General features: G+C 41.0%; 1 protein-coding gene across 1 annotated transcript; it reads right to left on the bottom strand.

The window, feature by feature from the left end:
- Nucleotides 1-17302: 17302 nt before the first annotated feature.
- On the bottom strand, nucleotides 17303-65250 carry DNAJC5B (DnaJ heat shock protein family (Hsp40) member C5 beta; the record flags this gene model as incomplete). The annotated part of the gene is made up of 4 exons (XM_080929198.1): nucleotides 17303-17397; nucleotides 34059-34230; nucleotides 37575-37788; nucleotides 65132-65250. The coding sequence occupies 4 exons, from the start codon at nucleotides 65248-65250 to the stop codon at nucleotides 17303-17305; spliced, it is 600 nt and encodes a 199-aa protein (XP_080785324.1).
- Nucleotides 65251-72089: the final 6839 nt, after the last annotated feature.

Here is a 72089-nt window from a genome sequence, read left to right as displayed (position 1 = left end):
GCTGCCTCAAAGTTCTTCCTCGGGGATGAACTGTGCCACGTAATTCAAACAAACCCTCCTCGAAGTTGCCCTTTGTCATTGTATTTTACTACAAGAGAAATAAAACTGTAGCACCCCACAAATACAAACATTGCTCTGTCATTTGCTATAATGACTATGGCCAGAGACCTTATGTTGTATAGGACTATCTTTCAAGCCAAACATCTCCTTCAGAAGTCCAGCTGAGCTTGCTTCACTAAAGATCACAAAAACTGAGGTTCCTTCTCAGAAGGATGGGTGGGTGAGGAAAGTCATGCTGTAAGGGTTTGAAAATCACTGAAAGAAGACCCCAGACTAAGATAATATGCAAAGAGAAAGAGCATTTAGTCTGCAGAAATAACCGATATGTGCAGGTCAACCATTCTTCAAAATCATGACCTGAGACAAAGGCACTCATGCCTTTTTATAGGGAATTGGAGGAATTCTCTAGAAGGAACAGTAATCTAAAGTTTCATTGGTGGGTGCTAGGGAGTCACAGGGGGTCAGTGATCTACATTCCTATATCATGAATGTTTAAACTGTAAGATGAGATAGGGCTGTCTAGAACTGATGGTCATTCTGAAAGACGATCTTTCCCCCATTTTTGTGGTTATCCCCAGGATGCTCTTTGAGAGGGGGGTTTTATGATCCTGTTTCTGGATTTTATGGTCTGTTCCTGGAGCTGGTGCTTTATGACTTTCTTTTCTAAATCAGGTCTGGTCCTTAATTAAATGGAGACAAATAGGGATCATGCCATCCTTTCAATGGAACACTCACCCCTCCAATCAGTTGTATATAATTTTGCTTTAATTACACATGACCTTGGAGTCTCTGGGAAGGTCTAGATAATATGAATATAAGGATGAGGTGTTGGGGCTCCATCTATGGATCTATAGGGAGTCTGTGACAGCTGCAGGGAAAGGCTTTCCATGAGTGGTCTTTTGGGAAAGAAGAACCCACACTCTTGTAATGCTCCACCTATGCTCTGTAAGGGAACCCAATAAATGAATTGTTTTCTCTATAGTAAACTTGACAGAATCGCACCCCCATTTGTTGCTAAAATCATGGGAGAATGGGTAGCCTTTGGTTATGTCTTCCCAGGGAAGAAATTTTAGCTATTGGGGTTCTCAACCATGGAAACTGTGAGCCAAATCAAGGTTTTTATAAAGTTATCTTGCCTCAGGAATTTTGTTACAGCAGCAAAATTCTAGCTAACATATGTGCTTCAAGCAGGATACAGTATAATCAGGATGAACATCAGGAGCTCTAGGAAGATTTGTCTTCTATGAAGAAAGCAGATACTTTTACAATAGTCATGTGACTAAAGATCTAAAAACATGATTGCATGTGTTACTTTTCTTTAAAAAGTAAAACAACAGATAGTTAAGAATTTCTAAAAGATTAAAAAGGCTTTGTAAAACAAACAAAAAAAAATGCCCCAAATATAAAATAAACTGAAATGTGGCACAGTTTTGACACATCAATGTGTTATGACCTGAATCCTTACCTTCCCACAAGTTCCTCTATTGAAGACTTGATTTTCAGTACCTCATAATATGACATTTGGGGACAGGCCTTTAAAGAGGTATTTTAGTTAAAATATAGGCTTTAATTTGAGTGGTAGCCTTATTGAACATTAGAAGATACACACACACACACACACAGAGGAGAGAGAGAGAGAACAGAGGCATCCATAAGATAAGGAAAAAGAATGCAAACTTACTACACTTTATTCTATGACTCTGAGCCTCCACAACAATAATTTTTAAAAAAATGTCTTTTAAGCTACCTACTCAGATATTTTAGTGACAGTCCTCGGAAATTACCACACAGGTAGAGAGGTGAAATTGGAGAAATTTGCTTTGTATTCATTTTTGCTTTGATAGATGCAGATCTTTTCATGACATATACTGAGTAGAAACGTCCATTATCTTCACCCCTTAGAGAAAATGAAGCATAACGCGCAAAGACGGGACCTGCCATGGTGCTGTCTAAGAGGATGAAGTTAAGAAGTCGCAAACAGGGTCTCAGGTCTCCACAGTCACTGCCGAAATTCCTTTTCTGGTAGTTCTGTTTAGTAGTTCCACTTGGACACCTGGGTGTAGATTGTCCTGAAGCTGTTTGTATTTTAGTGTTAATTCCACTTCCCCAAGAAGGGCTGCCTAGTCCCATGACTCCAACTGAACCTTCCGATTTTAATTAGTAAAATAAAAGAAAGCCAGTGACTGGGCAGGGAGGAGGAGGTGGAAAGAGGATGGGTCTCAGAGGTCAGAGGACAGAGGGAGAAGGTCATGGCAATATGGAGCTTCCCAAGGACCAGCTAGATCCAGGTGGGATTGATTGGTGTTAAAAAGCTATGAACATTAAAGATTTTACAGGTCTAATATCTTATATAGAAGGGCAGTTTGTATCTTTGTCTATTTGATGCAATCTTGTTGTGAAGAGAGTTTGTGGATTGAGAATTGAACATATAAACCTGTATGAAAAGCTATCATGCTGTAGAGTTGTATTTATGTGGGATTTTGGGGTACAAAAACACCCCGGGACAGAGGCAGAGAGCAGGTGGTAGTAATCTGCCAGAGAAGGGAGTTTTGCTGACAAGTTGGGTCATGGTGGTGGCTCAGACCAGGTGCCAGAGGTGCACACCAATCCAAACTAAAATCGGGCCAGAGGAGTGAGATCTCAGAGCAGGTAAAGAGATAAACCGATTATTATTGTTTAATAATTATTGCAACACCTGGGTTAGGGAAACTATGGACTGTCACCCCAGAAATCAGGATATTGACAGGCAGATTCTGCTGCTAACTCTGAAGATGGCCAAGGCCATTTGTTAATGGAATTATCATCACCTTTAAAAACCAAGTGAAAAATTCCCCAAATTTGTTAACAATGGTTGTCTAAGGAAATATGTCAAGACTTCATAACCCCTCCAAAAATAGTGTTCAGTTTGAAAAGGTAAATTTCACGTGTGTGTGCATTCAAGAGGTCGTTGGTTCTGTTGGTTGAGGAAGCAACACTACATACAGATCACGACTTTGTTCCCAGAAAGGCTGGATAATTCTTTCAGGATGTTTATCCAAACATTTGTGAGTTTTTTGTACTTGAACTATCTCCAGGCTAGACACTAATGAGGAACCATAAAGATCATGTCTCTAAGACCAGAAAGGAAAGTCTGGTGAAGTACTCCAGCAACTGCCAGCCATGTCTCATTCTTGGGCTCTATGAAGTCACTGCAAAAGGTGACTTGCTGAAAGCAGAACCCTTGTTTTCCAGGGCAAATACAGGGATTAAACACCCACAAGTTTAATTGTGGTTTAACATTGGAACCATGGCCTGAAGATTGTTATCTGATATATGTGTTTCCTTTCTAAGGCCTCTTGTATGAAAGCCTCTTACGCTGTGGGCATTAGTCAGTACCTCCGGCAGAACATTTAAATGGCAAACAAACAAACAGAACAGACTGCAAAGTCCACAGCGCTCAGTGGAGTGTAAAGGATGGCTACTTACAGTTTGAAAGCTACAGGAAAAAGACAGCGTTGCCTTTGTTCAACAACACTGGAAACATGCGCACTGCATGCTGTATAGTTCATTGTGCCGAGAACCTGCTAATGGTGTGGATAGTGCTGTTCTGGGCTCAGGTTTACAAATGATCTTGAATAAGGAGGTGAAGGAGTTCAGAAGATGCTAACCCCAAATCTGCTTCTTTGCACTGAGAATAAAGAACCTGAGAAGGCAGGACCTAAAAGCAAGCATGAAGTCTCACTGTGCCAGGGAAAGAACATTATTAACACCTGAGACTTGGAGTTGGCATCAGAATAAACCTACAAAAGTAACTCTTGCTTTTCATTAGTTTCCCATCCCCAGATATTTTCTGGCCACTGTCACACAATTCACCACTGGCCCTAGGACAAGCCTCCTTAATATGTCACACGTCCACCATTTACCAGTTTTCTTTAAAGAAGAGCAGATGATTTTGGACCTAATGGCTTTTTCAGGACTTTATTTTTCTTATGAAGACACGCACACTCCATAATATACTGGATAAAACTTCATTTCTCCTGCTACTGCTCTGTACTAACTCCAAGGTCTAGCAATGGAACCTAAGCAGATCAAAGAGTTCCCTTTGACATAATCAACATAGTAGGAAGTTTGTTGTCTCCACAAATGTGGAATCTGCGAATAATGAGGGTTAGCTGTATTATTATAACAAACTAATCTGAATTCTACGTAAAATCATGACATCCAAAGACCCCAATGACAACTCCCTGCTCTTACACTGTTCAAGAAGGTTAACAGGAGTTCTTTGTGCAGGTGGCTAGACCGACTGACTCTGTCCAGTTCCCTGGCACCACAGAGCCCCATGTGCTCACTTGCAATCTTCATTCATAAGAGTGAGACTCTTGCCTTTGTTTCCTTCCCTCTGTGTCTTCCTCAGTCTGACTAGGGGTGAAGAGGTGACTATTGCAGGAATCATTTCTTCAGGGACACTTTCTCCACATACTTATTGACAGCTGTTGGGATATTCCAGAATAAGGAAAAGGAAGACGCAAATGCCTAACTTGATGGAGCGCTCCATTCTGGAGAGGCAGATAAATAACATATATAGCACACTCAACAGAGCTGGGTGCCAAGGAGAGAAATGGAACCCAGAGACCTGGAGTGTGGAGAGGAATGTGCTTATTATATTGGTGTGTGTCTTAGTTAGGGTTCTAATGCTGTAAACAGATACCATGACCAAGGCAACTCTTATAAAGACATTTAATTGGGGCTGGTTTACAGGTTCAGTCCATTATCAAGGTAGGAGCATGGCAGCATCCAGGCAGGCATGGTACAGGCAGAGCTGAGGGTTCTATATCTTCCTCTGAAGGCTGTTAGTGGAAGACTGACTTCCAGGCAGCTATGATGAGCCCGTACCGCAGTGACACACTTTCTAATAGTGCCACTCCCTGGGCTGAGCATATACAAACCATCAGTGTGTAAACACAGATGAGCAGAGGCAAAGGCAGTTGCTGTGAGACGCATGCACACTTATGCACACAGAGACTCAAACAAATTCCTTCTTTAAAGTGTGGTAAGAATAATGTTAATTAAAAGCAAAAGTTTGCTAAGCTCCATCCCCTTTGTACTATGAAAAACTAATAGAAGATTAGTAATTTGGAAGTTTGACATGAGGATGATATATTTTTACTAATGGAAATTTCACAGTTTGTGCCTTATTTCATACAATGGAGAAATTGGGTATAATTTCAGTTTTAGTATGAATAGGTAACATTTAAAGTCATAAAAGATTTTTGCATCTCTTTTTTATTAGTAGCATTGAAATGTCTTACTTTTTGATACCTTAGCAATGTTCTCATCTCAATTTTATGGACTTGGAATAATAAAACAGAATACATTAAGTTAGATTTATAGACCTAGTGTAATCACTTCAAGTTGGAGAGGGATAAATCAGGATGTATTATTGAATGTAAGTACCACTTTTACATTAAGAAGTCATGGCTGACTTGTAAATTAACAGATAAACCTTAAAGCCCAATTACCTTTGTCCAAATCCTGTTTTTCATGTTGTTAGGATTCATGGCTCTCTGGTCCCCATTTTTTTTTTCATCTGTGCTATGGTAGATAATTACAGTATTGAACTCAAAGAGTTATCATAAGGATTGCATGAGTCAGCTTACATCCTTAATGACTGACAAGTGTGTGCTTGCAGCCTGAAAATGCTCAGAGGGTTTCTGAGCGCCCTCCAAACTTTCTTGGGAATAATGGAGGGAACCTACATACAAGAATTTTTAAGGTTGCTTATTTTTTGGTGCTGGGAGTGGGATGGTCAGGGTATTGTGTAAAACAGGCATGCACTGAACCATAGTGCCAGCATCATATTGGTATATAAGCAATCACTCCAAAATCTTCTATTTTGAGACAGAGTCTCACTATGTAGTCTTGGCAACCTTGAGCTGTGTAGACCAGGCTGGCTTCAAACTCATAGATATCTATCTGGCTTACTAAAGGCACACACCACATGGCAGGCCCCCAAATTGCTTTTGAAACAAAACAAAACATTTCATCCATAAATTGTTACAGCTATTGATCGGAGAATTTGAAAAAAAGACCTAGGTATAAGGAGTCACAAAGACTTCCCAAGAAGGCGGTACTGCAAGGAGTGAGAGAAAGGGGTTGGGGGATCCTCACAGTGCCAACTGAAGAAGACACAGAAAATTAAATATGAAGATCCCAAACAGTTGTCTCCCTGAGCTGCAGAGGGCAGTTGAAGAGGTCAATGTTGGAGAGAGTGAAAGGAAACTAGGGGTACCCTGAGGAGTAGTGGCCATAAGCCCATGAGCGTGGGGCGAGTTCTCAAGGAGGGCCAATATAGCTGCAGATAGGAGCAGGCTGGAGAAAGGATTTAACATAGCGGGTGATGCCGCAGCCAGGTCAGCCGGCTGGCTTCAACCCATACTAGCTTGAAGGGGCCAAGTTTCCTGAGCTTTCTATGCTTACTGTGAAGAAACAAAACTGATAATGGTGCTAGTACCTTGTCTCATAGTATCTTGGGAGTATTCCGTTAAATCTGTTCAAAGTGTCAGATAGCAAGCACTATATCTATTAGCTATCATGCTGAAGATATATTTTGATAATATGAATTAATTACATTGTGATGACTATTCTTGTCAAGCTGGCTACATCCAGAATTAACTTCTCAAGTAGTTGGGCACATCTGTCGTGGATTTATCTTGATTAGGGAAGATCCACCCTAAGTGAGGGTCTCTCCTCACGGCAGCCTAGATAAAGAAGTGGCTCTTGCTTTCTGTCTGCTTCCTCTCATTCTCAGTGGCCAGCTCATATTCCTTCTACTGAGCCTCCCTCAGGGCAGTACAGCCATTTCCTCAGGATCTGACATAGACTGAAGACTAGCTGAGACATCCAGTCTCGTGGACAGAACAAGTACTGGACTTTTTCTCCAAAGACAGCAATATATATATATATACATATATATGTGTGTGTGTGTGTGTGTGTGTGTGTGTGTGTGTGTATGTGTGTATGTGTATGTGTATGTGTATATGTAATGTATATGTAATGTACATGTAATGTATATATATGTAATGTATATGTATATGATGTATATGTATATGTATATGATGTATATGTATATATATGTATCTGTGTATGTATATGATGTATATGTATATATATGTATCTGTGTATGTATATGTATATGTATATGTATATGTATATGTATATGTAATGTATATGTATATGTATATATGTGTATATATCTTTCTCCAAAGACAAACTGTATATTCATTCCATTGGTTCTTTTCCTTTAGAGAACCTGAATACATACTCATCATTTTTTTAAATATAAAATAAATACACCTATAATGCCAATGCTTTCAAATCCCATTTAAATTTTTCATTATATTCTGTTTGTTGTATGGAGGAGGAGACAAAGGGAGAGGAGGGGAGAGAGGAAAGGGGAGGAGAGGGGAGAAAAGAGGAGGGAAAGGAGGATAGAGGAAGTGAGGGAGAGGAGGCAGGGAGGAGAGAGAGAGAGAGGAGGAGGAAGCATGTGTGTACCATGGCTCATGTGTAAGGGTCAGAGGTCATGCAGGAGCTGGTTCTCACAACCACATAGGTCGGGGGATCAAACTCAGGTTGTAAGACCTGCATCTTTTACCAAAGAGTCGTCTTGTCCCCTAGAATCCTCAGCTTTTTGATGTGAAGTTATGCTAATAAATTAATCAGCGTATAGACAATATGTTTTTCACTGTCTAGTATCTTTTTGTGTACTGCTTATAAACTTAGGTTAGCATCAAGGGCTTGCTTCTAAAATAATATTCCCCATTAGTGAATGCATACCCATGCAGATCACTTTTTAATCTAAGAAACCGTTACAATTTCAACCCTGGAGTAAAAATATGCATCAGGAAAAACCAATAATTACTCTTCACCAAGCCCAAAATGTGCTGATTAAATAAACACGGAGAAAATGAAACTCAGCATCCAGACACATCAGGAGTGAGGATGCAGTATCCTAGCAGACTTCACAGCATCCAGACAACAGGAGTGAGGATGTGGTATCCAAGCAGACAGTGCAACAGAAGATGAGCCTCTGCCGGGTGGGTTTTCGGCCCTGGAGCAGCTCATGCCCAGACTTTTGTCTATGCTACTTGGAAGCTCTGCTGGCAGAGAGTGATGATCAGAAAGTGCTGACGGCTGCAGTATCACTGCTGGTTTCATTCTCAGAACGTAATTTAGCTTCTTGAGTACAGCCCTGGACCAGCATGACAATTCCAGAAGCTCGTAGCATGCTTCTCCTTCCACTCGACACCATCCTAGTTACGCTCCATTTTAGAGAAAGGCTTTTCTCACAAATGGCGTATGCTGAAAGAAATAGCCAACAGGCTGGTGTGTATTAGTTTCCCACTTGGTTGTTAGCACTGTGGAAAATGCAGATACAAAATCTGATTTAAGATACAGTACTAGAAGTCACAGGTACTTTGAGTCAAGTGCGACTTGACAATGATTGGGCTGAGCAGGTTTAGCTGAGCCTGGTTATTCAGGACTGGGTCATAATTCTTGCAAGTATAAGTGAAAACCTCCCGGGAAGGGAAAGGTGGTTCTGTTTTGTGGCTCATATTTTTATACAGCCTGGAAAGGGTGGTATTGGACCAGATGATCTGGTTTTCTTAATAGTTTTTCTCTGCTTAGAGAAGAATGCTGTTCTTGAAATGGACATGACTCTTAGTGAAAAGGAAAAGTAAGGGAAAACATGCTGTTCAAGCATTTGGGAAACATAACTCTATAAACCAGGTGATGAGGAGTCAAGGGACAGTGGACATGTCCATCCTGTTTCATTTCAGAAACCTATCTATCACAAAACATCAATATTGCAAGGATAGCACGCAAGCTTCCTCAAGAACAAAGGCTGCAGCAGCCTTTTCATTTGCCATACATAGATAATTTCCATTTGCAATGCAACCTCAATCATCATTTCACAAATATTTCCTGAATGGCTCCTATGTGTCAGGCATAAAAACCAATACACTGCCTTATCTTCCAATTATCGAGATCATACATTAGTGGAAGATACGAAGGAGAAACAGGGGGAAGCCCCCATAATGATCTCTGAGGATGGCTCACAGAAAAGACATTTGAGAAAAGGTACTTAGAACAGTGGTTCTCAACCTGTGGGTCATGACCTTTACCCTCTCATAGGGGGTCTTCTAAGACACTCAAAATCTGGAGATATTTACATATTTCATTACAGTAGCAAATTTAGTTATGAAGTAGCAACAAAGATAACTTTATGGCCAGGAGTCATCACAACATTCAGTGGTAGGAAGATTGAGAACCAGTGCTCTAACAAACAGGTTCATCTTCATCTTCTAAATTGAGCAATGAAATGGTCTGAATCTAATTCCAGCTCACAGCTCTTAGAGTAGCAGGGCCTTTCACCAATTGAAGCTCCAAGTTCTTCCTGCTAGGGTGTGTGCAAGATCTGTACCTGCTAGAGTGTATGGTCAGTTTGCATCTTCGTCCTTTGGTGACTTTACAGTTTTACCTTAGCTTGATTACAGCTGATGACCCAGTATCTAAACCTGTGCGCTTCTGTTGAGGGTCTTTTGCCAAGACTATGAGGCTGTGACTTAAAATCTTGTCAGTCAGGCATCCCAGTGCCACCTGAGCACTGAACCTGTTACCTGTAGGCTAACAAGTCTGGACTTGTCCTGGAATCTTCCTCCAAATACCTCAAATCCACACAGATTTTAGGACCATCATGACCCAGTCTCTTCTCAAACTTCAGCAGCTACTTTCTAACAGCTCAGATTTCCCAGCAGCCCGGGTGATACTGGCTTCATATTAGGGAAGTAAGGAGACACAGGTCTGATAGCACAAGACAGCTGGGGTTGGGTTGGTAGAATGCTTGACAAGTACACATGACAGCCTGATTTTAACAGTCGCTAGCACCATGGTGTGCACGAATACCTGTAATTCAAGCACCTGGGGCCTGGAGCAGGAGAATGACAAGGTCAAATGAAGGAGTTCAGGTTATTCTTGGCAGAGTATTCCACTGTGGATAGGGTCGATCCACAACAGTTTGGGGTGTCAGGGTAACTAGAAAGTGTGTAGGTCCAGATAGACAATGAGGGTCAGAGATGGGAAGGAAGGAAGAACATGCAAGGGAGGAGAACAGGCCGAAAGCTGAAATGAGAACGGGAAAGGGACAAAGAAGATGGAGTTGGATACCAGGGATTAAAGCAGGAGGGAAAAGTAGAAAGACAATGAAGGAACAAACACACTGCTGTTGCCATGTTAACGTTAGACTCTGTTCAGGACAGCAGGAGTGTAACCCAGGCCAAGTGGGTCTCCAAATGTTCTTTCAGGCATTCTAGCCAGGACTTCTTGGTTCTTGGTTCAGATGTAAAGAACTGCCAGGTGTCCTGCTGCCTCCGTGAGAGCGTCGAGGTCTCAGATAGGCCAGGGAAAAGGAGTCCAGCTTCCGACTGCATCTGCTCAGCTCAGCCAGATGAAACTCTAATTATAATCCTATCCCTATGTCTGGAGCCCCAGATAGCCCTCAGTGTGGGCCATATATCATCACCTTATCCCTTTAGAAGTCTGTACGTGCAGGAGTTAGCCTTTGTCCCATGGGCTGCTTGCTGAGTTCTTCACCTCAGAACCCTTCCTGCTGCAGCCCTTCATTAAAAGACCCTTTGCTGCAACCTGTCTGGCCTACGAAGCCCCCAGAATCTCCAGCTTTTATCCAACAGCGTTTCTCTCTGGGATCTTTAAGGGAAACTCTGTTTCTCTTGAGCTTTGCTAATTCTGGACTGTGTTCCTTGATCATGGCTTCTTGCTTCCTCCTTCAAAGCTCGCCTTTGGTCACTCACTGAGGCCCACTGCATCTCTTGGAGAATTCTTCTACAGTTTAAGAATTTCTGTGATTATGCTGATCTGTCCAGAAAATGCATGACAATCTTATCTCAATGTTTATACAATCACATCTGCCTGGACCTTTTGTTATAAAATTCTCACGTTCACAAATGCCAGAAACCAGAACTTGCAGAAGCATAGGGTAGCTTATACATGTCACAGATACCGTACATCCTTAACTGGGACCCTCTATTTAAGTCAGGGACCCCAAAAGAACCCTTTTATGTATGTAGATTCTCAAGCTAGTCATCCCAAATGGGTTTTAGCCTACATGCTGTTTGTAATGTAGAAAGAGCACATCGATTAAACAATGATAAAGATTTTTGTAAACAAGAATATACATATCCATCTTTCTAGCTCTGGGTTACTTACCTCTGGATGATTGTTTCTAAGTTTTATGATTCTTAGCTGAATAATATTTCACAGTGTAAATGCACCACATTTTCAGTATCTATTCACCAGTTAATGAACATATATGCTAGTTTCTGCTTATTATGAAAAGTGTAGCAGGGAACATGAATGAGCTACTATGAGGCTCCATGTTCGGGAGTAGTTGGCCAACACAAATCAGACCCCAATATTTGGCTGTGATTTTTTTTGTCTTATTTTCTTTTAAAAGAAAGAAAGAATGTAAAGTCAGATGAGAAAGGATAGCAGAGGCTCATGAGAAGCTGGAGGAAAAACAATACGGTCAAAATATGTTATATAAATTTCTCAAACAACGAATATTTTAAAGGACTATATTCTAATATAGGATGGAAAGGGAATAAGTATGAATGACTTTAAAATCTCCCACTCTGGTAGTATGACTCTGAATGACCATTGCCAAGAGCTGATGGATAGCAACTCGCTTTCCTTGGACAGTCTGTCTCGGGTGAAGAGCCATCCTTATGTCTCTGCTGCTGAGGCACATTTTTGGGAACTCACTCCATCACTCAGAGGCATTTGCCTCATATCACTCTACGCAGAAACAAGCTGGCTTGAAAATATTGGCCAGAAGCCCTCTGAGAATTTGATTCTGCCCTTTGACTTTGATTCCAAATGCCTGTCTCTTACTTTTAGCACTTGTGGACCAAATGCCTGAGCAAGCTGGAAACAAGTTAAAAATTCCATATGAGAAGGAAAAAGTGTGACTGACAGAGAAAGGGAAGATGAGCTTTATGATCATAACTTGCCATCCAGAATAAGCCTGGCCTTCCAGTAGCCAGAACACAGGAAGGAAGTGTCCAGCTCAAATTACCCACAGATTGAGCTATTTAGGCTTTTGTTTCCTCCAGATACAAAGTACTATTTATTTGTTGGCAACAGTGTTCCAAGCACTTGCTGGTTGTTGAGGCTATTAATACCGGGTGTCTTTATGGGTCTTGTTGGGTAAGAGAGTTTATATGCATAAGAAGTCACACTGCATTCGTCTGCTTTGGCACAATATAGTTTGTATAAAACCAACTCAATTTGATAAATGATTAATGTTTCAGAAGCTGCTCCATGTCAGGGACTTCATCTGGTCCCCAGCAACTTAGAGGTGTGAGGAGACATGAAGTCAGAGAGAAGGGGTGGAGGGGGAGAGAGAGAGAGAGACAGACAGACAGACAGACAGAGACAGAGAGACAGAGAGATATGTCATTGTATTGTCATGCCTCTTGGTCCCAGGTGAAGTATAATGAAAGGACAGGGAATTGTGGTCTCATGGGAAGAAAAGACTGGAAAAGGGAGGAGGCTCTGGTCCTGAGACTCCATCTATTTTTTTCTGCTCAAGAAGGCAGGAAATTTCATACTCCAGAGGCCACTGATAGGGTGTCAAGTGGTCCCATGAAGACCTTTTTGCTCTTGAAAAGGCAAATTATAACAACAGCAATAACTAAAGTGCTCAGTTAAAGTCAGGTGATATGTTCCCAAAGGCTTCTCAACCTTGAGGACAGTAATTAGGTTATGCTCCATAGGGTGAAAATGATATAGAATGGTGTTAGAGTTCTCCAGGGTAACAAGACTTAATGAATAGTTCTCTCACACATATATGCAAATATATATGATAGATATATATTATGGGATTTAGGGATTTATTGGAATAACTGTAAGCTATGGTCTAGCTAATCCAACAATGGGTAGCTCTGAATGGAAGGGCCAAGAATCCAGCAGTTGCTCAGTCCCCAAGGGCTAGATGTCTCCACTGGTCTTCAGTATACATTGGAAACCCAAAGTAGGTTCTAATGCCAGTGAAGGAATGGATGAGCTAGTAAGCTGAAGATGAGGAGGCAAAGAGCAAAAGCTTCCTTCTCCCCTGTCCTTATATAGGCTTCCAGCAGAGGGCGGAGCCCAGATTACAGGTAGATTTTTCCAGATCAAAAGATCTGGATTAAAGGTATGTCTACTTCTAAGATCCAGATTAGAAATGGGTTTTTCTATTCAAAATTTAGCAAAGATCCCTCAAAAACCCCTGGTTTTTTTTTTTTTTTTTTTTTTTTTTTGAGTTTTTGTTTTTTCAGATGTAACCAAGTCAACAACCAGGAATAGCATCACAATGGTTTGCTCCTAGTACACTCCTCATTTAGATTTAGATGAGTTCCACCACAAATGTATTTGCATAGCTTTGTTTACTGATGGTGGCAGTTTGAATAAAAATGGCCCACACAGGCTCAGAGAGGCTGGCACTATTTGGAGGTGTGGCCTTGTTGGAGGAAGTGTGTCACTGGGGGTGGATTTTGAGGTTTCAACTACTCAGGCCAGGCCCAAGACAATCTCTCTCTCCTCTCCCCCCTCCCCTCTCTCCCCTCTCTCTCCTCTCCCTGTCCCCCCTCCCTTCCCCCCCCCCCCTCTTCTGCCTTTTAATCCAGATGTAGAACTCTCAGTGCCTCTGTGCCTGCACACTGTCATGCTTTCTGCCATGATGATAATCTACTAAACCAGCCTCTACCTATAAGGCAGCCTCAGCATAATGCTTTCCTTTATAAGGGTTGCCATGGGCATATTGTCTCTGAACAGCAATGTGAACCTTAACTAAGATGTTTGTGTCAGAATCTGGGGTACTGCTGTGATCTGCCTGACCACGTTCTTGTCTGGAGGTATATAGATTTGGAGATTTTGGGTTAGGAAAACTGCTGAATGCTTTTAACAGAGATTAATGAGACATTTCATGGAAGACAAGGATGGTGAGGCTGATTTAAATTTCAGGGGCCTGATTTAAGAGGTTTCACAATGAAAGAATATTAATATGTAGCCTGAAGAACATTCTTGGGATATTTTGGCGAAGAATGTGGTTGCTTTCTACCCTCATCCAAAACTTAGCATAAATTGACAAGTTATGGATTCACAGCTTGAGCAGAGATTACCTGACAGCCCAGTACTGATTGATCGTGTTGCTTGGTTATTAGTGGCTACACTAATGCAGATCTCTAATGAAAAGGAGCAAACTGAGCAAGAAGAAATACAAACTGTACAGTTTTAGGAAGAAAGTGCCACCAGGAAGTGTAAACAGATTAAAGAAAACCTGATGCTAAGTGGAATACAAGGAGCGGTGACCTCCCAACCAGACCCCACACTGCTAAGCTTACCACTCGTGAAAAGGAAATTAAAGAAAGTTTCGGGCTGGTATGGTGGTACACATCTTTAATCCAAGCAATACAAAGTTCAAGGCCAGCCTGGCCTACAAAGCAAGTTTCAGGACAGCTAAGCTTAGGTCATGAAGGAAACCATTGACACCAGAAAGCTGAAGAAGATGTAATTGAATGAATGAGTGGGCTTTATTCCAAACCCAGCCAGCAACTGAATTGGGCAGCTTTATCCACTGGGTTCTGGCTTGACAATTAAGGATAGAAGAAAGGGGTTATCTAATCTCCCTCTGAGTCCAAGGAAAGCCACTGAGGTCAGGCATGTGTCAGGGGTGTTCTTGTGTGGAGGCCTAAAGGGGCTGTTGAATGAAGCTGTGAAGATGAAACTTGGGTTGCCTTGGAGACACCAAGATGTTAGAAATGATGCCAGAGTCATGGGATCCCCACCAAGGAGAGTTGTTAACAGGGAGTGGAACCAACTCAAGATTTAGAAGGGTGTTTCAGTCAACAAAGCTGAAAGGAGTTGGAGATCTGGAAAGCACATTGACATCAGACATGGAGATGCGGAGTTTAGAGTTTGCCCGCTGATATTTGGTCTTCCTTTGGTTCAGTATTTCTTCTTATGCCCCGTTCCCTACCCTTTGGAGTAGTAATGTACATTGTGTGCAACTGTGTATGGAAGTATGTGATTGTTTCGTTATTTTGATTTTTACAGAGGTTACAGTTAAGAGATTGCCATGGGTCTGCAAAGATACGGACTTTTAAGCACGGTTCAGACTGATAGACTATGGGGACTTGTGGAGTTAGACTGGATGCATTTCTGCATTATGACAGGCCTGTGGGGACAGGGAGCTGAATGTGAATGTTTAAATGAAAATGGCCCTCACAGGCTCATAGGGAGTGGCACTATTAGGAGATGTGGCTTTTTGGAGTGGGTATAGCCTTGTTGAAATAAGGATGTAACTGGAGGTGGGCTTTAGAGTTCTAGATGCTCAAACCAGGCCCAACGCCTCTCTCTTCCTGCTCCCAGCTGGTCCAGATGAACTCCTGGCTTCTTTTCTAGCACCGCGTCTACATGCACACCACCATGCTTCTCATTATGATGGTAATAGACTGAACCTCTGAACCTCTAAGCCTGCCACAGTTAAATGTTTTCCCTTATAAGAGGTGAAGTGATCATGGTCTTTCTTCACAGCAACAGAAACCCTAAGACACTAATTAAAAAAAAAAAAAAAAAAAACTTTAACTGTTAATCTTATTACAAATAAATGTCTTTAGGCAATGTTAGAAGTAGAGAGAGTGGTTTCTGAACAAGCTTTAGAGATGAAACTGAAGAGCCACCAAAATCCTATATATAACCATTGTAAAGAAACCTAACTGCAGCTCTCCCTTAGAGAATCCTGAGGTGTCCCATATAGGATGCCTTGTTCTGGAACCTTCTTTTATTTTCACCCAGTCTGGCTAGCTTTATATTCAGATCACCCTGAGATTCATTGTCTTAACCACAGGACATGTTCTCTCTGGTTGGAGGGTTCAGAAAAGCTTCTTCAGGAAGCTGCCAGATCTGTGGATCTGTGTCCCTTATTGCCAGCAACACAAGGATCAGTCACAACATAGGCTAGAACTAGTTTTCTTAACTTGTGAATCAAGTCTGCCTGTGCTTCAGTATGCAGGGGAAGAAATCTCAGTGAGTGCACAGTTTGAGCAGAGTTTTAGTGACTCTAGAACTGTCAGAGATGTGACACCGGCTTTCACTTACAATATATATTTAGCGGCAATTGACTATAATTTAGTGGGGTGGGGAAAAGAAGCAAAAGAAGAAGATGGCATTTTATGCAATGTTATACAAAAATATAACAAGAACTTGAAATATTACATAAAGAAGCAAGACAGGCTCAGAGAAAAGCAACAAGTCCTCGCTGCTCTGCCATTTTAGAAAGAGCATGTGGTTCTTTCGGCACGGTAAGATAAAGGCCTCAAGCAATCGAATGCAGAGGTGATTTTGAAGCTCGAGAGGCCTAGCATACAGAGCTGTTCCATAAGATATCAAAATGGGTGCTGTGCTTTTCAGTGTAACTTTACAGGTGTTAGAGATCCATCCCTTGCTTCCTGTGTTTCTCTTCCCTAACTGATCTATTAGGCAAGTTATATACAGATCACCTTATAAAGAAAATGGTCAGTATACTGTTTGGGGCTAGCTAGGTCAGGTTCATGTTGAGTATCTGGCTCAGTTCTAAGGTTTAACTAAGGTTAAGTATTTTTGTCATTTTTAAAGCTGATCTAACTGCATGCACTAAACCCACCACCCCTGTTTTTACTCATAACTTTTCATTAAACATCATATCTCTTTTAGATCATATTTCTGTAACCATTTTAAATATCAACTAAGGGCTCCACAAACACAAATCCCTTCTCAACAGCTCTCAGTGTTTTGCCAATGACATCTGTGGCAAGAAAAGGTGTCTTCTCTTCTAAAATAGTACAACTTTAGTCTATGAGAAATAATATCTGGCTCATCTTAAGGTCAGACTCATAATGATTGTCCACTGCCACCATCTTACCTCATGAAATCAGCATAAAACAACTCTTCAGGCCTTTATTCATCAAACTGAATGCTTTTCATTAGGATTCTACTCAAAGAGAAAGTCTGAGAAAATTATGTAGCAATCATCTTCCCCTTAACCTAAAAATAAAATACAAATGTGACTATGTTCACAGCCTTTCATGTTTGCACCTCCCCCATGACCACCCAGAGACATGGCTGAACCAAAAAGAGGAGCTGTGGATATCCCATGGGCCCAGCATCAAGAGTCTGTGCAGTAACTTCGAGATCCTTCTCTGATTAGCTGTGTTTTCTCATTTGTATTTGTAGGCTGGAGAACAACTGGAAAGTCCATATCTGGGGAGAAAGCACAGAGAAACAACAATCAAACTTGTTTTTACCAAGTTCCTTTGATAACGGGGCAAATAGTAGGTGTTTTGGCAAAATAACAAGCATGCTTATGAGACATTGCCTGAATCCTCCAAATTCTGCGAATTGTGGGATTATAACTAAACCTAGGTTGGTCATTGCTCATTTAAGGAGTGCCATTTTCCATGAAAACTACGTGTATGAAAAAAAATCATTTATATGGAGGATGATTCTTAGAGTTTTATAGTTCATAACTGCATGCCTGGCTCTTGTTGGAGCAGAAGTCAAAGCCTATAGCTTGCTTTGGTGGAGAACTTAATGGGAAGTTTAATATAGAACTAGTGTCCCAGGTAGCCACACTCCATCTTAAGCCTACATAAAGTTCTGCTCTACTGCTGGGCTAAAGAAGCTTCTTTAAAAATGTTTGAAGACAAACCAATAAGCACAAATGGTCAGCCCATGTCCTTCCAGTACCCATGTCTTCTGTGAGAACCAAGATAATCATTCACAATACAGTTGTTCAGTGAAAGATATAGTCTCTAGAACCTAGCAGAGGTGAATGACTTCACATTCAACTTAGCACTAAGAAGTCCCTAAAAATTCACAAGAATCCTGAGCCCATCGTAAACCTGCACATGCAACATACTCATAGAAGGAGAGACAGAGAAACAATCTACACTGAGTGAAAGCCCTAGAGTAACAACAAAATACGAAATTATTCAGAGAGACTACGAGTTTTGCATTTATCAAACACATAAAAGAATCATGTATTTAAAGTTATCAGATTTTGAAGTTAACAAAACCCCAGTAATCAAAGTATCTGGAATTGCATTAAAAAAAAAAAAAAACTTGAACATTTTAAAAAGCTAAAAAGGGAATTCATGAAATAGAAGACCTATTTGAAGGACTTATTCAGAATATAACACAGACACAATAAGACAATATGGCAAGAGACTAAAAAGGATGCAGAACAGAGTTCCAAGACTCGGCCTATGTCTAACAATATACTTCGTAGGAAGAAATGTTTTAAAAAGAAGGAAAGTGATGTTCAAATCCCCAAGAACCAACTGCATTCCCTTGCAAACTAATTTCTCTCTCATCAGCTGCTTGCATCTGTCTTTGGTGGCATTGTGTATTTGTGTGCAGGTGTCTGTTTCTGTGGGTACACATGATTGGGTGGGCACGTGTACATGGAAGACCAAAGACAACCTTAGGTAGTGTTTCTCAGGAGCCATTTACCTAGGTCAGCATTTGGTCTCCACACATGTACACATACATGTACTGAACCTATATCTATGTAAGTGTTCAACCTTACCCCTTAATGAAGAGATAAAAATCAGAGCAATGGCACTCTGCCGTATCCCCCACACTAGGCTGACACAGATTTTCAGTCAGTCACTGACAAGCATTGGCAAGAATGTGAGTCTCTTTACTCACCTAGTGGGAATATAAATTAACCCCTCAGTTTTTCAGAACTGTTTGGTGCTACTTAATACACCGGAGATGTAAATACCTTGTGCTTACAGAATTCTATTCCTGTGTATGAACACAAAACCTCTTAGCTTATGTACCAGGATGTATTTGTACCAAGTACAAGAAAATTCGTATCAGCTGTTAGTCATCACAAAGTGAAGTCTACTCCATCAGCAGCAGTAGAATGGATACTAATTTATGAGATGCCCTTTCAGGATATTATAATGGTTAGAATAAATACATGAAATCCAGACAGAATAGGACCCATGGCTTAGACAATGAATTTTAGGATGATCCAAATGTGAAGCAAAGTGAGACAGCTTGAAAATAGAAATGTGAATGCCCTTCCGGTCTGCACCTCTACCTGAACCTGTGGCAAAGCAGCGTGCCTACTGGACTCCACAGTCTGCCTGTCTTTTCAAAGGTCTGCCCTAACCAGGGACATAAGAGAGCTGCTCTAACCAGGGACACAGGAGGCCTGCCCTAACCAGAGACTGCAGTGTCTGCCTCCTGGGAAGCATGTTCTAACCCAGGGCACTCAACAATACCTGCATCCAAGGAGGCCTTCTCCAATGTGGGACACCCAGGCCAGTTAACACCAGAGGTAACCAGATGGCAAAAGAAGCCCAGGAATATAAGCAACAGAAGCCAGTGTAATTTGGCATGATCAGAACCCAGTTCTCCTATCAGAGCAAGCCCTGGATACCCTAACACACTTGAGGAGCAAGAAGTTACCTAAAATCGTATCTCATGAAGATGATAGAGCAATTAGACAACAGAAGAAGATCAAGGGGATACAAATTGGAAAGGAAAAATTCAAGGTGTCCCTATTTGCAAATGATATGGTAGTACACATAAGTGAACTGCAAAATCCTACCAGAGAAGTTGTACAGCTGATAAACAACTTCAGCAAAGCAGCTGGATATAAAATTAACTAAAGTAAACCAGTAGCCTTTCTTTACACAAATGTTAAACAGTCTGAGAAAAAAAAATTAGTGAAACACCATTCACAATAGTCACAAATAATATAAAATATCTTGGTGTAATTCTAACTAAGTAAGTGAAATGTCAATACAAGAACTTTAAGTCTCTGAAGAAAGAAATCCAAGAAGACCTCAGAAGATAGAAAGATCTCCCATTCTCATGGATTGTCAGGTTTAACATAGTAAAAATGGTCACCTTAGCCAAAACAATCTACAATTCAAAGAAATTCCCATCAAAATTTCAACTTAATTCTTTACAGAGATAGAAAGAGCAGTTCTCAAATTCGTCTGGAATAAGAACAACAAAAAACCCAGGCTATCAAAAAAAAATATTCTCAACAATAAGAGAACTTCTGGGGGAATCACCATCCCTGACCTTAAGCTGTACTACAGAGCATTAGTGATTTAAAAAAAAAAAAAAAGCTGTGCTTTTTGTCACAGGAGAGGTTTTCAGACAACAGATGTACAATTTCACGTATATTAAACCTCTATTTAGTTGACAAATATCTCCCTGGATCAAAATGGGAGCCAGTGGGTTTGCTCATTGCTCACTCTTTCCCTATGTCCTGGTAACTGCCAACCTGTTTTCTCTGTCATAAATTCAATTGTCCTGACTGTCATTGCAGCAAACTTGTTCTTTATATCTAGCTTCTTTCACTTAGCGTCACAGCCCCAAGTTCATCTATCTCCAATATGTACCTGCGTTTCCCTCCAAGTCTCTAAGTTTCTCTCTTCGCTCTTTTCTCTCTTAGCAGTTCCTGGCACTCTCATGTTTCTCAGGCAGACTGTCAGGACACTTCACCACCCCTGCTGATCATATTTCATCCTGATGGGTTGAGCCCTTCCTTGAATACACATCTTGGTTCCAGCTCTTTGCAAATGCTGCCTTCATGAAGCTGCTTCACTAACTCACTGGTAAAACTCTTTTGTAGAGGTCCGTACTAACTCCACCTGCCTTGCCTGGCATTTTGAACAGCAGGACTGACAGAGAGACTGACAAATATTTCTTGTACCAATATCCATCCCCTCAAATGTGTCCCAATTCCACTTCTTGCTCATCTATGTTTCTGAATTAACTGTGGCGTTACAGGGGAAGCTGGAAAAGCTTGAAACCATGTTAATCCCCTCCTGTTCATTTTCCTAGGCTCCTCGTTTCTCCTTTGATAGGTTTACTGTCCCTGCAAATTGCCTAGCTCCCTGTGTGTTTATGTATTTAGAATTTTAAATATTAGATATAGAAAGATGTTCTCATCACACACACACACACACACACACACACACACACACACACACACACTTCTTACTGAATCTTGGCAGCCAAACATTGAAGGTGCCCTTTGAACCACCTATTGTTGATAGTTCTGAACTGCTCATCTGTCCTACTACCTTGACCACCATGGTGCCTTAATGCTCCATGATGTCACTGTACGAAGCATCACAGGTTTCTAGTGATATTTTCTTTCCACTGTTCTTTGACATTGGTTCCTCATTGTAGGGGAAAGGAAACTGAGTGAAGGGTGCAAAAAGAGAGAGGATGAATTTCCATCTCTCTTGGTTCCCTTTTCCTGGAGTGGGAAAGGAGATGAATGCTGAGCAGCAAGTATAATACACGTCTCTAGATCTTGGCAGAAGAAAGAGCCATATGGTTCGGAGTCTACTGGTGTTCTATCCAGGTGACTGGCAATAACAACTAAGCAATCAACATTTTTCTGTGCTCTGAATCATATTTTAGATCCAAGGTCAGCACTATGAAACCTTCTCTCTCTTTTACACACTCTACTCCAACTCTTTCCATAAAAAGGAAGCCGTAAATCCACAAAATACTGTTAGTGTTTACCTCACTTTTGTTTGGATTTATTCTATTGGCCTCGGCATAGAAGAGAAAAAAAAAAAAAAAAAAAAAACTGAAGTTAGTATTTTGATCTGCTTTCCCAAGTGTTCATAAATGACTGGCTGCAGTTTAGGCTTTTGTTCAAAATTCTACACAGTGGAGTTTGTAATGGGAACATGGGAGGGTTGGGAAAATAATGTTTCATAGTGTTTCACTGGTGTGGTTTTATTGTTTCAAAGGCTAAAATTCACAGAAGTGGCAAACCATCTCGAGAATAATACTCTCTAATGTTGACTGATTGCCAAGAGCACTATTAGAGTCCTCTGAGTTTCAAACAGGGAGGGTACTTTGAGAAAGACAGGAGAACCCATTTATGAGTTCTCTAGCTGGTAACAAATACTGAAGGTGGCAACTGTTTGAAATGTCTGCTCTTCATTTTTTAGCTATGGTAATTGGGTAATTTACTTAAACATGCCAATGTTGTTTAAAAAATAAAATAACCCAAACAACTCTCTCTCTTCTGCTAGCAAATCCTACCCAGCACCACCATAAGTGAACAGAGACTTGTATCATGTTTACAACTCCAGAGACTCTTACCAATGCAACAGTATCAACCAGCAGAAGAGGCTGAAATGCATGCACAATAAAAATGGGCAAAGACAGAGAGTTTCACAAGGAACTCAGATTTGTGATGCTGCTACTTTGTAGCCTGCAGTTCTGTCTACACCATTTTGAGTTACTGGCAAGTAGCACACAGGCACCTGACCAAGAGCTTTCTCATATCTACAATTAGAAATCACACACACACACACACACACACACACACACACACACACACACACATATACACACACACATACACATACACACACACACACCAGTTAATCTGAAAATGTTTTGGTTCCTCATTGATTGGGCACTCCTAATTCTTCCCCTGCTACCCCAGGTCCAGTCAAGGAAGTATCCAGAGGCCACTTAGCCAGAAACTCACATTGCAGGTTGGCTTTTCTCCTCCACTACTTCTCTTTCGCAGTCTTCTGATTTTCTCTTTGTGTCCTACCAAAGCAACTCTCACTGTCCCACCCTGTGCTCAGCCATTTGCTATTGGCATCTTTATTGATAGATCAAAATCCAATTGAGGGCGATGACCTTCAGTGTCAGTAAACACAGATTCCAGATCAGACCATCAGAACCAACCTCTGCACCTCACCTTTTCTGTCCAAATTAACAAAACCTCTTCTCTCAAACATAAATTGAGCAGAACTATAACTATCATGTAAGTTACAAAGTATGAAATACAATTAGCATCTAGTCCATCATACTGTCAGTTAGATAAAGTATTCTATCATCATCCCTAATCTAAAGAGTTATAATTTTATCCCTTAATTATGTTTAGATTTTAGCCTATAATACCATCTGAAAACCATGTTTTTACTTATATATCATATCTTTAATGTTAAACAACTTAAGTTTGCTTATGGGACTATTGTTAATCTTCAACCTTGTCAGAAATATGAGAATGAATTAAATATTACCTGAATATATAGGAAGCAACAAACATAGCTTCTAAAACTTAAACAAATTGCAGAGACAGCTGGCTTCCTGGACAATCCCCTAATTTATTTTATAATCTGTCTTCAAACTTCTGGCCCATGATCATCTAATAGACCTTTATAAAGCAGAATATATGACTGACTGACTAGCTTACCCTGTCTTGGCAGAACTTAGCAGTCGACTGCCCCACATATTGTATCCTTTCCCCAGAAAGTATTTTGTCTGCAAATAAAATAGGCCAGTTTTGCCCCATGACTACTTTGCCACAAAAAGCAACCTTGTTTGGAGGTGAAGATGCTCAATTATTCTTTGAAGGGGAATGAGAAAGCTGTCAGGAGCAGACATGTCTCATTGTCAAATGATCCTTAATAATGAAATAACATTAAATGTCCTATTCTGTGGATTTCTGATGTTTTTGAAGACTATCTATCTATGAACTTTTAAACCCTAGCCACTCTTAGCCATTTCTAATTGAGTAAATTGAAAGCACTTTATCATACTTAAATAAGAATCTAACCTAACCATGAATTTACCATCTGGCCCTTAACTTGTGTTACTTAATCATTGTCTTATGGTTTTATTACTGTGAACAAACACCATGACCACGGCAACTCTTATAAAGGACATTTAATTGGGGCTGGCTTCCAGGTTCAGGCCTTGATAGGTGGGAACATGGCAGCAACCAGACAGGTATGGTGCAGGAAGATTTGAGAATTTTACATCTTCATCAGAAGACTGCTAGAATACTTTAGACAGATAGGATTCGGGTATTCTAGTCCATACCCAAGTGATAGGCACACCTACTCCAACAAGACCACACCTCCTATTAGTGCCAATTTCTAGCCTAAGCATATACAAACCATCATATTCCACTCCCTGCCCCCCATAGGTTTATTCAAACATATGAGTCTATGGGAGCCATATCTAAACATAGCATAATGCAAACTACATTTAATTCAACTTTAAGAGTCTACAGCAGTCTTAATAATGTTAAAAGTCCAAAGTTCAAAGTCTCTTCTGAGATTCATCCAATAACTTAACTGTAATTCCCAAAGCAAGATAGGAAATAGCTGGACAAACTCCAAACTCTACATCTCTAGTTTTGATGTCAAAGTGGTCTTCAGATCTCCAACAATCATCTTTGTTGACTGCAACAAACTATTTTCAGTTCTCTGTTAGCAGCTTTCCTCAGCAGATAGCCCACAGCTCTGGCATCTTCAGTGTCTGGAATCCACACATGATCTTCTGGACTCCTCCAGTTCTGCCCTTTGTAGCACTCTAAGCTCAGGTTGGTCCACTGCATTGCTCCTGTTGTTCTTGGTGATCATCCCATGGTACTGGCATCTCTAAAACACTGGGAGCTTCACTGCAATTAGGCTTCACCAATAACCTCTCGTAGGCTCTTTTCATGATGCCAAGCCTCAACTCCTTTGCATGACCCCTTCAATCCTGGGCTATCAACTGCAATTGAGGCTGCACCTTCACCAGTGGCCTTCCATGACCTCTCACAGTGCCAAGCCTCAGCTCTTCTTCTTGATACCTTCATGCTTTTAACACCAGTACCACCTAGGAGACTCTTACACATTACCAAGTACAGCTGAAGCATCAAGTACAACCTTAGCTATCTCTGAAACACAGCTTCTTTGTGCTCTCAGAAAACACTTCCTGAAAGATTCCACCTCAGTGATGCTGGCATCTTCTTAATCATCACTAATTTCTTAACTCCAGCTAACCAGCATCAATTGTCCCAGTAGTCCCTTCTTTTCTGGACTCTAAAGCCAGAGTCATGTGGCCAAAGTTGCTGAGTTCCTCTGGAATATGGCCGCCTTCTTCTTTTGCATCATTACCAGCTTTCTGTTTTCCAACTTTTTCATTGCCTAAGCTTGGCTGTCCTGGAACTTCCTCTGTAGACTGACTTTGAACTTAGAGATCTGCATGCCTGTCTCCTAAACAATGGGATTAAAGGTTTGGTTCACCAAGCCTGAATTTAAGTTTTTCTTCACCTAGAACTTGCTCTGTTCTAGACTGGCCTTGAGCTCAAAGAGATCTCCTGGGATTAAAGGCTTATACTAACTACCATGCTGGACCTAAATTTAGCTGGGTGGGATCTTGCCTCAAGGTCACTACTCTATTAATTTAATTTAATATCCTTGAACACAGGATTCAGTTCCAATTCAGTTCCTGGTGCCTCTTTAATACTTGAATCACATACTCTATATTTTTCCTTTCTCAACTTGCTATGCTTATTTAAAATGCTCTTCCTGGGTCTTAACCAGAGGACAAAGTCTATGATGGGTGTTTCTGAGACTTCCTTTGTCAAGACAATTAATCTGAATCTCTTCGCCTTAGCCTTAGGCAGAATCTTCAGAAAAGGGCAAAAAGCAGCTACAATCATCACCAAAATATCACAAAAATAGTGTCGAGGCCACGTATTAAAAATTTCCACTGAAACCTCTTGAGCCAGGTCTGCACAGTTCAAATCACTCTCAGTAACAAGTCTTCCATATTCCTACTAGGATAGTCCATTAAGCCCCATTATAGCATTCTACTGCTTTCCAAATCCAAAGTCTCCCAATCTACATGCTTCCAAAGAAAAGCATGATCAGGCCTATCACAGCAACACCCCAGTCCCTAGTACCAGCTGCTGTCTTAGGGTTTTACTGCTGTGAACAGACACTATGATCATGGCAAGTTGTAAAAGAACAACATTTAATTGAGGCTGTCTCACAGATTCAGAGGCTTTGTCCATTATCATCAAGTCAGGAACATGGCAGCATCTAAGCATGGTGCAGGAGGAGCTGAGGGTTCTACCTCTCCATCTGTAGGCTGCTAGCCGAATACTGGATTTCAGGCAGCTAGAATGAGGGTCTTAAAGCCCACATCTAGAGTGACACACCTACTCCAACAGGGCCATGCCTCCTAATAGTGCAACTCCCTAGGCCAAGCATATATAAACCATCACAAGCATGCTGTTCTTAAATGAGGTGCATAGGCACAATGTCTAAGAGTGACAATGTTAATTCCAAATTTTGTATCAATATAGATTTATATCACTATATACATTCTGTATCAATGTAAGAGATTTTAACTTAAATTTTACATCAACTATAAAGATTTTTACCAATATATGATTAAAACACACAATGTTTTGTTCAAGAATATTTATCAATCCATTCCATCTATTTCTTCTCTGTACAAAATTATAACCACTCCTAAATTATTCTTAGAATAACAACTGATGGAATTTGCAAAATAACAATAACCAGACACCCAAATCCAAAGAATCAGGCTGACCCTACATGGCTTCTTCCTGATTAGGGGTGGAGAGGTATAGGAAAATTAGAAAATTGGTTAGACTTAAGAAAGCTAACTTTGGCATCTGTTATTCAGTTGTTTTATGCTTTGAAGGCTCAGGGTTTGACTGAAATTCTGATTAGATCCATCAGAAAGGTTGGATGAGGTGAAATAATCTGGAATCGCCAGTAATCCTAAAGCTGTTCTGGAAGCAAGTCTCTGGACAGCATCAGCAGACAGGGGGCTGAACAGCAGGTCAGTTCAGCATCTTTGAGGACGAATCTTGTCAAAGTTGTACATTTTGTAATATATAAATCTCACACGACCAAAATTTTAGTACCATTAGAATTTTTGTATGAATTGTGCAGAATGCACAGATTAGATAAGTAAAAAATTTTGTTTCTTGTTTGAGCGGATGAAAGGCAACTGTCTTTATTAATTTATCAATAATCATTTGTAATAAATCTTCATTTATGGCATATGAGTGAGGGCACAAAGAATCTTAAGGATGCTATAACCAATAAGATTGATTGTCCCACTTTAGCTGAAGTCTTGGCTAGAAACATTTTTACATCTAAGCCAGTTACTGGGTTGTTTCCATGTCTAGGAATCAACAGATCAATTTACCTGTCTTGTATGATTGTCTTAAATTTTTTGAGATCTTCAGGTAGACTTCCCCTGTCCTGTCTGATCTATATCACTATGGAAGGGATCCAGAGCCTTTTCTCCTTTCCCATCAATGCAAAAACAGAGACTTTCTGCCAAAATAGCATATCCTTGGTCCAGTAACTGGAAATCATTGAGGATATAGCTTGACCTCTCTCCTAGAGGAACGTTAACACAACCACCAAACTCATAACCATACTCGTTTTGATAGTAAAAAACAATTCAAAACAATTAACAATCTAAACAAATATTATCTGCTGAGACAGGGCTTCTACTGTCCCCTGGCCCAACCTATTTGAGATCAATGCCTAAATTATTGATATATCTGTGTAAACTTGAGTCCTCCCTACTACGGAGATTAATATCTCTGTGGGTACATATTGTAGTATGTCCTTTTCTCTCTGTATAATTCTCAAGGCCTAAGTTCCTACTGTCTGAGATAGGCTAGGCTCCCTACCTCCTGCTTTTGATTTAATCTATTTTTCTTAAAGATCAAAAGCCTCAATACTTAGATATCTCTTTTTGACTTTAATTAAATTCCCTTCTACTTGCTGTATAAACCTATTTATAGGTTCTAATGTTTATTATACTAGGTTGACAATCACAAAAAATCCTGTCTCAGCTACGTTCAAAGGTCCCAAGAAATTATCCTGGCAAGACTTTTACATGTCTTTAAATCATTTGTTCATTCATTTCTCTAACCTCTTCTCTGTGGAGCTTACTACCAACTGCATCTGCCACCTGGATCTCTGCCTCTCACCTTAAGCTCTTTGTGTATGTTTTTAATTGCAGGAAGAAATTCCTACATGGCTCAGGCAAAATCTATATATTTGTTCCCTTCCATCCTTAAAAACAATTGGATCAGATTATAAATCTCTATCCTTTATCTGATGACCGGAGACAGGCAGCTTTATTGTCTGCTTCCCAAGCCTCCCTCCTAGCACTCAGGGAACAAGTCAGCCTGTTTGCACAGCAGGAGTTACCAGCTTCTCTAAGCTGAGGCTCTCAAAGGCAGTAGCTGTGTGTTCCTTGTTTTAGGTTCCTGCATTGGAGCCACATGACTTGGCTCTGCCCCACTGAGAAATCATTTCTCCCCCATATTAAACTATATCACTGTGTGGGCGTGATCCATCTGAGAATTTCTTAAATCGTGGGTTTTTGCCTTCCACACACACAAATATATATATGGTATACCATATGTAGCAGTTTTGTCTATACTGCTTTGAGTTCCTGTTGAGTTGCATGCATGTATCTACACGCCTGACCAGGAGTTATTTCAGATCCTCACATAGCACACACACACACACACACACACACAGACACACAGACACACACACACACACACACACACACACACACACACACACACACACCAGTAGACTGGGTATCCCCTAACCCTTCCCCTGCCAACCCAGGCCCAGTCATGGAAGTATCCAGAGGCCACCTAGCCAGAAACTCACATTGCTGGTTGGCTTTTCTCCTCCACTACTGTGGTCTCTTCTTCTCATCCCCAGTCTTCTGATTCCCTCTGTGTGTCCCACCCACACAACTCTCGGTGTCCTGCCCATACTCAGCCATTTGCTATTGGCATCTCGTGTTTCACTCAAATCCTGCATGCCTTCCCCTCCAATCTCTCCACAACCTGCTTTCCCTCCCGACTTCCTTCCTCCAAACCCATGGAGTGCATGTAAGACTCCAATATGGATATGGAAATAAGCCCACCTACTAGAGCAGTAGTTATCAACCCCTTTGGTACTGAACAACCCTTTCACAAGGGCTGCCTAAGCCCATCAGAAAATATACTTACTTTGTGATTTATAACAGTAGCAAAAGTACAGTTATAAAGCATCAACATAAAAAAGTTTATTGTTGGGCATCACCACATGAAGAACTTGGAAGCTTGAGAACTAGTGTTCTAGAGCATGAGTCAATCTCCCCAAGGCTCATGGATTACTGAAGAGACATTGGAAAGATCCCAACAGTCAGAAGTAGTGGACTTTGTAGGGAAACAATATTTTCTGGACATGACAGGCCCCTATGAGTTCATAGAGGCTATAGCTGTATTTACAAGACCTGTACAAGACTGAGCCAACCATGGGGAATGGGAAAACATCATGAAATCCCAACTCTTGTTAACTTCTGTTCTCTATTTGGTTGGTATAGTAAGATATAAGAGGGAAAAGTTCACCAATTGTTAGCTTTTATTCTTGAAGGAAAATATCTCATATTAGATTTATTATCATTTTTGAATAAAAATAACAAAAAGAAATGCTGCCTTTCATTGAAATCAGTATTTATGCACAAAAGAATAAATTTCCAGCTATAATCTTCATTTATGGGTCAAATATCCAAGCACAGGGTAATCAGATATATAGCACTTAGATGAATAGTTACTATAAACCGCCAGTTCCCATATTGACCCCCACACACTGTTCTATTATACCTCAATTAGCTCCCCCTTCTTTCCCTTTCCCAGGGGAATTTGTTCATTCAGACCACAAACCAAAAGCACAACCCCCAGAGTTGGTTTGTTTTTCCTTCCTTACCAGTCTTAATTTGTATTAAAATCATCAGTAAGTTACATACGGCATTGAATTCATGAAATATAAATATGAACCTAACTGTTGCACTGCCCACAAATGAAGCATAGATTCTCACAGATGTTCTGTGAGCAACGGTGATTCCAGCACACAGTCATTGAGACTTAAGCCATCGAGACCGTTACTGATACAGAACCTTCTAAGAGTCCCTTTGCATAGACCTGAAAGGAAAGCCATTTCTATCAAAACCAAAAAAACCACTGTTCCTTTCCTTTTTTCATGACATCTCTTTCTGACAATGGATTGAGAAAAAATATTAAGAGGTTTGGTTAAAGAGAGACACAATTGAAGATTAGTTTTGTTTAAGTTCAATGGGACTTAATTTATTGGTTTGCAGCAAGTTGGTATATAGCTACCCATACAGATGTGTAGGAATGGATTACAGAATACTCCTACAGCTCACTCTATCAACCCATGAGCTAAGAGGACTTTAAAAGCCATGCCAGAGACTGTGAAACATCATCTGAATGAGTCCTCTGGGCTCTGAGCCCAGGAGGATCAGGTGCTGTGACATCAACATGGTCTAAAATGTACAGAGGAAAATATCTGTCTGTGGAAAATTCTTCCAAATCTTAATCTTACACCTTATATGTATTAAATAAACTACATAAGTTTTGCAAATTTGACAATAATCTCTAGTGGTATACAAAATAATAATAATAATAATAATGAGGAGGAGGAGGAGGAGGAGGAGGAGGAGGAGGAGGAGGAGGAGGAGAAGAAGAAGAAGAAGAAGAAGAAGAAGAAGAAGAAGAAGAAGAAGAAGAAGAAGAAGAAGAAGAAGAAGAAGAAGAAGAAGAAGAATTAGGATAATACCACAGACAAACTAGGTGGTTAAATAATTGATTCACCCTTCCCCCCAGTTTTGTGATACACCCACGGTATTTGTACATTTTAACTTCATTAATTTGTTGTAATTATTTTTATTTGAAGCAAATAGTGGTGTTCAGAACTGTGTGTTACTCTCGTAAAGAGGCCTGCCCAGATTGCATAAATTTCAAGAACCATAAGACCTGGGTCAGCTTAGCATAAAATCTTTGAAATGTTAATAAATAAGAAAAAGCTGTTTCTTTGTGTTAAGGATTCTCTCTAACAGTGGTATAAGATTACCCATCTGACCTCTGCAATGGTGTTGGTACATCTGGATGTCAGAACAGCCAGAGGAGCACAAACCCATCAGCAATCAATCACCCAGCGGGGAGGAGCTCTGGGGAGAATCTGGCACTTAGTCTAGGTTTCTGTTCCAGAAAAGAGATCTTCCACCAAGGTCTACTGAAATGACCTGCTGGAGCTTTTATCCAACGTAAGGGAAGAAGGGCAGCAAGGTTTTTCAGGTAAGTGTGTCTGCTGGACACGGGAGGTATGGGTTCAGTTTGCCCAGATTTAGGCTTTCCTACTACAGATGAGAAGCTAAGGAGAAATTCCAAGTGCAGCAGCTTGCAAACAAAGATACCACAACGAGAGCCTTGACTTAGCATTCTGACTTATAAATCATAAAGATGCTTTAACCTAGAGTAAAAAATAAAGATGACAACGTAAGGATGTCACCACCACCACTGGCTGTCCCTCCCTGTGCCCTGTCAGTGGTGGTAACTGCTGATGTAAGACATACAGTAACCGCTGATGTGGTCCACATACAGTAGTCCTGCTCACATGACATGGCATTGCTGCCAAGGACCAGCCTCAGCTTGGAGAAGGGTTCTGAGACAAGGGGAGTCAGGGAGCAGCAAAAACCGAGGACTCAAAGTCAAACCATGGATCCAAGCTGGAGGCCTATGTTCTGTTTGAGACAGCTTCTCAGACTGTTTTCTCTTTGTTCTGCTTTCTCTGGAGATCTCCAGACAGTTCTCACTCTATATATTTTCTGCTTGAAACAGTTTTCCAAGAAGTTCTCTCTTGCTAGTCTAGAAAATGTCTCTGGATAGCTCATCTCTTGCAGAACGAAATCCCAGCCTTTAATTTTATGTATCAATCTAGTCTTTTACTTGAGGTTCCTTTTTCATTACCCCTTTGAATCAGCATTACTAGAGCCCAGCCCCTTGATTCTTAGGAAACAGCTAGCACACATTTCTTTTTTCTTTTACTTTGCAAAAGAATTCAGAGATCTGTCTGCCTTAGTTAAGCAGAGATGATAAGCTAGCTAGCTGGGTAGGACCCTGCCATGAAATTCCAACTTTTACCCATGCCTGAGGCTGGTCTTGTACTGTCCCAGGCTGACCTTGAAATCAGGAATCTGCCTGCCTCTGTATTTGCTTATCTTTGTACCTTTCTGACAAACTGAGTCATTATTACAGCTGCCTTTGTTCTTTTAGGTTTATGAAGCCCCTCATATAATTCATATTGCATCATTCTTCTTTGCATAGGTGAGAAATTTGATATTTTTGAACTCATGCTTTTAAAGCTCTTTCCCATAGCCTTAAGGGCTGTCCTGAAGGTCCCAGAGGTTGCCATTTTCCTAAGACATTAGCCACACCTTCATCTCCTGGGCTCACGAAGACTCTGATTATTATGGAGTCATTAACATTAACAATCCTTGAAGGAGAAACGTGAAAACGTGTACAATATTATACAAGCAAACCTTGTGTCCACACCAGCCAGCCATCAACACTCATGGAGGTACATGCCCTGTTGGCCCTGTCCCAGGGGTGAGAACCATGTCCTTCCACCCCCACCAAGACCATGCTGAACTCCACACTGCACCCACAGAGACTAAAAACATCACATCACACCTCACAGACTTCCATTCCATCCATCTCTCCCCTTATACAAACTGTTATTTCTGTTTTATTAAAGGCCACTCTTCTGGTTTTCCTAGTAAGTTACACACCAAAAGAAAAAAAAAAAAAAAAGAGTGGCAGTCACAGAATGATAGAATAAGATGTGGCATTTTTTTTTCTTCATTCTTAAACACCTCCTTCACAGATTATATAAAACCTGTGCCCAGGAATCGTCACTTGTGAGCAAGTTGTGCCACAGGCCCCGCCCTTGCCTAACGAGAAGGCCTTTTGTATAATTAATTAGTGCTGCTTAGTTCATTTGTTGTTGGTCTTATTTGCTTATTCTTCCCGGATGCCTTCATTACAAGATTCAATATTTGTCATTTTCTACACAGAATAATGCAAAGTTAATGCACAATGCTTTCAGCGTGCAATAGTTTCACCATTAGTCCACAGTCTGGTTCCAATGTCAGCAACGGGAAATGTTGAGAAATAGTTCTAGTTGCTGCATAACCACGCCATAGCAAGACATATACAGTTTGCAGAAAGAAAGGGAAAAGCATAAAACAAAACAAAGCGAGACCTTTGCCCTTTCTGGACTCCCAATTCTGAGAGTCTGGAATTCAGTACTAGCTACATGATTAAACACACCCTTTTGCTAGAATCTGGATAGTTCATTCACACAAGATGTTATTGGCTTCACATCCAATAAGAAATACAATGCAAACAGAAGCCTTTAAGTGGTTTCAGGTGCTGTCTGAGCATGACCAGAGAACGAGGGAGGTACACCATCCTGGTTCCCATAGTCCTGAAAACAGTGTGCTTTCTGCAATTATCCAGTGATTCTTTTAGCTGTTTGTTGAGGGCTTGGGAGTAGGATTTAGTGACAAAGTCTGAAACCCAAGATAAAAATGTACCCCATGGGAAAGAAGGACAGTGAGAATTGCTTCCGGACACCAGGACAATGGCAGGTGTGATCCTGTCTTGTTTACACAAAGATGCTGTTCAAAGAGCATAAACTATTTCTGGTATTGTGAACTCTGAGATTTTAAACATTTTTTTCTTTTTCTTTCTGGGTAAAATAAACTTGAAGAATGGAACAATGTAATACAAAAATGTGTGCAGACAGATGGACAGACAAAGGTGGCTGGACAAGCAGAGCTTGTTCTCCGTGCTGTTTTACATAAAGACTGAAGCGTATCTTCTGAGAGAAACTTCTACCTTAGCTCTCTGTCCCTGGGCACTCTTACCCTAACTTCCTGGAACCCTGAGCCAATTTCTCTTATAAAGAGACAGTGAACCATACAATGACGATGTTCAACACTATCACGGGCCTTTCATGATTTCTCTATAACAATGTTTCTCTGTGTTCAGTCAAGATAAATGCCCCCTTGTCTCGTTCCGAACTGTCCACCAAAGCTGGTCTTCTGGAGGAGGGGCTGGCTCTGTGTGGTTACTCTTTGACGTTAGTAAGACCTGGTACCTAGCCAGAGGTGACAATGCTCAGCACTTTATTCTCATCTCTGCCTACCTTTCTCCATGTCAGTTCTGATCTGCTCCTCAAGGTCCTCTGGTGACACATAGAACTCCTCTTCTGATGTCGATGATTTGGGCCGACAATGTCCACAACAACAGTTGCAGCAGCAGCAAAGGCAGCAACAAAAATAGCAGCCGGTCAAAAGGCCAATGATGATGAACAGGGTCTAGGGTAAACAGAGGCCAAGTGAAGTCTGAGTCACTGGCATGGGGTGGGTGAGGAGCAAGATGGCTCCAGACACAAAGTTATTAGCTACATACCTCAGAGGATTATTGATATGCCTGCAAGCCACGTGCTCACTCTTACCCTTAGCCCCATGTCAACTGACTCTTAAATTCCTTTGAAATAATCTTTTCTCATAAATGTTTGTACAAATGAGACCTAGAGGAAATAACCTCCAGTCAGAGTAACACAGTTTGCGACGTTCTTCCTTTTCTTAGGCTATTTTGAGTGCTAAGAGCAAAAGGAAAACCAGACCAGCATGGGATAGGATATTCACTGGTCAAGTGCGCTCACCAAGCTCACTTGTTCAATGAAAGTAAATTCTCGCCACACGGAAGAGCTGCCTTCCCCGCCACATGCAAGTGCCTATTAGTAGCCTGGTTCTGCACAATCTCTCCAAAAGGTCCCTACATTCTCCCTCTCTTCTCTGTCTGAGTCAGAGGGCTTTGCAGATCCCGCTCATCTCTCTGGTGTAGACACTTCATTGGCCCTCCTATTGGCCATTTGGCCTCTGCTCCTGCTGGTATGAACTCCATGCAACCTTCGTTCCCCGGAGCATGCGCAGCATGCCTGCTGCCAGCTTTCTCAGCACTAGCACGACCCTGTTCCTGTCGTACATCTTGACTCTCCAATTGGATTTACATGGATAAACATCCCTGACCATTGTTCAGTTTATACCCACCTGTTGTCTAAGATCACCTCTAAAGACACCTTTATGTCAAGTTTCCTGTTCCCATTCCAAAATGGTTGCCTATCCTTTGTATGCGAACCCTATGCCATACCAGCTCAGTTCTTTAGTCCCTTCTTGCTGACAGTATGGAGCACAGGTTGCTGGACAGGAGTCTCTCATAGGCTACAATCACTAGTCATCCTTTCCCCCATGTCCCTGGTGCATTAGTACCTGACATGTTGCAGACATCTAGTTCCTACTGAATTCGTGAGTATACAAAATAGTAGGCAAACAAATGGTTGGTTCCTCCCAGGAAATAGCACCAACATTTCCCGCTAAGCACCAACGTTTCCCTCTAAGCACCAACGTTTCCCTCTAAGCACAGGTGATTTTCTCATTAAACAGAAAACACGTCCTCTTGACTTCCCCAATTCCAATTCTCGGAAATTCCAAAAAATTCATTTTTTTGTTTGTTTTGTTTTTTTGGCAACTGAACAAAATCAGATTTATTGCAATAAATGAAGTTCGTACATCTTAAAATTTAATGCAGACTTTATATAATCGGTGACTGGGTGTGGGACAACGGATAAAGATCACATGTGTATCTATAATCCAGGCTTCACACTGCTCCCTTCCCTCCCTTCTTACACTGTCGGCTACACATTCTGGCTCCAGGAATGGGGATGGAGTTTCAGGATGGCTAACAGGGGAGGATCTTTGGTTACACACTCTTATGGTCTCTTTGTTTGTATGTTGTATGAGTTCATCACTTTAGGAAAATTTAAAGCCCTCACTTGCCTCTAAGACTCCCCTGTGAGCATTCCCCAGCCATGGCCCTCAAAGACCTCCGCTCTTCTTCACCTATATTTGCCTTCTTTCTTTGAACTATGCAACTGCCATATTGTTTTCTGAAAACCTCCTTTTAATCCCCATCTTCTCTCTCCAAAGAAATCCCCTCTTTTGAGAAACAGCCTTACTTCATCCCTTCCATCTCTGCTACAGTATATATTAGTAACTACTGGTTCCAAGCAGGTGCCTAGTATTCTTTTAATGTAATTTTTGATGGTACGTTGTCCCACTTACATGGAACTTATTTAATACCCCTTAGGTGAGCACTATGCAAGTGAGCTTTGGTGCAGCAGAGAAAGAAAGTACACTTCTTGGCAAGGAGCTATGCCTGCAATTGCTCTGTGCCATATCTCTTTGCTACGACATGAATGAGGTTTGTCTATAGGCATTTTGATCAGCTTCTTCAGCTTCCTGAATGAGAAGATGTATTATCGTCTTTAGATAAACAAAATATAATATCAGGTAAACATATGTGATGATTATCTGGATTGTAGATATTTCTTCCCATGGGAAAAGTGTCATATCTGGAAGGCAGGTTTCCATGCAACCCCACAAAAACCTGCTTTGTTGTGTGAATGCTAGTCTTCCTTCATTGGCTCCATGTACCTTCTTGCAACATGACCAAAATTCACTCAGCACCATCTCTTTCTCACAGGTTTTTCATAAAGGTGAGTGGGTATCTAAGAAACTTATCAAAAGACTAGTGGGGTTTTATGGTTCAGCCTGTCTTTCCATACTTACTTACAAAAACATATCTTTTTGCCCACAAAATTCTTCAATATAGGGAGATTGTGGGAGAAAACAGCAAACAAAGTTCTACTCAACATGAATCTTGACTTTTCTAAAGAGGATGGTTTTTATTTTTACTTAGTAATTACCACAACTTATATAATTATCAACTGTCCACAAAATACATTAATAAAATATATTTCTGTTCTATATGTAGTATACATTATATATACATATGTATATTACATATATACTATGCATAGGTACTATTACATATACATACAATAAACATATTGTAATATGTAATAGAATTATATATGCATTGTCTGTTCTATATGTAAAACTATTGATTTTATCAGAAAAAAACATTAAAATTCATAAAAATATAAAACCACCACCAAATTTACATATATTAGGGACTCCTGGGAAAAGAAACAAAATAACCACTACAATTCTGATTGTGCTGTCTTTAAACATAGTATCTTTTTCTTAACCAGGTAGCTACCAATCTCTTGTCTTCTGCTACTTAATTCTCACCTTTCCCCTCATTTTCTTTTCTGCCACCTCAAGGCAGGCTCTAGCTGAGCCTGTAACATAATTACCACTCAGTCTCCTAGGCATTGTCATTGCTGATGTAGCCTATGCTATAGATAGTAAAGTACACGGCTAAATTTGTCTTATAATAATTTATTAAATAGTTGTCACACTAATAAATTATTTTTGGTTTTGAGAAATGAGTCAATTCTTAATTAGTCACCATAGGGGAAAGAAGGGAGCAGTCAGAATTAACCTGAAGTTCCGTACTCAAATATAATTAATGTCTAGAAGTCTGTTAAGTCATTTTGAATTTCATAATTAATTGATGGGCTAAAGAAAAAATCGTCTTCAAATAACAGCTTTCAGGGGGAAGAGTTGTCTCATTTTATTTACAAGAGTTTAATAGAGGGAAGGTTGGTCTTTCTTTGAGATAGAGTCTAGCAGGATGAGTAATGCTATGATTTTTCAGGAAATTGCTTTTGAGGGAAAAAAAAGTGATTTACCTTTGCCCACCAACTTGACAGCATGAAGTATGTGTTAACGTTTTCTTCTCCAAATTGCTCGGCCACATAGAGTCCCAGCGATCCATACTTGTCATATATGTTTCTCTTTGAGGTGTCGGTGAGGATCGTGTGGGCATTGTTGATTTCTTTAAACTTCTCAGCAGCAGATGGGTCATCTGGATTCTTGTCTGGGTGGTATCGAAGGGCTAATTTTCTTTTACAAATTAAAAGCAAGGAGAAAAAAATATTACCTCTATCAGAAATTACAGCAGCCTTTTATAAAAAACAGTGTTTACTTATAACATACTTTATTATTATTCAATGGGATTCTGCGTTTCCTAAAAAGTAAGTTTTTATTAAATGATGTTATTTGGCCCCAATGTGATCCCCATCAGAATTCCAACACAATTATCTGAAGACCTTAAAGGAACAATATTCAACTTCATATGGAAACAATAGAAAGTCAACTAAAGCAATTGTGTACATTAAAAGAACTTCTGGAGATATCACCATCCCCAATTACAATCTGTACTACAGAGTAATAGTAATAAAAACTTCATGGTACTGACATAAAAATAAGCAAGTTGATCAATGGAATCAAATTAAAAAACTAGAAATAAATCCACATAGCTATGGACATTTGATTTATTTATTTATTTTATTAGCTATCCTCTGTATTTACATTTAAATGTTATCCCCTTCCCCCACCCTGGTCCCATTTCCCCCTCCACTTGTCTTCACTCACTCCTAATCACCCTCTCCACCCCATTGCCTTGGCATTCCCCTACACTGGGAAACCGTGCCCTTCTGGGACCAAAGGCTTCTTCTCACATTGATGCCAGATATTGCTATCTTCAGCTACATATGCACCTGGAGCCATGGGTCTTTCCCTGTGTGTTCAATGGTTGGTGTTTTAGTCCATGGGAGTTGTGGAGGGTTTGGTTGGTTAACAATGTTCTTCCTATGAGGTTGCAACATCTTTCAGCTCCTCAGTCCTTTCTTTAGCACCTTCTTTGGGGTCCCCATGTTCAGTCTGCTGGTTAGCTGCAAGCATGCTCAGTTGCATCTGTTTGACTCTGGCAGAGCCTCTGAAGAGGCATCTTTATCTCATTCCTACCAGTAAATACTTCTTGGCATCAGCAATAGTGCTTAGGTTTGGTGGCTGCATATGGGGTGGATCCCTGGGTGAGGCAGTCTCTTTTTTTTCAATCCCTGTTCCTTTATTTGACCTTGTATTTCCTCCCATAAGTGTTTTGTTCTTCTTTCTAAGAAGGACTGAGGCATCCCCATTTTGACCTTCCTTCTTTTTGGGCTTCATCAGGTCTGTGAATTGTTTCTTGGGTATTCAGAGCTTTCTGGGGCTAGTATCCAATTATCAGTGAGTGCATACCATGTGTGTTCTTTTGTGACTGGGTTACCTCACTCAGGATGATAGTCTCTAGTTCCATCCACTAGTCTAGAAATTTCATAAAGTCATTGTTTCTAATAGCTGAGTAGTACTCCATTGTGCAAATGTACCATACTTTTCATTTTTGATAAAACAAACAAAAAGAGCAAAAATATACAATTAAAAGAAGAAAGCATCTTCAACAAAGGGTGCTGGTCTAAGTGGATGTCTGCATGTAGGAGAATGTAAAAGATTCATTTTCATCACCCTGCACAAAATTCAAGTGAATCACAAACCTCAGCCTAAAACAAGATAAACTAAGCCTGGGAGATGAGAAAGTGGAAAATATCCTGGAGTACAGCACAGGAGACAACTTCCTAAACAGAACACCAATTGTGTATGCGCTAAGATTCAAAATTAACAGATAGGACCTCATAAAACTGAAAAGCTTCTGTAAGGCAAAAAGCACCTTCAAAGAGACAAAACAGCAGCTGACCATTAGGAAAAGATCTTCATCAGCCCCACATCTGACAGAGGGCTGATATCCGAAATATATAAAGAACTTAAGAATCTAGACTTCAAAACAAAAACAAACAAACAAAAAAAACAACCCAAATGACCCAATTAAAAAGTAGGGTACAGAGCTAAACAGAGGATTCTCAACAGCAACATCTGGAATGGCCAGGGAGCATTTAAAGAAACATTAAACATCATTATGTAGTCATCAGGGAACTACAAATCAAAATAACCTGAGATTCTATCTTACACCTGTCAGATGGCTACAATCAAAACAGAAGTGACAGCTGGTGCTATTGAGGATGTGGAATTCTCCTCCATTACTGCTGAGAGTGAAAACTTGTACAGTCACTTTGGAAATTTATATAGTGTTTTTACAAAAAAAAAAAAAAATGGGAATAGTTCTACCTCAAGACCCAGCTATATCACTCCTGTGTCAAAGACACTCCATCATACCACAAGGACACTTGCTCAACTCTTCTTTGGCTATTTGCATAATAGCCAAAAACTGGAAATGACTTAGACATCCCTCAGTGGAAGAATAAATAAAGAAAATGTGGTATGTTTACACAATGTTAATTACATTTGCATGCTAATTTACAGCTGTTGAAAACAATGAGAGCACGAAATTTGCCAACAAATAGATAGAACCAGAAAAGATCTTATGTGAGGTAGCCCAGACCCAGAGGGACAAACATGGTCTGCACTCATAAGTGGATATTAGCCATAAAGGAAAGGATAACCATTTTATAATCCCAAACCCAGCGAAGCTAAGTAAAAAGGAAGGCTTAGGGGAGGAACACGTGAATCTCACTGTGAAGAAGAAGTAGAATAGACATCTCGGGAGGTAGCTAGGTGGAGGGGTCTGTGTGGGGTAGGGTGGGGATGGAAACAGGAAGGATCAGGTGTGGGGAGGACGAAGGAAAAGAGTCCTGGGCTAGATATCTGAAATCGGGGTCATAATGGTACATCTCTGGGACAAGCTAGAAATCTAGTGCAATGGAAACTCTCAGGAACCAATGAGGGTGAGCCTAGCTAAGACTCCTAGCAATGGGGGATATGGAGCCTGAACTGGCAATCTCCTGTAACCAGGCAAGAGTTCCAGTGGAGATACTGAATCACCAACCCAGTCACAAAACCTTTGACCTATAACTTGAGGGGGGGGGGAGGTAGCAGAGTTTGTGGGAGTGGCCAAGCAATAACTGGTCCGTCTTGTGCCTATGCTATGAGAGTGAGCCCACCCCTGACACTGGATGGAGGGCCAGGACCCAGAGTCTGGAAGCCCAGAGACCTTGGATAAAACTAATCACTACTGGGAAAAAAACAACAACAAAAAGATTCCTAATGATATTCTGCTATATTCACAGTTCGGTGCCTAGCCCAGTTGTTATCAGAGAGGCTTTTACCAGAGACCGATGGAAACATATGCAGAGACCCACAGCCAAACACTGAGCAGAGCTTGCAGAATCCTATGGGAGATAAGGAGGAAGAATTGTAGGAGCCAGAAGGGTCAAGAGACCACCAGAAAACCCTCAGAATCAACTCGCCTGGGTTCATATGTGGCTCAGAGAGACTGAACCACCAATTAGGGATCCTGTATATGACCTAGGGTCTCTGTACAGTATGTTACAGTTGTGTGGCTTGGTCTTCTTGTAGGACTCCTAACAGTAGGAGAAGGAGCTGTCACTGACTCTGTTGCCTGCTTTTGGGACGCTTTCCTCCTATTGAGTAGCCTTGTCCAGCCAGTAAGAAGAGAGAGGATGCCTAGTCTTACTACAGTGTGATATGCCAGAGCTAGTTGATATGTGTGGGAGGCCTGCCCCACCCCCTTTTTAAGAGTAATGGAGGAGGAGTGGTAGGGGACATGGGGGGGGGGAGAGTGGAGGTAGAGGAGAGGGAGAAAATCCTCCCCTTAGCACAAGAGAACAGGCTCTTTGCTTTTAGCCAAGGAAAACCCATTTCAGGATTCTAACCCCTAAAACTGAGGATTGATCAGGGCCTTGTGCATGCTGACTGTTCACACTGGTGTAATTAGTGTGTGCACATGTGTGCACGCACCACGGTGAAGGTCAGAGGGCAACTTTTGGGAGCGAGTTCTCCCCTTCCATTTTGTGAATCCCAAGGATGGAACTTGTGTTGTTAGGTTTGGTGGCAAATGCTTTTACTTTTTAACCTGTCTGGTTGATGCTGAGTAATGTTAGTACAGCCATGGTGTGGTCACTTGTCACGCAAGAGACAGGGATACACATACTAATACGAATAGCTTAAAAAATGTCAAACTGTATGTAGAGTGTAGCCTACAAATGGTTGTTAACAATCTGCTGTCATACAGCTGTTCTCCTTGAACTCTACACAGTAAATACTTTTATCTACACACATCTAAGGATCACAGATGCTTAGGGAGTACCAAACACTTGAGGATGTAAATCCAGTTATTAAATTCATTCCAACACTTAACTCTGAATAAACAGAATACAGAAGAATCAGAGCATATTAGTTTAAGTTTGGTTTATCAAAAATGTGTGTGTGTGAATGTGTGTGTGTGTGTGTGTGTGTGTGTGTGTGTGTGTGTGTTGCTTTCAGAGATATTTGGAGTACCTGTAAGTCCTTATATCCGAAACTTCTAGTGTGATGGTTTTGAAATGAGGAATTAACGAGAAAGTCTTTGTTCCTAGTCCAAAATAACCTTTTCAGTGTTTACTATATGCAATTAATTGTGTGTGTGATATATTCTCACAGCAAGCATGGCAAAGCCATTACAATCCTTTTTTAGTAATATCCCATCTCACATATGAGAATCTACAGACACTGAAAAGTTGAGGATCTTGCCCAGTGTCACACAGCTGACATGGGAAGCAGGCCTTAGGCACAGACAATGAGACTCAGGCCATGTGCTTCAGTTTGTGTGATATGAGAGACCGCCTGAGTATTCTGAGGTCTACAGTCCACCCAACTCTACCTTCAGAAGGTGTGAATCTGAAAAATGCCCAAAGCAAAAGTGGGCAGATGCTTCCAGGGCCTCTTGTAGTGATCCAGACAGACATTCCTGTGGTTGTGGGGAACAGAATAGAGTCTGGATATATGTTGAGTGACAGTTGATGACTTGGATGTGGGGGTGAAAGAAAGATGAGGATAACAGCAAATTTGGGGCCTTAGCAAACAGTCGGTGACTACTGTTTGATGAGCTAGCCAGGGACTCTCTTATCCTGAGAACGTTTTGATGGGGACTAAAGGTTCTGTGTTGGATACTTGAGATGTCTGTTAAAATTTTAAGTGGATCTAGAGAGCTATGAGTCCAGAGTTCAGAAAGAAAATCCTGTAATTGACCCACACTTGGGAGTTCTTGGTAGGCTGCTGATATTTACAATCATGAAACTACAAGTGAGCCAAAGAAAGTGGTCCAAGAAGTCCAAAGACTGAGCTTTGGGATAAGATTTAAGAAAATCCATCCATGCAGGGTGGGCACACTTAAAGCTAATATGTCTCAAACACACACACATACACACACTTTAAAACAAACAATAAAAAGCAAAGCTCAGTGACATAGAAAGAAAAATCTAGACACCTCAAAGTCTTGGGATGCAGGGGAAGAAGGTATTTCAAAGAGGAGTAACCCCTCAAACTGCTAATACAGAGAAGCTGTAAAAGCTGAGTACTCAGAAAAGACCACCAGACTTAATGCCCCAGAAATCCTTCATACCAATCCCAACCCATACACATGTGCCAAAGCATGTTCTCAAAGGAGGAAAGTAATGGTTAAGAAACAAAAGAAAGAAAGGAAGGAAGGAAGGAAGGAAGAAAAAAAGAAAGAAAGAAAAGCAGAGAAAGGGGAAATAGAAGAATGAAAAGTAAGAACCGCAGTGAAGTGTTTACGGTTGTACATTAGGATTATGGGCAATGCTTTGCTTCATTTCTGCTTGTATGTAAATACTTCTATGTTTTCTGTCAAAGAATCTTGATGTTCGAGTGACAAAATGTGTTCTTTTGGAACATCTGGAAATTCCAGTTTTGTTGCCTTAAGTGACCCATTGCCGAGTCAGAGGGGTTCAGAGGAGAAACAAGAAATGTTTTCGGAATACGCATAGTGCTCTTCGTCTCCATCCCTCAAGCAGTCTTCAGGCACCCGGCTTTGTGGTGTGCCCTTCCTGGAATCCCACCTCACAGCATTTCTCCCTGGTGGTTCTTACGATTACCATGTGTTATCCAGCCCAGTGGAAGGACCATAACCTCTGCCCAGAAGGGAACAATTCCCTGAATAAAATATGGTTTGTATAAGCTCTGCCTTCTTCCCGGGCTTCAGAGGGACGCGGATACACCGATCCACACTCATGGCAGACGCCCGGCTTCCTGTCCTTTGTTCGCTGTCCTGCTGGATCTTTGACAGCTCACAAGGGCAGAAGCACTCAGCCGTTTATCACACTCCCCTAACAATGGTGTTGGCTGATTTGGAGGCTGGAACGCCTCCATCTGTAGCAAATCCAAGTCCTGGTTGTCAGCAGTGTTTTGACTCCTCTTGGCAGACACTCTTGGCTCTGAGTTTCCTTGGCACAGATGGCAAAGCAGAGACAGCTGCCAAAAGTACACAACTGCCCAAGCAGGTGAGCTCCGTGAGCACCCCACCTGCTTGGGGGTTATCTACCGAGCAAGCAAGACGTAAAAGGTTCTCTGGTTGAGGAAGTGCTCGGACTCCATTTAAATAGCACAATCAACCTGTTTGTGTTGAAGGCATTTCTTACCATTTCTAATTTTACATGTAAGAGGGACGCGCTATTCAACTAGAATGTGAGAGTTCATCTCCAAATATCCCTGTGCCTTCCAAAAGTGGCTCATATGGGAGAAAAACTGCAGGACCTAGCTAACACTCTCAGATGAGACCTCCCTGCTGCCATTCACCGGCCTCTGAGTCACCTGGGGCAGCTTCTGACCGGCTCACCCAGCTGTCTGTCTGTGGACTGGGATATCAGAGAATTTGGGGGATGAACTCAGCCACATTCTATTGTGGTATGGCTGTGTTTCTGGTTGCTTTCCTTCTGCTAAACACATTTCTGCTTCCTTTTATTTATTTATTTAGTTAGTTCTTTTTTTTTTTTTACTTTATTTTAAAAAACAAAGATAAATGTACACATTTTCAGCATTTTTTGCATAAAAGTATACGAATACATTTTTAAGTTTGTAATTAAGTATTTGTGGGTACATATACATACACATATGTATATATGTAACAATAATATAGGGAAAAAGGTTATTAATTTGAGAGGATAGGAGAGAGACTAGGAGGGGCTGTAGGGAGGAAGAGGGGATGTGATACAGTTCTATTTTAATTAAAATATATTCTTTTTTGTTGTTGTTGTTGAACTTCACACAGTCTGTGAGTTGTTTCTGGGGTGTTCAGAGTTTTCTGGGGTTAGTATCCCATTATCAGTGACTGCATATTATGTCTGTTCTTTTGTGACTGGGTTATCTCACTCAGGATGGTTTTCTTTAGATGCATCCATTTTCTTAAGAATTTCTTTAAGTCATTGTTTCTGATAGCTGAGTAGTACTTCACTGTGTAAATGTACCACAATTTTTGTATCCATTCATCTACTGAAGGACATCTGGGTTCTTTCCAGTTTCTGGCTGTTATAAATAGGGCTGCAATGAACATTGTGGTGCATGTGTCTTTGTTGTATGTTGGAGTGTCTCTGGTGTATATGCCCAGAAGTGGAACAGCTGGATCTTCAGGTAGTACTATGTCCATTTTTCTGAGGAACCATCAGTTTCTTTCAAGACAAGGTTTCTCTGTGGAGCACTGGCTGTCCCGGAACTCTCTTTGTAGACCATGCTGGTCTTGAACTTAAGAGATCTGTCTGCCTCTAGCTCCCAAGTACTGTGATCAAAGGCATGCAGTACCATGCCCGGCACATTTCTGCCTCTGAACTCAGTTTTTCATGTTGGTTACTACTGTGAAGACATCACCATTTTGTTTTTCTAATCATCCATAAAACTTGTGTCCTCTCTGACCTCAGAGGACGTCCACCTGCAGGGTGCTAAAAAGGAGAGACAGCACCCACTGCTAACTTCTGTGTTATAAAACCCTGTGGCAGAGCCAGGGCCAACTGGGCTTTTGTTTCATTTTGTTTTGTTCGGCATTTTTCATTGTAGTAGGTTTTTGTTTATTTTAAATATTCTTGCATTTTGTTTGTTTCATTTCTGACAGAGTGAAAGCACTGCATGGTGTGTGTGTGTGTGTAGGGGGGGTGACCGGGATACAAAAAAATGGGTGTGAGTGGGGAGGGATAAGGAGAGGATTGGGAGAGCAAACTGGGAGAAACTCAGACCCCATTTCTATAGAACAATCACCTGTTCCTCCGTACACCTCTCACAGTGTATGAAAAAAGTTAATTAGAAAAATATAGCCACAGCCTGTAATAAAGACAGAATAGCCCGGGACCATATCAGATCCCAGAAAACAGACCTTTTTCTGGAGAAGATTGCCTGCTGTGAGAACGAGGCCCGTGGCAGACACGAAGATGGGCTGCCACAGCCACAAGTTGTGGAGTTAGAAACCCAACAACAACCATGGAACATCTGACGGTTTGTGTGACAGTGGAGAATCAAGGCCCTCATACCCTCGAGGACTCGGGTGAGACCACGTGAGGAAGCAGAAAATGGGGTACCATGACATTCGGGGTGAACGACATCTTACTGTCTGTCAGTCAGACTCTGTACCTGTATAAGCTCATCTCTATCTATATATGCGTGCTTTACATGTATACATATATATCCCTATATATGTACTATTATGACTTATAATAAGGCTAGTTACATATCTTATATAGTTGTATATAGAAAGAAACTTTTGGAAATAGTATATTTCTGTCTTTTATAACTTTTCGTTTCGCTTTTAAAATTAATCTGTAGGATCTAAGAAAATCTTCCGTATGTGCTGCATATGAACCTTTCATTGATTATCTATACCGAATACATTTCCCTCTATTGCATTGTTACTTGATGGTGCACCTTGATCTAGGGTGGGGGAGTGGTGGCCGGCCAGTCTGAGTTCCCAGCGTCCAGCATTGGGAACAAAGAGTTCTGGGCATAACTGTGGCAGACACAGCTTGTTAACGTATAAACACACATGTTCACAGAAGTTGCCGAGACTTTCTGTGCAAATCCCCAATCTCAGTTTTCATCTTCCCCCAAATCATATTTGTTTTAAAGTCTTTATCTGATATTTCTAACAACTCAAGTTCCCACAGTTCTTGGACATCACTTCTAACTTTCATGATCTCTGTGTGATTAATATTGTATTTTAAAACTTTCCCAGAAGCAATGTGGATATTAGGACGTACCTTCAAAACAGATCATTTTACTTAAATTACTTTTAGATCTCTGGGGACCATCTTAACCAAATATAATGAACCAAGATTTCCATTGCACAGATAACAGAGAGTTTAGTGGTAATAGGTGAATGCTACTTCAATTACCCACTTCTAACAGCCTATGGAAGCTATTAAAATAATAGCATGTTACCTATTTACTTACAATATTGTTGTCAGACCCGAGAAGTAGAAATTTTTCCTCATACTTGTCTTTTCTGAGGACATTCAGTTAAGTGGTCTCCTGTACACGATTTACCCACAGGACTAGAAAGAATATTCTTGGAGCAGTCAAATATTCTAAACACTGTTAATTTAAACCAGACTGGAAACAGAAACAGGTTTTGAAATAGCATTAAACATTCCTCATTTTCAGATAGGTTGTCTAAGCCCAGGCTGACCTTGAACTCAACAGCTTCAAAGTCAAGGCTGGTGCTCTCTCTCTCTCTCTCTCTCTCTCTCTCTCTCTCTCTCTCTCTCTCTCTCTCTCCTCTCGCTCTATCACTGGAGTGGTTTGAAGCCTCACACCCCTCAGATCCTGGTGTTCAGTAGGTTTTCACTCTCAAATGCTTTTGAGACACGCATTTTCTCTTGGTTTTCCCAGTTCCTCTCACTGGCAAGGAGAACTAGTAGGAAGTACTTAGCTAGGAACCTGCTAATCTCTGGGAAACAAATGAGTTTGCCTGTTTGCCCCTGTCCTTCCTTCCTTCACTGCAGCTGAGGCCCATTAGCTCAAAGTCTGCCAAAGCCAAAGGCAAATTTTTACACATCCAATTATCATAAAAATAGCCCAAACAAGCAGTTTTTAGTCACTTGGCACCTTCCTATTTTACGCAGCCTGCAAGAACTCAGCACCTGCTGGCCATTGACACAAATCATATGGCTCTGTGGCTCAGTCCCTGAGCTGCATGCAAGACCCTGTGGAGTTCTGTGATCAAAGACTCTGCTGAGGACTGGGTGGTATTGTCTGCCTGGGTAAGTGGCTCTCTTTCCGACCCTCTCTGCCCTTGGAATTCCCTAACCCTTGTCATTCAGTATGGTGCCCCCTAGCTGTCAGCATGTGGACCTCATGCAGTAAGGACTGTTTCTGGTTTAACCTGTCCAAGTACCAAGCAGTCAACGGCTGTTGATGGTTACCATGGTGAGACCTTCCCTTGTTCGGTTCTCAAACGTCCAGAACCAAGTACAACCACATCATATGCTGGGCCCCCCACAGTAGTCCTCAGCACAAGAAGATGTAGTGCTGTGGGCTCCTGAGCGGAGAGGAGGCTGGAATGAGAACAGTATGAAGCCCACCACAAGGACAAGGCAGAGAGGCCAGGACCCCGCTTTGCATCATATTGCAGATGCAGATGCCAAACCCACCCCTGCTGTGTGATTATCTCTGGAGCACCTGCTACTATAACGAATGACTCATGTGCTTTGGCCATCTAAAGACCACATGACACAGCACTGTGACTTCCCCACATACATATGCTGTAGCCGAGCAGTCCACCCTCAAGTGTTAAACGAGTTTTGTGGGCTCCACATCACAGTTGTGATTCAGGCTATGTGGTGCGAGGCAAGGACAGGAAAGAAAGACACGGGTGATCTGCTGCCTCTGAGACTGGTCCCTTCTTGCCTGCAGAACTGCATCAAGAGTCAAGTGCTGCCCTCTAGTGGCTGATATTGCCACTTTCCCAGAGATGATCATGAACTGGACTTTTTCATGAGGTATTGTGCTTTGATTTTTTAAAAACTTTATAAGGGTTTTTAAAAAACACATCGATATTCAGATTTTATGAAAGACCAAATGCCTGTTGGTGGTGCCAAACTTCATGTTTCTGTTTCCTACCATGTCTTCTATGGCTTTCTCAGATCCTTGTCTTTACTTGCCCTGATAGAATACGCTGGAATATCTGTGTCATGTATTAGATAAATACAAGGTCAATTCTGTAAGCTTCTTTCTGCTCTGGCCATACAACTTCTAATCTAAAAAGGAAGTTAATACCTGAAGTTCCGACAGCCCCGAAGTCAGCTCTTGGAGTCTGGAGGCTGCACATCCTTATATACCTCTGTATATGGAACAAGCTCCCAACAAGAATGTCTGGGCCTCTGACTTCACTGTTTCTGGAGGGAAAGTACATCTTTTTCTCAGGTCGGCTGCCTCTCCTGAGCTATGACTAATCAAAAGACTAGAACATCAGGATGGTGGAGAAATGGCCACGCCTCCTCTCAGCTCAACAGCCTCGACTCCTACTGCAAAATTGCAGCTCCCAGCTCTGCTGGTGCTCCCTTCTGGGTCAAGCTTCAGTGACAGTGAGCAGCACATTAGGTCCTTGAAGGTCCTAGGAACATCCATAGCTGGCCTGGCGGGCACACTCGCAAACTCTCAGTCTCTCCTCTTCAAATCCGTTCAGTGCAAAAACATATGGCACTGTCTTCTCATAAGCTTCTCCACCATCAACTCGCTTTTAAAACCTAACAGGGCCTTTTCTTACAGACTGGAGGTCTTGCTGGCTTAATTTAAATCATAGGCATGTGCCTGAATCATTTTCAAAACCTACCAAATTCCTCAAAAGATTTCCTGTCATGCCCACAAGGAGATGACTGTGACCGCCACTCATATTTCTAGGCTTAGCAGCACTGTCGGACAAGATTTTACAACCCTGTGAACAACGAGCTATAAAAATAGACAGTTCCTCCTTGACTGTCTCCTATGAAGTTTGCCTGTCTCTGTTCAACTTCAGTTAATTCCTCTTTAGATCCTCAAGAAAGATTCCCAAGCCTCTTATTCACCCCTTGATTGCTACTTCCAATTACCTCAACAGACATCCCCACTTCTGACTTGGAAGGGATAAGATCATAAGGAAGAAACAATGCACAGTCTCCTGCCTCTACCCTTAGAGTAATAACTCCTGTGTACTCACCTGAGTGGATGGATCATAAGCACCATTGGGCCCCACTCTCAACTCCAGCATCCCCAATAATGTTTTTACTAATCCCTTCTCCTAAGAAATCACCTAGCTCGTGTTTTAAGCTCTAGGCATGTGGATATTGCCAAACTGTGGCCCAAGAATTGCCCTTTGGTCTTTTTGAGGTATGGTCTCACCACAGACTCAAGTTAGCCTTAAACCCACTATATATCTATCCCAGGCTGGCCTTGAACTCATGGTCTTCCTGCCCCAGCATTCCAGGTAGCTGTAATTACAGACCAATGCTATCAGGCCTGGCTTCCTCATCTTTTCTCTTGCTTATAAATGTTTACCTCTTCCCCTGCATTTTAACATTTCTTCATTTATGCAGAAAGATGCCTCTCCGATGCCCATTCCCTTTCCAACTCGCTGTAACCTGATTTCTATTTTCAGTTCTCTCTCAAACTTCCTCTCCCTTCTATAACACGCTGGATGAAATCCCACAGGGTTATTTTTATCTGTCTTATACTTGACCCTTTTGTAATATTGGATGACTACTCCTTCTCTAGGCATCCTAAATGTCTTTTTGGTTCTTTTCTGGTCTTGGCTTGAGAGCCCAGAACAGAAAAGGCAGGCACAAGGAATATGAGGAGCTCTTGCAGCCAAGTTTAGCAAAATCAGTGTTTCATGCCAAGTAGCCAGTGCACTAATGAATGAAATAAAGAATGGAATGAACCATCAAATAACTCAGAGTCCAGGAGCCGTGATTTGGGAGTGAACATATTCAAAACAGTTTGTATTTATTACCATTAAGCCAGATTAGAACTGTCTCTCAGAAGGAACCAAGAACAGGCCGGCAGTCTTGTCTCACTATAGTTTTCTGTGCCTATCATTTTCCTGTGGTCCTGATAGTTTTCAACACTTCTGGCTAAAAAAGCCACGTGGGAAGGGGTACTATATAGGAGACTCATACAGTGGCCCTGATCTTAGAGTTTCTGGTTCTGTAGGTCTGGAGTTTCTATATGGTTGTAGAAGTTGCTGAAGTCAGAGAACCATTGCTATCGTAGTTTGGAAAGCTTGGTTTGTTGTATTTATCTTACAATTTTATAAGAATGCAAAATATTTAATAGGAATTTATCTTGTGATTGATATTTGTAGTACAAAGCTAGTTTAACCTGATATGAGAACTAATGTCTTGTTTTCTCTTATAGAAGATCTAATGACATATTCAATATGAAAGCCGTTGTCCCACCCACATTCCCACTTCAGACTCCCATATTAGATCCTGGACTGCCTCATGTTATCAGAGTGCACACATATCGCCTCTAATATGACCACAGTGGCACAAACACACCCATGACTTTTGAGCCCCATTATTGCTTAGAGCACCCCACATCTTATTCACTTACATCCCTATCCTTACTTCCTGCAGTCTGTTTAACTGGTGTGCTTCGTATCCAGTTTAGCTGTCCACCCTAATTTGTCAGTGGTCAGCTCAAAGAATCAATCCTTGAACCCACTATGTATCTATCCCAGGCTGGCCTTGAACTCATGGTCTTCCTGCCCCAGCATTCCAGGTAGCTGTAATTACTAGCCCACATAGCAAAATAGAATGAGCCCCGGTCTCTATGGGAGAGTGAAACAGAAAACAGGTTCGGGCACATGGCATCTGTTTGTTGGTATGAGGCCTGGTGTTCTAGAAGTCTCCGTGACACTCTTAACATCTTTATTTCAGTTTGGGTCATCTTATCCTACATTTGAGGTCTGTGTTTCTTCTGCATCCTCAGATCCCCCCTTCTACTAAATCTTTCAATGAAGTCAGTAAATTTTCCATCCCAAGATTTCTGCTCGACTCTTATTTTGTGATTTTGTTTCTTTATTGACATTCTTTATTTGATGATTCATTATTCCCACCCTCTCCTTTCACTCTTTGGACACCATTTTCCTGAGCCATAGCAAATTTAAATGAGCTGATTTGGAGTTTTCACTGTTGTTGTTATGTCCACAGTCAGAGTCTCCTAAAATTTAAAAATATTTTAACCTACTCTTTGAAAACGTCATGCATACATACAATGTATTTTGAACATAGCCACACTGACTACCTCCCTTGAACTATCCTAGGACCCTCCACTTCAACCCATCTCCCTCCCAATGTCATGTCCTCTTGTCTTGTTATTTTTGTCATTGCTATTACTTTAGACTGGGTCTCCTTAGTGCTGAGCCTGGAGTGAGAACATCCAATGGGGCAGAGCAACCTCCTAGTAGCCACAAAGAAAAGTGACGTCCTCCCTCAGCAGCCGTCAACTGGCAATAGTTCCTGGGCTTGGGATGGAGCTTAGGAAAACTTTCTCCTTGACTGGCTTGACTTTGTTTAAATCATGTGTAAGTAGCCATGGCTTTCATGAGTTTATGTGAGCAGCAGGCATGGCATAGCAGAAGACAATATGTCACAGCCCTCTATGTCACAGCTCTCCTTCCCATCCTCTGGATCATTTGCTCTGTGTACACACCCTGCTCTTATAACGTTTCAAGTTGGATATTGGCAGCAACTCAAGAAAACATACTCTCTCCTTCCCCGTGATTTTCGTTGTTACTCTTTGTATGCATAGATGTGCTGATCAGGTAAAAGATCAGAAATGGAATTATTTATATACCTGGAACTAGAAATGTCCCAGTCCTTTCAGATGGTCTTGTGTGTGTTAGACACACCTTTGACATTTATCTAGGTAGTTTACATCTCTGCCTATCCTGCTTGCTCAGAGCTTGGAATCAGTCACAACTGAGAGCTCGGGGCGTCCATGGGTCTTTTCTAAGTGTGAGCACAACTTTAGGTACGGGAGTGGCTTCTGGTTAAGGAAGACCATGGCATGATACAACTTTCCAGCGTCTTATCCCTAGACCACTTCATTCTCTACATTTCGTTCCATGGTGCTCAGTGAGTCCACCCTTTGCTCCAGCCACCCCCATTGCCCAGGGATACCATGGCATCAGTGGACTACAAATATTTCCACAGCCCTCGTGTTTCACCCCCTTAACTATTTAACCAGACTTGGTGGATTCTAATAAGTCATCCAGTCACTTGACAAATCAACCAAGAATACTTCTTTGCCAACAACATTTTTTTTCTGATCATTCTGGTACCAAATTTGATAGTGGTAATTGGAATGGTATGCTGTCTTCTCAAGGTTACTGCTGACCTGAGAAGCTAAGGCTGGGGTGGCAGCTTCATTGACAAAGTGTAAGTTTACATCCAGAACCAGCCCAAAACAAGAACAAATCCTGAGTTTCATTGTTAGGTGCTTACTACTAATTCTCCTACTAGCAATCTTAGCCTCAAGGCAGAAACAGGAGACACCGGGAGCTCACTCACTAGTTTACTTGCTAACTTGTAGGTCACTGAGAGACTAAAATCATGGCTGCTCCGGCATCTCCATCCTCCCATGCAATTAACTGCCGCTTGGTTTTGACAAGAACTCCATTAATCTCCAGATTCCATAAAACCTGAACCTGATAATTCTTGACATATATTAGCTCCTTTCATGAGAAACTGGGCTGTTTATTCATAAACTATTCCATTTATTGATAGCTTTGATATCTATACAAGTGATAAAATACAGGAAATTCTCCAGACAATATATCACAGAATGTAGAGTTTTATTGTTTCCCCTCTTGTTGCAAGAATAGAAGTAAGAACAGACAGGGCAGGGTGGTAGTATATGACAGCTCTCAGAGGCAGAGGCAGGGCGATTGTAAGTTCAAGCATCGGTAGGCTATCCATAAAGATCCTGTCTCAATGGCAACAACAAGAGAAACAAACCAACTGACAGACACAGGACAAACTTATGGGTCCTTCCCAGGCTTCAGCAGGTCAAACGCTTTTGTTCTCTCTGCTGCTGGTGCTCATCTAATTCTTTATAAGAAGCATTGACTCACTTGGCTGGATGCCTGTTGCACGAGCTCTCATGAAGATAAGAATTTTTTTTCCTCAATGACTTATTTATTTACACTTTTGTGCTTTCATTTATCCAAAGACCATGCAAAATTCTCCCTTCTAGATCTACTGTTGCAATGATTGGATACACAGCCCGTCCCCATGAATACAAAAAGCTACTTAGAGTCTAGCACAGAAACATTCTGGTAGCTGATGTGTGCAGCCGTTGCCTTGGTGAACTAACAGAAGGCCCGTTTCCCTGCCCTTTCCTCAATGTGAGGATTGGGGCTCACTCTAGATCCATTTAAGAAACTCTGATTTCATTCCCAGCTTCCCTTCCTAGACACCAAGCTTACTCTGTCCTCTACTGTAGCTCATCTCTCAGACTGTGCTCTTCAGAATCATGGGCGAGATGATAATGTCAGCACAACAGTTAAAAGCAGGCATGGGAGAGATGGATCAGTGAATACATAATCAAGCATGAAAACCTGAGTGGACCACCAGCACCCACATAACAAGCTAAGAGTGGCTGCTCGATCCTTAGCTCTGTGTGAGCTGGAGACAAGAGGCTTGCTGTGGCATAATGGCCACCAGCTTATCTCCAGTCACACTGATAGACTCTACCTCAAGAGACTAAAACAATGGGTGACAGACTAGGACAACTGGCATCCTCCACAAACCTGTATGAGCAAGGGTATCCCACATAAACACACACACACACACACACACACACACACACACACACACACACACAGGGTGAAGGAATGATAGACTTGAGGGACATTAGCTATGTCCTAGGACCTGCTCCACAGCTCTGAAACTGGACAGCTACTTAGTCTGCTTTTCTAAGCCTCCATTTGTTCACATTAGCATGTAGGTTAAGGAGACATAAGGACAAAATAGGATGGTGAATGGAAGTCACAAAACACAATGCTTGGCACATCATGGGCTTTCCACAAATAATGTTGCTATCAGTGACTTACTGGCTATGGATATATGACATACACACACACACAAATATATATATATATATATATATATATATATAAATAAACTGGACTTTACTGTATTGAAGTTAAGATTGTATTCTTTATTTATTTATTTATTTATTTTGGGAAGCTGTCTCTAACCTCTAGCGCAAGTTTCTCTCTTTGTTATATACTCTTTTTTCCTTCAAGTTTCTCTCTTTGTTATATACTCTTTTTTCCTTCAAAGCTCTTGACTTAAAAGTAAAAATCTACTCTTTTCCCCAGTATTCAATTATGACTACCAATTATATTTCCTGTAATTTTTCTCTATCATCTAGCAAAGTGTATAGAATAGAGATGAATGACGCATTTGGTTTTAATTAATATAATCTCTGTTCTTCGCTACTAATCACCAGAGCTTTCCTTTTGTTTGCCATCGAGTATGGAGTCCCTTCTGTTCAAAGAGCTTACCATGCAAAAAACAAATTTAGCAAGACACATATTCCATAACAAGCAAAATCGGGCATAAAATCAGGGAGACCATGATGAGAGGAAATGATATGTAGGGTTCACACCGATAAAAAATGATGCCCGCAGTAAAACATAAATATGCATGTGATAAGGAATAAATACTGAGTGAGCGGAAATGCCATTGACTGTAATGATCTCCGTGCTGAGGAAAGACAGGCTGAAGCCCCATGAAGAGTCAAGAGGATGAAGTAGATGAAGATATTCAGAAGAAGGGAGGTCGCATGGCCACCTGGAAAACATCTCCAATATGGCCTTTCATCTCAGTGGAAGGTTTTAGAACTCAGGAAACAAATTAGTGCCTGATAAAGATTAATTTCAATTAATCTTGTGAGCTTGAATCATCACTCTGCCTGTAAATATTTACAATTCTTCCATTAGCTATGCATTCCCCTGACAGTAACTCTTTATTCATAAGCAGCCTCCCTTTTTACCTGTAATTGCTAATAAAGATGGGCAAAAACATCACAGATTGGGGTTGCCACAGAAATGATACTCTTCCTGCTCCTTGTGGAACTAACAATTTCCTCATTTTTGGTTCACTCGGGAGACTCATTAATTCAAATCCTGGGTAATTTTTATTCCAGAAAATTCCATGTAGCAGTGAATGAAATAGAAGCAGTGTTTGAATTACCTGCTGTTTTGTCAACAAGAGGTTAAACTGGTCCACAAAGCACAGAGACTTAAGTGATGATATGTAGAGAGCATAAAACCAACTTCCTCTAGTTTGGTGGTCCTCCAAGGAGCGATGAAAGACCTAGATCTTTGTGTAATTTCAAATCAGTGGACTGATAGTTTGTCCGGCTCTTGTCCGGGTGTGCTATAGGCACCCATTACTTTTAATATTGGTGTAAATAAAAACTAATATTTATGGCTGTGGAAGTGGCTCAGCAGTGAAGAGCACTTACTGCTCTTGCAGAAGACCTGGGTTGGCTTCCCATCAGCCACCTGGCTCACAACCACCTAGAACTTGAATTCCAAGAGTTCCAGTGCCCTCTTCTGAGGGCATGCACATGGTGCAATTACGTACACTCAGGCACACACACATGTACACAACTATTTACACATTTTAAATTCACATTTATGTAACCTATAAGATTTTGTTGCTTTTTTTGTTTGACACGGGGTCTAGAAATCATTACGTAATTTGGGCTGCCCTTGAAATCACAGCATTTTTTCTACCTCCTATTGCCAACTAGCACACCACACTAGCAGGTGAGACTTTGCACACTTACAACTTACAGTCTCTAAGTTGGCTCTGTGTCCTTTCCCTCATCTTTTGTTTTTGTCTTACTCAGAGTTCTGGAGTCATAGAAAACATACTGTGTCCCAGACAGACAGCAAAGCCTTTCTTTGTCCATCAGCCCCCATCTGCCTTTGCTGGGCCAGTTGACTACTTCTCATGCAGGAAGATGATTAAATATATCATTTGAGAAATGGTTCTGAAGAGCTGAAAATAAAAACACAATCAAGGAGAGAGCAGCCAGAACCACACAATCAGAATATACTTGCTGATCACTTCATTTTTTCCCTTTCTGCAAGTGTTAGCATGGGGGTGGGAAAGGCAGCATCTGCCCTTACGAACTTTGATGGAGTGGGACATGCAGAAAGGAAAAGAGTGGATGGGGTACCTGATGGGACAGGACAGCAAGACATGGAGCATTTATAAAATGCTCTGCTTCATAGAAAAGGGACCTGCTGAGTACCTCATAGCCCTGTGGGGGGGGTCTAGTCTGCTCCTTTTCTCTCTCTTTCCATTCTTTTCTCTCGCTCCTTCAATTGAGTTCTAACTCCTTTTGCTTGGTAATTCCTTCAAATAAATTTGCGAAACTTATTATCTCTAACTTAGTATGAAAAAGCTATGGGATATGCAAGGTATGTGATTCTCCCAGTACTATGAGCATCAGCTTGCTAAAATAAACAGTTGCAAAGCTCTCTTATTAATTCATCCATTGAGTAGGTAGGCTTATATGCTAATTGGTATCAATAAAAAGAGAGACTCTAATCACGTGTGCAAGGTGTATTGAGCAGTGGTAAATGGCAAATTTACTCAACTCAAGTTACTCTGGTTGCCTGGCTGTAGAACTGTGTGGCCGGATGACATCTTTGAGTCACTGTGCACATTCTTGTTACTCATTGCTAGAAACTTAAAACATGAGGGCACTTTCGGAAAGTCAACGCAACAGCCTTGAGAAAGGTATCTAACCTGCCACCCACTGGGGTTTCCAGCAAATGAGAACACGGTGAAAGATTGTGAGAGCCTTGAAGATGCCGACCTGAATGCATGTAACTGAAATCTGGGAAAGAATCCATCTAAATGAAAGAACGAGGCATGATGACCTTGACCTAGGAACAAAGAATCATCTGTCAGAGAGGACTAGGATTCTGCTAATAGTCCCATAGAACAATGAGAGCTGACCCTTAAGGGAGCTCAACAGAGCATGAGAAGAGGGGGACATCAACCTCTATACCTCTCCGTGTCACAACCCACCACCAGGGATTAATGGCTCAACCCTCAACAGTGCATGAGATGTCTGGGCCAGAGTAGTCAGAGGACATGAAGGCCAGCGAGGCTATTAGGAAAGCAGCTGGCACCTGTCATGCATGGGTGATGCGGAACAGATGCAGGGCAGCTGTATCCAACTGAGTGGCAGATGTAGCCTCCTGCACCATGGTCCTGCCTTGATGATAATGGATTGACCCTCTGAACCTGTAAGCAGCCCCAATTAAATGCTGTTCTTTTAAGAGTTCCTTTGGTCATGGTGTCTGTTCACAGCACTAAAATCCCAAATAAGACAGCAATTAGTACTGAGGATTGGGTGTTGCTGTGATAGGCCTGATCATGCTTTTCTTTGGAAGTACGTGGATTTGGAGACTTTAAATGGGATGCTTTAAATGGGGCTCAATGGACTATCCTAGTAGAAATATGGAAGACTTTGAGAGTGATTTATGCAGACCTGGCCTAGAAGAATTCATGGGAGAATTTCAATATGTGACCTAGACACTGTTTTGTGGTATTTTGGTAAAGATTGTGGCTTTTTTCCATTTTCTGAAGATTCTGCCTAAGGCTAAGGTGAAGAGACTCAGATTAATAGAACTGACAAAGGAAATCTCAGAAACACCCGTTATAGACTTTGTTCTCTGGTTAAGTCTCAGGAAGAGCATTTTGAACAATCAGAAAGCTGAGAAAGGAAAAATATAAAATATATGGTTTGAGTATTAAAGGGGCACCAGGAAGTAAAATAGAGCTGAATCCTGTGTTTAAAGATATTAAATTAAATTAAGTGAGTAGTGATCTTGGGCAAGATACCACCCAACTCAGTTTAAGTCCAGGCATGGTAGTATAAGCCTATAGTCCCAGGAGGCAAAGACAAGCAGATCTCTGAGCTCAAGGCCAGCCTAGAACAGAACAAGTTCTAGGTGAAGAAAAACTTAAATCCAGGCTTAGTGGACCACACCTTTAATCCCAGTGCTTAGGAGACAGGCAGACAGATCTCTGAGTTCAGTCAGTCTACAGAGCAAGTTCCAGGACAGCCAGTGAAGGAGTTCGAAAACAGAAAGCTAGTGATGATGTAATAAAAGAAGGGGAGCATGTCCCAGCCCCAGCCAGCAGAACTCAGCAGCTCTGGCCATGTGGCTCTGGCGAGCATGTCCCAGCCCCAGCCAGCAGAACTCAGCAGCTCTGGCCATGTGGCTCTGGCGAGCATGTCCCAGCCCCAGCCAGCAGAACTCAGCAGCTCTGGCCATGTGGCTCTGGCTTTAGACCCAGAACAGACAGGACTGCTGGGATAACTGATGCTGGTTAGCTGGAGCTAAGAAATTAGTGGTGATTAAGAAGCGATGAGCAGGCTGGAGAGATGACTCAGTCGTTAAGAGCACTGACTGCTCTTCCAGAGGTCCTGAGTTCAAATCCCAGCAACCACATGGTGGCTCACAACCATCTGTAATGATATCTGATGCCCTCTTTTGGTATGTCTGAAGACATATATATATATATATATATATATATATATATATATATATATATATATATATATCTTTAAGAGAGAGAGAGAGAGAGAGAGAGAGAGAGAGAGAGAGAGAGAGAGAGAGAGAGAGAGAGAATAGATGAGCATCTCTGAGGTAACATCTTTTTGGAAAGTGTTGTCTGAGAGCACAAAGAATCTGTGTTCCAGAGATAGCCAAGGTTTTGCCTCATGCTGGAGCTGTACTTGCTAATGTGTAAGAGTCACCCAGATGGTACTGGTTTTGAAGGCATAAAGGTGTCATGAAGAGCAACCTAGGCTTAGCGCTATGAGAGGCCATGGAAAGCCATTGGCAAAGGTGCAGCCCCAGTTGCAGTTGACAGTCCAGGACTGAGGGGGTCATATAAAGTATTTGAGGCTTGACACTATGAAGAGAGCCTATGAGAAGCTATCAGTGAAGCCTAGTTGCAGAGGAAGAGCCCAGCATATGGGAGATGGCAGTACCATGGGATGATCACCAAGAACAGCAGGGGCAGTAGAATGAATTAACCTGAGCTTAAAGTGCTACAGAGGGCAGAACTGGAAATGTGACACCAGCCCTTTTGAGGAGCCCAGAAGATCATGTGTAGATCCCAGACATTGAAACAAGAAGCTGTAACATTGAATTTGCCTTGGTGACCCCACGATGTTCAAGATGCCAGAACCATGGGCTATCTTGTGAAGAAAGCTGCTAACAGGAAGGGGAACCAACCCAGGAGAAAGAAATTTGTTATAGTCAACAAAGATGAAAAAGGATTTTGAGATCTGAAGACTGCTTTGACATCAGCCATGGAGATACAGAGTTTGGAGTTTGCCTAGCTGGTTTCCTGTCTTGCTTTGGGGATTACAATTAAGTGATTGGATGAATCTCATAAGAGACTTTGAACTTTGGACTTTTAACATTGTTGAGACTGCTAAAGACTATGGGGACTTTTAAAGTTGGACTAAAATGTATTTTACATTATGCTATGTTTAGGTATGGCCCCCATAGACTCATATGTTTGGACAAGCCTATGGGGGGCGGGGAGTAAAATGTGATGGTTTGTATATGCTCCACCCAGGGGCTGGCGCTACTAGAAGGTTTGGCCTTGTTGAAGAAAGTATGTCACTGTTGGTGTGGCTTTAAGATCCTCATCCTAGCTGCTTGGAAACCAGTATTCTGCTAGCAGCCTTCAGATGAAGATGTAGAACTCTCAGCTCCCTCTGCACCATGCCTATCTGGATGCTGCCATGTTCTCACCTTGGTGATAATGGACTGACCCTCTGAACCTGTAAGCCAGCACCAATTAAATGTTGTTCTTAGAAGAGTTGCCTTGTTCATAGTGTCTATTCAGTAAAACCCTAACTAAGATACTCAAATTCTTGAATTAGTTGGAAGGGTCAGTTGAAAAACCCCCAAGTCCCTCATTTCAAGTCCCTATTAGCTCCTCAGTTGTCAACCCACCCCACATGGCACACCATCTTTCCCTCTTCTTTGACCAGCTTCATTCAGGGGCTTCCTAAGAACTATGTTGCCCCAAAAAAACTAAGTTCGGAAGGCTAATGTAAAGGTAGAACAAATAATGGGGATGTAGATGAGCCTTTGACCTTCTGGAACCCGATCATTTTAATAGAGCCTTCTTCCAACAATACATTAGGTAGGTAGTAAGATGTCTTAGCTTGTAATGACAAGAAAAGACATTGCTCATCTCCTGCAAACACTGGTAACAATGAAATGGCTTAAATGACCTGGGATGCTAATGCCTTTGGAATGAGGGCTGCAGTGCTAAAGACAGTTTATTCCTTACTGAGAGCACCAGGGGAGATGCTGAGCTTCTTTCTCTGATAAGTCACTTTAGATACAACCTGAACTTCACCTTGTGTGAGCTGGATAAATGTCTTTGAACAGTAGAACCAAGTGGCAGACTAATTTTAGAGTGAGAAGAATGATGAGGATATTTGTTCAGTTTTCCATTGTCCTTTTTCACAAAAGGTTTCACGTACTTTGAGAAATTGGTCTCATTCTTTCTACAAAATCCCAGCAAGGCACAAGCTTAAGTAGCTTATAGACTGACACACTAAAAGCCTTCCTCTTGTCACCTTTCCCCCACTGTCCTTTGACATAGTAGGGAACAGTAACTAGAACAGTTACTTAATGAAGCACAGTTGAATTTAAGAAATTCAAAGGAAAAGGCATTTCACAGACCCTGTGATGGATTTATCCACAGACTTCAGCGAGATTTATGTGGTTTTTGAAGCAGCTGCTTAATGGTAATTCTCTAAAGTAATTCTCTAAAGGACTAAAGGTGCCAAAAAAAACTCCTTCCCAATGTTGTACACCCCTCTTAAAGAACATTTCTCCTTTTCCTGTCCATACATGTCCTTGTTTATTGGCGCTGGATATCTGTAGTTTCAGATCCCTAATCTGAATTATAAAATAATGGTTTATTTGCATAATGTGGATCTTTGTTTCAGGGATTTGGGACCAGAACATACATAATAGGGAAAAGAATGGAAACCTAGACTATTTTATTTCTTTCACTTCTCCCTAACTTTTGTAGCAATGAGGTTTTCCTCCATGAGAAGCTAAAACAGTGTTTCAAATGGCAGTAACCTTTTTAAACAAAAGTAACCAAAAGAAGAGTAACCACCAAATTAGTTACCTTTTTCTGTTTGTTATTTCTTTCCCTATTTCTTTTTCTTTTTCTTTGTTTTGTTTTGTTATTTTTGGTCTTCCTGTGGACTATCTGAGCATTTTTTTAGATTACATGTTGTTCTATTTGTAGTGTTATTACATAGTTTTCTTAGTCATTTTGGGTGGGTACCTTCAAATGGTCTGTGAATATATTAATATCAGTATGTTCTGATTTTAGTAAAGTGTGTAAATCTCATTGCCATTCAAGACAATCAAGTATCACATGGTAACATAACTTCGGGTCCAGCAGTTCATACTGTAGGAAGACCATAGGGAAGGTACTCTTCTTTTACTCAGATCTTAACTTCCTCCACTGTTCTTTCTTCAGTGCATGACATTCATTTTGTAATTTCCTGTGTTTTGGAAAGCTTCTTGAAATACTTAGTTTTAATTTTTTTCTTGTGTATGTTTCTATATGTGGCATAGATTGTGTGTGTATGTGTATGTGTGTGTTCACATTGTGTGGGCACACACAAGTTTACGTCACTTTTTTGGTCCTGAGGTCACTAGCCTGTTCACCTCTTCTAGCTTTTAGATTTCTCTTTAGTTGCCTCTTATATCAATTTTAAGAATCTCAGACAAACGTGTCAGGAGGTACAGTGGGAGATAAATCTACTCCATTTTGCCCAGTCTGGAAGTTCTATCTGCTCATGAGCTTTCTTTACAAAAGTATGTGAAAAATTAATAACATTGTTTCTCCTGAGGAGATGACCTGTAACGTGTATGTGTTTGAATAAACATATTATTTGACATCTATCAGAAATTTTGAATAAAGATAAAAAGAAACTCCCTGATTCGATCTTGTTTTCAAGAGGACAAGCAAACGATCATAAGAGAGGTCATTAACTGCTGATGCCAAGAAGTGTTTGCTGCCAGGAACCAGACATATATGTCTCCTCAGAGGCGCTCCCAGAGTCATACAGATACAGATGAGGATGCTTGCAGCTAAACATCAAATGAACACGGGGACCACAATGAAAGAGCTAGAGAAAGAACTGAAGGAGCCGAAAGGTTTGCAACCTCATGGCAAAAACAGCATCATTAACCAATCAAGGCAGTGAGGTGGAGAGGCTGACTGGGAAAGGGAGCACCTTCATGGAAGCAAGTTGAGGCAGAGGAGGGAGGGGGGTCAGGAAAGGGTATAACATTTGAAGTGTAAATACAGACAATTTCCAATAAAATTTTAAAAACAGAGAGAGGTCATTAACAGTCGGTAATTTTATCATTTCTCACAGACCTGGGGTCAGACAGCATATGGACCAACAGTCAGTAATTTATTACATCTCCCTGGCTTCAGGCTCACTATGTTGTCACTGTTTCAATGAAGACCTCTGAATATAGGAATAATATTCTCAGTGGATTTTCAGCCTGCTCCTGCATTTTGAATAACTTGCAGAATACAAATGTCTAATTTAGGTAGAAGTAGATGCTCTGGGTAGCATGCTAGTGCCCTAATCAGCTGAAAAAATAATATTTGTATGACATTAAAACAAAATTAATGGCAAGACACTGATTACATGAAAAGATTTTATGTTGTGATTATTAAACTTGCAAGCAGCACGGCATAATTAATGCTGTAATTAGGATATGACCTGAAATCTCAGCTTCCAAAATTAATAAATGCAATTAAAAGTCACATTTGTAAGTTGAGCTTTAAGAATGGCAAGGAAGTTTGATGTAGCTTCTTCACTCCTCCTTTTCGAGGTCATCTTTTTATTGTTACCAAGCCTAAAATGCAATTGTTCTGATTTGGATCCTCGAGAACCTCAGAGCAGTGGTCTGAAGCCTTAGGAAAAGTTCGGAAATGTTCAAACTAGGTTGTTCATTGGTTGTGGGTTGGGCCACTCTTAGGCACACTTGTGAAGCTCTGGGGCCCAATAAATCCTTCTCTGTCCCCAGCTCTCCAGGTGAAATATGAGTTACAAGGTCTACATTGGTTTACACAGCCTCCACCATTTTCAAACAACTGGGCCAAATGGCAGAATGAAGGACTGTCACTTAGATAAGCTTCTTGGGGCCATTTCAGCTCCCATAGTTGATCACATAGTGAAGCTCAAGGCCAAAGAAGGTCTCAATATTGGTAGAATCAGAGACTTCAATAAATATTGGTGGACTGTTGATTTCACAAAACCAAACCTGAAATCTTGGCTCATCCCTTATACCGAAATAAAACCTGGAAGAATCAAAGAGTTAATGTCGAAGCAAATCAGCAATGTACTAAAAGAAGAAGTAAGCTGGCATGTTTATAATATTGTCATCAAGAGAGGCTTTTTAGCCGTGACAAGTAAGACAAACACATTACAGAAATTACTGACAAGTTGTCTATTTCAAAAATGTTAAATTCCATACATTTTGAAGAGCTATAAGCTTAAAAAAAAAAACCCAGTTCAAGACAAAATCAAGTATATACTAATTAAAATAATCATGTTTTGGTTCATTTTGTCATGAAAGAACAGCTTCACTCTATTAGGAAACAATTGGAAACACATACGGCGATTCATGTACAGATTATTAAGCATAGAAAAAAACCAACTTCCACAGTAAATAATAAATACTTGTAAAATTACTAAATACATTGAGAATAACTTGCCTACAAGCATAAAAACAGGATATTTAATAACATGGAGATGTTTTCATTACAGTGCTTAGAAAGAAATATGGGTGGAAACTAAAGACAGAGACACTTTAATCCTTTACTCTCTTATCTACACAGCAAAGGGTGAAGGAAGCAAACCCTCCACAAAAATTATTTTAGGGTAAAATTAAAGGTCTATATTATCTTCACTTTTGATGGTTTAAAATTAGCAAAGTATTTTATACTTGATATGCATTTTTAATCCTTAGAGTTTTAAGTAAAATGATATTTCAGTGTTCCCCTACAGTAACTATTAGAAGCAAGCCAGCTATGAAAAGAGCAAAACTAAAGGCCAGTGTAGTTGACAATACAGCATTTGTGACAAACCTTTATACCAGATGTAGTGATGAAATGTCACATGGGTTAAAGTTCAGCTACTGATTTGCTTAGGTGATCCCACCTCCTCCTTCCTTAAGACTCCCTCTCCCCGGTCTAGAGCACTAACCACCCTTTCCTCGGGCTGGGTACCATTCAGCAATTCTTTCAAAACTCACTGATATGCTATCTATTCTGAACTGTTGGTATTACACAGGAGAAAACATGGGCCCAGAATTCAGATCACCTGGTCTTGGCAAGAAGCTTAATTTAGTACCACTTGCCAGTCACCAGAAACCACCAACAGTAGCACAGCAACTGTCCCCACTGAAATTCCACGGTACCTGTAGGTTTTCTTAATTTCTTCATATGATGCTCCCTTATGCAGACCAAGAATTTCGTATAGACTTTCTCCTAATGTTGACATAGTCCGCTGTCTTTGGTTAGGTATGTTATACGCCATTTCTCAATCTGCAAAACCAAAGATGGAAAAATAGATGATCCATGAAGATGAGATCATCTGGATCCCACCCCCTGGAAAGCAAAAAAGTTCATTTTTAACACTTGTTAAGAAAATCAGCTTTAGTACCTTTGTGTAATAGGTACAAGACAAGGAAAGAAAATGCCAAGAGCTAAAAGTTGTTTCCAGTCAAAGATTGCAGTATGCCACACAAATAGAACATGGATTTACAGATCTATTTCAGAAGTACTGTGAATCAACTCTCATGCATTAGAACTATGTTTTGTTTTGTTTGTGTAGAATTTGTGTGTCTTCTACATTTGTATATTTTCCAAGTGTATCAAGCCATCGAAAGAATCATCTGTGTGATTCCTTCTCTACTGGATGGTGAGATAGATTAGCAGGTAACTTGTCAGGGTCCCACATGATGAAAGGAAAGAACCCATTCCATCAAGCTGTCTTTGTTGTACGCATATGTGTTTTCTTACACACACACACACACACACACACACACACACACACACATGCAAAATAAATAAATAAATAAATAAATAAATAAATAAATAAATAAGTGTTAAAAAGAAAGAAAATACCAGATTCTAAACTAACGAGATAAAACACTTCAGGAAGGCACTGGGTGATAGGACAGTTGAAAGGTCCTGAGACACAAGAGAGTGACTCAGCAGAAAGCAGCGTACACACAGCTCCAGGACAGTAGTTCTGCAATGTGGAGATGGAGAGGCAGAAACTTTATCATTAGAGCCAGAGGCTTACAGCCCCACCCTCAGTCAAGCTCACAGTCCTCTCATAACTCAAAGCCAGATGTAGTTCTCTTTGAGACTGACTCCTCCAGTGACTCACTCCAGCAGTGAAGGGAAATTCTATTTAACACCCTGCCCCTTGGCTTAGAAACAGGCACAATCTTAAAGGGGACTAATGCTACCCCAAGGGTCTGAAAACAGGGATAATGATAAGTCAGCGAGCCTGAAGTCAACCATGCAGCCCCAACGGAAGACACGTGGAGAAGGCAGTTACAGAGAGCAGAAAGGACAGACACTGAAAACCAGGTGTCAGGAGGCTTGGCTCAGGAAGTGAAGAGAGCAAGTGTCATCAGCAGGACCCAAACTGACCACCTGAGAGCTTTGGAGTTAAACGGACTCATCTTTGGAAAGATGTGAGAACATGGCTGGGTCAGAGATGCACAGATAATGTGGCTCGCAGAATCTCATAGTATACAGAGAAGGAAAGACAGGAAAGGAACACAGTTCTGAAGACACCTGACACCCGAGACTTCACACACCCAGTGGGTCGTCCCTTGCTTGCATCTGCCTGGCAGAATCCAACCTTAGAGGACCCCAAAAAAGCCACCACAATACCCACTTCACTGCAGTGCTTCTCCTTCACTTTCACTGGGGGTTTTAGCCGTGCTTCTACCTTACCTCTCTTCTTAAAAGAGAGACTTTCAAATTTTTGTCATTCCTTCTGATTTTGTTGAAGCATGCCTGTTGGTTGCTCTTTGTATTGTGTGACAAAATAAATGGTAAAAGTCACGGGAGGCAGAGCCGTTTGAGTTCACAGAGATTTCAGTCAATCATAGCGATGAACTCATGGCAGCAGGAGTGGGAAGCAGCCAGCTCTTGGCATGCACAGTCAGGGAGCAGAGGACTGTACCTGCTAATATTTAGCTTGCATTCTGCATTTTATTTAGCCTAGGAACCCAGGCCACAGAAGAGGGCTGCCTGTGCTCAGGGTGGGTCTGAACTCCCTTACTAAACACCCAGAACTTGTTTTTTGGATGATTCTCGATCCTCTTTAGTTGGTCATAATAGTAACTATCACACAGTGTGATCATTTATTTCCTTTTTTTTTTTTTTTTTTTTGCCCACCTCTTTCCCTTTCACTATACCTTTAGTGATACCTTGGATTTATCTTTTTAAAGGTTTTATATATAGTTTGCATTCTTAGATTAATTTTGCTTATGCATTTTTCCATTATTAGGAAGTTTTTAAGTTCTTTAAATTTCCTCTTCCTCTCTACAACATTCTTCTTTATGTTCCATTTCCCTTTATTTTCCCTCTCCTGCCCCCTTTAATCCATTCAGCTAGTGTGTCTACATTTACCCTAAATGCTCTCTGCCACATGCTCTGCTCCATTTTCTTTGCTGTTTTACTGGTATAGGACAGTCTTTAATCAATTTTCAGTATATTTCTATATTTTGTTTAGTGTTATGTTGTTGCTGTAATAGGTTCCCCCACCCCCATGGATGGTACTGGGAACTAAGTACTTGAAAGCAGGCTACTCATTAAGATGCTCCAATTAAACTGGAAGAGACATCCAAAGACAAACCATAATACAGAAATGCAATAAGTATGACAAGGCAAGGCAATGTAGCTCATAAAGCACCAGATGAATTATTTATATGCTTACTTATAAAAATAATCAACAATGCAAAAGAAGATACAAACAATGAAGGAAGGAAGAAAATTCCAGTCCTGAGGAATAGAACCAGAAACATAGATGAGAACATTATTAGGAAAATGAGTAAGAAATGCAAAATAAAAAAATGAGCTGAGGAAGGGGTGAAAAGAGAAAATTTGAACATTGAAAACAATAAATCAAATAGAAAACACAGGGAAGTGTGTCATCAATAGACCTGATCAAACAGAAGATAACATACCAGGGATGTGGTAAAGGTAGAAGGAATATTATATTCAAATATCAAATAAAAATTAACATGGCTCAAGTTTAAAATCCTATTGAACATAAATAGGAGACCATATCTACCAGAGATGATGGTATAGATGAAGCTGAGATATTTTTAAAAACCAAGGGCATAGAAAATTTAATGAAATCACAGAAAATGTCTCAAGACTAGGGAAATAAATGAGTATTAAAGCAAAGTTTAGAAACAGGCACGACTGGAGAACCTCTCCATGATACAGGGCAGTCCAAGTATCATTGAAACAAAGAAATAACATTAGAATTTATAAGAGAAACTGCTAACTCACAAAAGAATCAGACTTCTCAAAAAAAAGAAAAGAAGGAAGGAAGGAAGGAAGGGAGGAAGGGAGGAAGGAGGGAAGGAAGGAAGGAAGGAAGTCACCCAGAGTCAAGATACTAGAAGAGTATACTTTTCAAGCTCCAAAGGTCTATAAAGCCACCATGACACAGTCACCATTGAAAGCAGTAAGACATTTTCATGGCCCTGTCTATAGCAGCTGAGATCTGGAATCTGGATGTTCCTCAACAGAAGAATGGTTAAGAAAATGTGGCACAAACATACGCTGTTTCCTTCAATCAATAAGAAAAATTGAAGTTTGGAAAGATGGCTCAGTGGTTAAGAGCACTGGCTGTTCTTCCAGAGGTCCTAAGTCCAATTCCCAGCAACCACATGGTGGCTCACAACCATCTATAATAGAATCTGATGCCTTCTTCTGATGTGTCTGAAGACAGCGGCAGTGTACTCATACATAAAATAAATAAATCTTTTGAAAAAAGAAAAAGAAAAAGAAAAATGGAGGTTTCGTGGGCAAGAGAATGTATGGAACTGGAGACCATTCATTTCATCATCAACAACAAAAAAGCTACAAGCACATGATTGTCTATGTCAATTGTATGTGCAGTCCAGGTTTAAATATAGATACGGAGCCGATGGCGGAAGAGGAATCAATGTAGAGCAAGGAGAAACAAACAAAGATTGGTGAGGAAAAAAGACAAGATGTTTCAAATTTTTCTTTCAAACAGAATCTATGTTTAATTATTTACACGTACAATTATATGGCATGAAAGTAGATGAGGCACTATTTAGAGGAGGAAAGAAAACAGCAAGAAAAGTCTGAGGGAAGTAATAGTATAGACAAAGTACAGAGAACGATACATATGCAAGGAAAAGAGATAACGAAACTCCCTAATGTGTAGACTAAGTTAATACTAACTAAAACCCATATGGAGAATTAGACAAAAAGATAGCACAAATATTTTCATTACAAATGAAAGATTTCCATCTTTCTTTAACAACCCCCCCCCCCCACATACACACATGCACACAAACCAGTGAACCAATGTGAATGAATGAATGTACTAAGGCTAAAAATGATCATTTCAGGACTTTCAGATAGTCTAAAGAATCCTCAGTGACAATGGTGGTATATATGTGGGGCGTTGAGGAAGCTTCAGACGTGTGATGTCCTGGGTGAATATGTATGCTGGTGGCATGGGTCAGCCGTGTCAAGGACCATAGCCTCAAGCCCATGGGAGTGTCAAAACTTTTCAGCTCCTGGTGAGGCTCAGGAGGATGGAAAACCCTTCTTTTTGTTCTGTTGTATGGATGTCAATGGTGTGTGAAGAAAATTTCCACCGAGCTACCTCCTTCTAGAAATTTACAGTCTGACAATTGCTACCCACAGAGACATCTGAGAAGGTTAACCTGCCTCCACGTTTAGCTATAGTCAAGAATCCCTGCTTCCTTGTTTATCTGTGTCTCCTTGTTTAGCCGCATTCGCTAATGCTGCCTCTCTGTTCAGCTGTTAATAGTAAGCATGCTAAACTTCTGGGGTGCTGTGGTTCCTCCATCACAGAGTACAGCACACTCAATCCTAGCTTTTCTGAGTACATATGTCTGTCTGTTCTTCATTCTGTTGCTGCCCTAGTCAGGCCAAGTCACTGAAGCAGTTCAAGGCTAAGACAGGCATCAAACAAAGATCAGCTTTGCATATGGCAGTGGCAGGCAGGCTCAGCTTGAAGCACAACTCCCAGCTCTCCTCTGATAGGACTCCCGTCACCACCTCAGATAAAGGCAAAGGCTACAGGTTGTTATCTGGTTGGAAATATCATCATGGGATATTTATTTGCCTGTCCCCAGCCCATGCTTTTCCACATCCCTCTTCCCAGTGGAAAAACAAAGACAGATTTCACTCTTCAATTTCCTACAATGGAAACCTATATCCAGGTAGGCATGGTGACCCTTCACTTTCTTTAGAAATGTGTGTTACAGGTTATTCTTGCTATGTTAAATCCAACAGTGAGCTGTTTGCCTTATGCTATCTGTTAATCCATACTCACAATAGTTGGTGTGGAGTCTGCTGAATTTTATTCCTTCTTTGACTTATGTCCTAAATATTTCTCTTTAGGCTTATGATTCTCAATTAAGGTACTTAAAAGTGCCCTGAGGCATTTGCACTATATGGAACACAGTGAAACTCAGCCAATGTGGTTATCCGTTGGCTGGCTCTAAAAGGTGCCGGCAAACCGCAAACTTTCTCCATGCATAAGCAGCCACAACGTCTCTTACTGGGCTCAAAACCAGACCGTTCATACATTATTAACTCAGGTGTCATTTTGCCTCAGAGTAAGACATAGAAACCCTCACATGAAAATGAAGAAATACCAACTAGATAGCAGTAGCCAGTGTTTCCTATAAGACCTTTTCCCAAACAACCTTAAGTAAATAGTGGGTGCATAATAGTAGTTAATCCTACATGTAAATTTAATCTTTGTGGAGTATTTTTCAATACGACTAAATTCTAATATTCCTATGCAAAATTCACCTCCTTACAGCTCATTCCTAATCCTTCATCTATAAGTCATGGTGGGGGGTGTTGCCCTGTGAAGTCACCAAGTAGTTGACATTTGATCATGCAGTACCTAATACTTAATCTTCTGAACTGAAAATGACTTTCTGCCTGTGTTATAATCCCACTAGCATCATAAGATCTTAAAGCAGTTACCACTGCCACCAAACTGCATGCTGCTTGCCTGCTTCTGAACCACAGTTAGACACGAAAGAAGGTTTAACTCTACCAGAAATGGTAGCTGCATCACAATGAAGCTAGTATCCTAAATGCTCTGATTCCAGGTATCTGAGTTTTCCTCTTCCGTGTCGAAATAAGATTTCCTTCCTAAAGCAGAAACGTCACCTATCACTTGTATGTGAATGATGAAAAATAAAAAGACAGTCAAACTGTGTCTTTCGTAGCAGGATTCTTTCTTAAGTAGAAGAACTTAGTGAGGGCTGGAAGATTAACTTGTACAACACAGAGAGCATCATCCTACAGTGGCTGTCACTGGGGAAATGAACAGGGTTTGCCTCTTATGACTTCTATTTCTTCATTCGAATTTAATTTGGTGGAGCAAAACTCTCACAATCTAAATAATACGCCATGTTTTAAAAATAACCACAGTCCCTAACATAACCATCGACTTGCTATTTTGGGCATAAATGTTTCTTAATTGCATCAGTATTAACACAGACAGCAACCTGGAGATGGGGCAAATCTCCTGCATTTCCATTATCCCACCGTACCTGTTCCTATGACTCCAGTTCGGCCCTCCGATGGGAAGAACTTGCCGTTTTCACCAAGTCTGGAAACAGATGTGCAGAGAGACAGAAGACAGAGGCAGCGAGGAACGGGGCTCTACTCCATACCGGTCCTACTGTGGCAAGGCTAAGGGCCCCTCTTTTCCATCCTTCCTGCTGGGTTGCACAGGTCAGTGGAGTCGGGTTACTTTGCATTTGTTACTTTATCAGCCAGTTGGTTATCCCTTTGGGAAACATAACAAAGGCCAAATAAAACATACATGACCATACAGTCTGCTATTACAGTGCATCACGACACCGAACTACGCAGCATCCACCCTTCATTTGCGGGTGCATGGCTCAGCCGACTCGACCGTGGAATGTCCCCGTGCTTCTAGCAGGGTTTCTCCACTCGCCATGCCTGCTGAGTGGCTTCTTTCAGAGTTCATTGTCTTTTTGGTCTAAGGTTGAGTTGGATTTGCTGGGAAATAGTAAAGGGGCATTTTAATGGTTTACTGTATGGATACAACTCTCTCCATAGTGTCGC

The sequence above is a fragment of the Micromys minutus genome (assembly GCF_963924665.1).
Source record: "Micromys minutus genome assembly, chromosome: 15".
Taxonomy (NCBI): domain Eukaryota; kingdom Metazoa; phylum Chordata; class Mammalia; order Rodentia; family Muridae; genus Micromys; species Micromys minutus.
The sequence above is the reverse complement of the archived record's forward strand: the minus strand, read 5'-3'. Positions and strand labels throughout refer to the sequence as shown.